This window comes from Amphiura filiformis, chromosome 17, assembly GCF_039555335.1.
Source record: "Amphiura filiformis chromosome 17, Afil_fr2py, whole genome shotgun sequence".
Lineage (NCBI taxonomy): Eukaryota > Metazoa > Echinodermata > Ophiuroidea > Amphilepidida > Amphiuridae > Amphiura > Amphiura filiformis.
Window position 1 is genome coordinate 24,827,208 of NC_092644.1, and position 72,089 is coordinate 24,899,296.

General features: G+C 36.7%; 6 protein-coding genes across 6 annotated transcripts; 2 read left to right on the forward strand and 4 right to left on the reverse strand.

Moving 5' to 3' along the window:
• Positions 1 to 9,706: 9,706 nt before the first annotated feature.
• On the reverse strand, positions 9,707 to 10,447 carry LOC140137089 (E3 ubiquitin-protein ligase TRIM56-like). Its single transcript, XM_072158748.1, has one exon. The coding sequence runs from the start codon at positions 10,445 to 10,447 to the stop codon at positions 9,707 to 9,709; it is 741 nt and encodes a 246-aa protein (XP_072014849.1).
• A 10,742-nt stretch (positions 10,448 to 21,189) lies between these two features.
• LOC140137504 (transmembrane protein 26-like) lies at positions 21,190 to 27,538 on the reverse strand. Its single transcript, XM_072159219.1, has 3 exons — positions 27,258 to 27,538; positions 25,711 to 25,918; positions 21,190 to 23,931 (listed from the first exon to the last, which is right to left on the reverse strand). Exons 1-3 carry the CDS (start codon positions 27,455 to 27,457, stop codon positions 23,086 to 23,088), a joined length of 1,254 nt encoding a protein of 417 aa, XP_072015320.1. The 5' UTR covers positions 27,458 to 27,538; the 3' UTR covers positions 21,190 to 23,085.
• A 19,562-nt stretch (positions 27,539 to 47,100) lies between these two features.
• Positions 47,101 to 47,598, forward strand: LOC140137090 (uncharacterized). Its single transcript, XM_072158749.1, has one exon. The coding sequence runs from the start codon at positions 47,101 to 47,103 to the stop codon at positions 47,596 to 47,598; it is 498 nt and encodes a 165-aa protein (XP_072014850.1).
• Positions 47,599 to 47,740: 142 nt separating this feature from the next.
• LOC140137091 (uncharacterized) lies at positions 47,741 to 51,018 on the forward strand. Its single transcript, XM_072158750.1, has 2 exons — positions 47,741 to 48,730; positions 50,941 to 51,018. Exons 1-2 carry the CDS (start codon positions 47,741 to 47,743, stop codon positions 51,016 to 51,018), a joined length of 1,068 nt encoding a protein of 355 aa, XP_072014851.1.
• On the reverse strand, positions 50,864 to 55,794 carry LOC140138356 (transmembrane protein 26-like). The gene is made up of 3 exons (XM_072160260.1): positions 55,508 to 55,794; positions 54,772 to 54,964; positions 50,864 to 52,420 (listed from the first exon to the last, which is right to left on the reverse strand). Exons 1-3 carry the CDS (start codon positions 55,723 to 55,725, stop codon positions 51,515 to 51,517), a joined length of 1,317 nt encoding a protein of 438 aa, XP_072016361.1. The 5' UTR covers positions 55,726 to 55,794; the 3' UTR covers positions 50,864 to 51,514.
• Positions 55,795 to 60,862: 5,068 nt separating this feature from the next.
• LOC140137505 (transmembrane protein 26-like) lies at positions 60,863 to 68,455 on the reverse strand. The gene is made up of 3 exons (XM_072159220.1): positions 68,167 to 68,455; positions 64,765 to 64,954; positions 60,863 to 64,096 (listed from the first exon to the last, which is right to left on the reverse strand). Exons 1-3 carry the CDS (start codon positions 68,361 to 68,363, stop codon positions 63,005 to 63,007), a joined length of 1,479 nt encoding a protein of 492 aa, XP_072015321.1. The 5' UTR covers positions 68,364 to 68,455; the 3' UTR covers positions 60,863 to 63,004.
• Positions 68,456 to 72,089: the final 3,634 nt, after the last annotated feature.

Genomic DNA, 72,089 nt, shown 5'->3' on the forward strand with positions numbered 1-72,089 from the left:
TAATTTACCTGATATCATGATGACTATGATGATGGCTTGCGTGTATTGTGAGATAGAAGTGCATCAATCTTCTAACAATTCAATGCTATTTTATCTCCGTGTTCTAACAATAAATTTCATCCGCAGAATAACATTTTCACATGTAATTTTTGCCTTTAGCCTTAAATGTTTGATAAATATAAATGACGTTCTTTGTAAGTTAACTTCCACGTTTACCCAGATATTATTACCAGTATCAGATCTCTCAATCTAGTATATACAGATTTACGAGTCATCTTACCCCCCTTCAGAAAGTCAAATTGGCACGGTACATGTACAATAATTTACTTCCGAATGGTACCTTGCGCCTTTTAGCTCCACTTATTCATTTACACCGATTAAAGGATTCTCCTTAAACCAGCAAGCCTGAGTGAGGGCGTTACGGTGTTACATCAGCAGAGCTAAGTGAAGGCGTATAGTATCATTAACACATTCTATACGCTACAGTAAAGCAACAAGCACATGCAAGCAAGTATTTCGACAGTATCAATAAAACTAAATGAGGCTAAATGTAGCCCAACTGTACGTACAATCTGGCAATACCGCTCAGTCTGACAGAAATGAAAAATATCTGTTGCAATTTTCTGATTTGCATAAAAGTAATGCTAGTTCATGGAAGTTGTAAAACAATTATTTCTTTTAATACAAACACATTTCTTGGTACGACAACTTTATAGCACTGTTTGAATATCAACATGAAGTAGTAATGACAAATTTTAATGGATACTAACGCCTCTGAAGTTTCGTGATTACATAGACAGCACGAATATTTCGTTTTTATTCTGAAACGCCGTGAAGAAGTAAGTAGAACAAAACCCAGCGCAATATGGGTCGAAAATCACTTCGTGATTTTCGCCCAAAAAGGCTAGTTTGCGTCTGACGGGCAAGCAGCGCGGTGTGATTGGTTGCTAACCTGCGCAGTACGGCATTTTTGGTCTGGTTGACAGGACGTCAGACGCAAACTAAGTCTTTTTAATTAGGTCTTCAATAATGTTGTATTTGGAAGAAGGAAGTTTTTCAATAAACCAATTATTAGATACAAATAAGTATTTGTTTATGCTCTTTGGACAATCTTTGATAGTCTTTGTAAAGACTGTATAAGATAATCGTGGATTTATCAAAATTAAATTGACAATGTTGTTTGACAGGTTCAGGGAGGGAGGGCTGTAAGGATTTTATGGGAAGTCTAAGTTACACCTGGAGTGAATAAATAATCATTGCGCATTTCCTAATCAATGTACAAATTATACCATTCTGATGGTGGTTGTGTGTGAAGCTCTAGAATATGAAAGTGATGTACCTACCAGATACGACACTAGCGGTCTAGTCTCTATCATCGGTGTAGGATTTTCCTTCAGCGATTTATCGTAAAATTTATCTTAATTGTCCATATTTACAGCAATCGATATTTTTTCCCATGTGAACGGCCTGGAGTCCCCTGATCACCCTGGTGTGATTATCGGGACCAAGGCTATATGTAGTACATGAAAGCTGTATGACAAGCAAATTATAATCATCATCGGAATTTTCGCATACTTACAAATACAAGCAATCCACTTTATCTCAATATCATAACAAGTGATCGAGAGCCCAATAAGGTCAGCTGTTTCAACAACACATTGAGTCAAACAAATGATACACATAAAATCAACAAATACGTGGACACCAAAATATCATCATTTAATACAATATGTGACCGACAGCACGAATGAGCCGTAAATGTCCTAAATTGTATTCTGAGTTACAGTGATAAGTCGTGTTCACACGGTCGGATTTAAGTCACTTATTACCGGTAATAAGTCACTATTACCGGTTATTTTCCGCTTATTACAGGTAATAACTCACTCATGTTTGGCCGTGTGAACACGACTTAAAATGTGCACGAAGGTCGTATTCATCGGTACCTCATGTTGCTTCGACAAGTATCTCCTTTAGATAGTCAAACACCTTTTAAACCAATCAATAATCCTATTGTTGAAGAGGATACTAAGCTTCTACCTTCTACGTCTATAGAATTCTTAACAGCTCTGGTCTTTGTTTGCTTTGGCTAAATCATGTTCAAGGGGTGGGTTCAATGACCGCCAATTATGACTGTTTGATATTATTACAAGCAATGTGGAAAAAGAGACACATGTAGAAACGAAACAAAGGTACTATTTTGTTGAAGCAGCAAAGTTCAACAAACCATAACCCCGCTTCTGGATATCTTTTGAAGTCAAATTATATACCATTTTAAAGCTTATAATATATATTTTCTATAAAAAATAATTAATAATAATAAAACAAAATTGACCGAGGAGGAATTTACGGCTCGCTCGTCGTGTACAGTCATCATTATCCATTCTCTCACTTACATAAACACATCCAAATTAAAAAGTCTCCACTAGTTCCATCCCCATTTAATCAGAGTCTGATGAGTTTATGGCAAAAAAATTAATATAATAATTTTCTATACACTTTCCTTCGAAGGTTGATACCAAATTTTATATGAAAAAATAGGAACCGTTGTTTGGAAATTCGTGCAATTTTAAAAATGACATAGGGAGTTGTATCACGCAGCGGAGCTAGCGTGAGTGCCAAGAATTACGTCGCCTGAATAGGCCGGCAGAATAATCAACATCTACCAATCTAAAGGCATCTGAGAGGTCTAATTTCATTTTCATTAAAGTTTTACCCATGCATGTCAAAATGCAAATCAAATACCCCGCTCTTTTAATTGTGCGCAGGCAAGTATACAATGATTCCTGTACGAGTTGCTTCGGCCACATAATAAGCTGATACCATGCATTGGCCTTTGCGTGGTCAATTCGTAATTTGTCATTTTTAAAATTGCACGAATGTCCAAACAACGGTTCCTATGCTCACGATGATTAAACCTTTGATATCAAATTATATAAATTATTTTGCCATAAACTCATCAGACTCTGATTAAATGGGGATGAAACTAGTGGAGACTTTTTAACTTGGCTATGTTTATTTAGTAGCTGTGTTCTTACCTGAATGGGTGACTACACTACCTATGTGGGAGATTAAGTCTTCCATAGGTCTTTGAATTTCAGCTGGAATGGCCCAATTAAAAATACCTTAGTAACAATAGTCTTTATTGTTTGCAAAAATTAGCCCTACAAACTTACAGTGTGGTTTATAGGTCAATCATCAACCTTGAGTGTGGGGAGGTATAAAACACCCAAAAAATGTATACAACTTTAATATTACATTATAAACGACAAACAATAATTGCCTTGGCATAAAAGGTTTTTTTTTTTTTTTTCACTTTTTAATCACCTGTACTTGGGGTTGGTGGGGAAGAGAAAGCATAATTAAACATTCTAGCAAAAATACAACTCGAACCAAAGATGAAGGCTCCAATTCAAGTCTTAGTTATAAAAACCTGACAGAGAGCAGGTTCAAAGATCAACTGAAGGAAGACTTTGATTCAGAGTCCTGACCCGATCCAAATCATATCTTGGCCTTTACTTCTAGATTAGCCACCAGTCCTTCTTCATCGGATGCAACGATTCAAATACAAATTCAAAGTGATATAAAAGAACAAACCCATCCACACCCCTCCCCCACCCCACCCAACCTGGCTTAGAAATGCGAAATGCAGTTCAAAACCACATACTTTAACGTCTAGAGGATTATAGAGGATTATGTATTCAAAACCACTCTGCCATTAAAGTCAACGCGGAAATTTATAGTTTGCCGTGAACTATGATGAAAATACGTCAATTTAAAAAAAATTAGTTGTGCATATTTCCTCATAGACTACATAATTACCTCTTATGTATTATCTAGTAAATATGCCAATTATTGGAAATCTAATTTGGTTTGGGGAAAAACATGCCACATGTTGCTGATTTTTTTTTTCAAACGTCACGATTGGTATATACTTTTGTGTGTGCTCGTCACGTACACCAAATCAGTTTGCGAAACGAAGTTTTGTCATGAATTCCACTTTTAATTCCCGTAAAAATGGCATGGTTTTATTTGAGCAAGCAGTGTACCATACTTCTAAACATTTTTAAATATAACACGTCATAGATTGTGCCCGGTAAGAGAGGGGGTATGGAGGAGGAGAGGGAGGGTATTTACTGCGCAAAGGCTTCATGAATCTTTTATCAACATCGTACAGCCACACTGTACAATATATTGGCGAAATCCTACATTCTTTTATAGGAAATACACAAAATTTGGCATAGATGTAGCGCTTACAACGCTGAATACGGTAATTCAAGATATGGAATTAAGTGAAACATTTCAATATGACTTACGTACGTACTTTTTATATGCTTTTTACCACAATTTTTACCCAAAAATGTCATTATTACAGAGGATATAACTACCTCAAGGATCCTCCGCAGTAAAATTTAATCTTCTCCGTTATGCAGCTGTGGGTTTGCCAATATACTGTGAACATAAAAACAAGCTGACACGAACCTTCTCTATACTTTTTATGAAAAATCCATCTCTGCCGGCATTTCAAATGATAAACCTCAAACACTCCAATACTTGTCTTCAAAACTGCCGCCAAAGAAAGAATAGATTAAGGCAACTCAAGCGTAACAAATCTTTTATTCCATACAAGGATTGATTCGTAACATCATACATAATCGATATATATCGACTATTTAGTAGAAGTAAGAACAAGACACAGCAAAGATACTGCATAACATTTTCCAAATAATTTTGTGCTGAACGGTTAGTAATTTTACAGGTTTTCAAAATAGGTAGTTTTGTCAAAACTTGGAATTCACCATTTTTACGCAATACCCTGTAACTTCTATTAGAAACGTCCAATTTCGTCCCAAGTATATGTAAATTTTATAATTTAAAACAATAAAACAACAAAAATACCAATTTCCCGGTATAAATCATTCTGGGACACCCTGTAGAGGGGAGGGGAAAATATGGAGAAGATAGGAGAAGATAGGAGAGGGAAAACAGGAGGGGAAGAGGAGAGAGATTGAGGAGGGGAAAGAAATAAAGAATAGGTATTTCATTAGACTTTGCGTAGTAAATTGGAATATGAAATTGACAAAGCTGACGAGCCTTTATTTAATAATATACAGCCTGTCTCAAAAATAATTGTGCAAGTAAAAAGCGCCCTCATTGGCAATTAGTAAATATCGTTGTAGCATGATGCTTACATCAACGTCAAGGGCGTAGTCTTAGCTCTCAAATGCCATTTGTTCTGTTCAATTTACTTGCTTTAATCTCGAGATGCCACTTTTACTTGTGAAGAGGGTTTTACATGTAAATCAGTGATACATGTAGCATCAAGTTTATCAAGAGTTCCTTCGTGAAATCAAAAGAATGCATTAATTACACAACCATACAATTTTTTTGACTGTTTTTACCTAGCTGGGGGGTTTTCAACCCCCCGAGCTAGGTACTGTTTTGCTATCCGATCTTTCTTCTTTCTTCTTCTTCTTTCTGGCAATAAATTTCAAAATGCTTCTCCTCCTACATGTTACACCCTACAATTACGTAACTTGCACATATGTATCGGCTATATCCAGTGCCCATAGGGTGCAAACAGAATTGGGATCAAAGGTCATTAAAGGGGCATTTTTGGTATATAACCAAATATCTTCAAAATGCTTCTTCTGCCACATATTACATAGCACAATGACGTCACTTACACATGTGCATCGGCTTTACCCAGTGCCCATACCTTGCACACAGAATTGGGGTCAAAGGTCATTAAGGGGGTAAAATCTTACAATTGCATTATCTGGACATCTGTAAGGAGTATGGGGCTCAAACTCGATACAATAAATCTCATGACCAGGGGAACATTTTGCGGGGGTCAGGTCAAAGGTCATGCAGAGGTCAAATTTCAGAAACGCATTTCCTGGACATCTGTAAGGGGTACGGGGCTCAAACTTGGTGACAACAAACTTAATGATCAGGGGAACATGTTGGAACACTTTGCAGGGGTCAGGTCAAAGGTTATCTGGGGTCAAATCTTTATAACTTCATTTTCTGGATATCTGCAAGGGGTATGGGGCTCAAACTCAGTGACAACAAATCTCATGACCAGGGGAACATTTTGCAGGGGTCAGGTCAAAGGTCATGTAGAGGTCAAATTTTCTAAATGCATTTTCTGGACATCTGTTAGGGGTACGGGGCTCAAACTCCACAACAACAAACTTACTGACCTGGGAAACATTTTGGAACACTGCAAGGGTCATGTCAAAGGTCATCTGGGGTCAAATCGTAGAATTTCATTTTCTGCATATCTGTAAGAGGTACGGGGCTCAAACATGGTGACAACAAACCTCAAGACCAGGGGAACATTATGGAACATCATGCATAGGTCAGGTCAAAGGTCATCTGGGGTCAAATCTTAGAATTGAATTTTTGGACATCTGTTAGGAGTACGGGACTCGAACTCAGTGAAAACAAACCCCATGACCAGGGGAGCATTTTTGGAACATTTTGTAGGGTCAGATACCTCCACAACACCAACATGCCCCAGCTAGGTTTGTGGTCTATGACCACCATTTGCCACTAGTTACTCTTTTATTATGATACAGGAATAATGTTTTGCTTTTTCCACTTAAACAGATTAAAAGATAAATACATATTTCACATTCTGCTGTAAAATTAAATACATGTGCATGTCAATGATTTTATCATGGTAAATTCTGTTCTCTTTGTCACTCAAGATATGTTGAAAGATAAACATATATTGCACACGTATAGGTTAATGAAGGCGTATTACTTAAAATTAGACAAAATAATGCACGCATGCTGATATTGATGTGTTTAATGCACGAGCCCCGAAGAGGGAGTGCATTAGACGCATCAACATCAGCTATCATTGATTTACACGTACAGCTCTCTTACGTAAAAGTGGCACAATTGTGATTTTACCCTTTCGTTGTTAAATTAACATATCTCGAGATTAAAACAAGCAAATTGAACAAAACAAACGGCATTTGACAGCTCAGACTATGCCCTTGACGTTGATATAAGCACCCTGTTAATACGGTGTTTTCTAACTGCCAAAGAGGGCGCTTTTCACTTGCACAATTTTTTTGAGACATGCTGTATAGGCCTATGACTATCGTAAGAATATTAATTGAAACGTATAGCTAGTTTCAAAATATTATGATAAGGAGATTAGCGCTGGGTCCCGACATAATCCTCGTTGAGTGGTATCGCGAGTCTTTTGTCTTGAAGTGGGATTAATAACTACTAAACTTAACAAAAGAGATATATTTTGATGCAGTCGGTTACAAGCTCTTACACATGCCCTTCTTTTGAACGCACATTGATACACATGTCCCGAGTTTAAGCGACAAGACGCTGTTGGTGCAGTAACCAATCACACGTTCGCGTTGGAGTAAATTTGAGCAAGATATCCAATCGAGATTTCTGAAGTTGCCGTTCCAGTTGAAGTAAATTTTCAAACTTCATTTCGCAAGCTCTCTATTTACATGTTCATTTCAGTACTTCAGTCAAAATATTTTTCATGTGCTTCACTCTCAGCAGTCCTGATAACAATTCGGCTATTCCAGTCGAAATCCATCCCCATATGGAAGACTTGACCTTAATCTCTTACACAGGGGGTGTAGATTACAAATGGAGTCACCCATTCAGTATAATGCCATTTTGATATGAATGATAGCAACGTTTGCACAGTATTTTTGTGCGATCTGAGAGCACATCAGATACGCCAAATAATTTGCATTCTGAATACGACGAATGTCCTTCTGATAATAAACTGCCATAAAATTTGTATTATATCGGGAATTTAAAAAAAATCAAAATTATTTGATATCAGAAGGACATTTGTTGTATTCAGAATGCAATTTGATATGTATGATGTGCTCTCAGGTACCACAAAAATACTGTGCAAATGTTGCTATCCGATCCCTTAAGGGATTGCTTTCTTAAGAAAATGACCATAATACAAAAGCGCAAAATTCTGCAACCTTATGTCAATGTATAATATGTAATATGATATGATATTTCCTGAGATCATGAATAAAATGAAACGGAAATGAAGATTTTGTGAGAATGCTTACAAAGTGTTCATAAACTATACAGTCATTATCTAACTACACTTATCATTTCCTATTATTTAAATTTGATTGATGTGTACAGTATAATTGCAGAAATTTAAGAAATGTCAGTGCTGAAACCATTTTGTTCTTTAGTTTTTCAAACCAGTGAAACCAGAGCAACTTTTTGACCAAATTTTGAACAAATACAATCTCATGCTTTACTTTCCTCAAAGGTTGAATGACCAGACAGTGTTGGTGATAAGAAGTCCGAGATAAAATGAAGTCAATTATCAATTTGTATTATGATAACACAGATACAGAAATCACATTAGGAGTATCGTTACTCCACGTCGAACGGACTGCCTTTCATTCCAGTCCCATTTATCTTTACATGTAGTGAGCCCCCAAATGGGTCATAGGCAATTGTATATGTACCATCGTTTTTGTCCTCTACATTCGGTGAATATCCATGTGATTGTGCAGCCTCTACCTTGTCATTCCCAGAACTCATCTGAAAGCCATAACCATTTACAGTTTGAACTATGGCTTTCTTTAAGCCAAATTCACCCAGCACTCCTAATTCAATGGTACATTGATTTGGGTCAACTTCTGTAAATGTATTGTTACTAAATGGACTTCCTGCCATTTCAATCCCGTTTATCTTAACATGCAAAAGTGATGATGCGTTATAGTCAATTGTATAGGTGCCATTATCGTTGTCCTCTTCAAACAGTGAGAATCCATCTTGTGTAGCTTCTACCTTAGCATTGCTTACTGTCATCTTATGGCCATTGATATCTACAGTTTGAACAATGGCTTTCGTACAGCCACGTCTATCAGTAGGTAGTCCTGGTAGAATGGTACATCGCTGTGGGTCAACCTGTGGCAGGGTGTTGAATGGACTTTCTTTTATTTCAGTCCCATTTATCATTACATGTAGTGACGATGAGCCCCCATGCATGCCATATGATTTATAGTCAATTGTATATGTGCCATCGTTGTTGTCTTGTACGGTCAGTGAGAGTCCATCATGTGTAGCTTCTACCTCGGCATTGCTAATGGTCATCTTATGGCCATTGATATCTACAGTTTGAACAATGGCTTTCGTCCAGCCATGTCTATCGGCAGGTAGCCCCAGTTGAATGGTACATTGCTGTGGATCAACCTGTGTTTTCCTTACAGCCTCAGTTGCAGGTAATGCTGATGTAGTTCGGTCTCTGGCTGGAGATGATTGTCTTTGATTCTGATTCTTGTGTTGACTATTTCCTATCTGATAAGAAGGAAGCATCCACACAATATCACACAAATGCTGCAATGATTCTTGGATCTGTGCCATGGCTGAATGATGGTCCTCGGTGAAATCAAAGTCGGTCTTATATGATGCAGTCTCAGGTATCCAGACTGTTACTTGTAGTTCATTTAGTCTTTCCATGATTAGTTTTTTGAGGCCAGGAGCTGCATGGGATGGTTCATCACACTTGATTGAATAGCAAACTCACATGCGGTTGTCATTAGCGCGGCATGAAAGTCTATGGATTCAATGCGTGCAGTTAAATTCTTCATCTCTGTTTCATACATTTTTTTCAAGTGTGTTTGAGTTCTGTTGTAATTAGCATCAATTTGGTCGTGTAATTTCCGAGTTGATTCTTTCATTTCTTTTCTTTCCTTTTGAAATTTGTGGTCATAGTTTGCTGCAGTTCTTCGGCTGCCAATCGTTTGCATGCTAATTCCTCGTTTCTCTCATTTACTCTATCTGCGGAGAGCTGCATATCATTAACAGTCTGTTCAATGGCTGCTGATAGCGCAATAAGGTCATGACCCCGATGGTCAAGATGGCCACATGTGCCACAAATAGGAACGTTGCAGTCTGCATCTCTACAATACATAGTCATATCTTGCTTTGAGTGTTTTGTACAATGCTGCTGTTGCATCATGGGATTGGATTTTTTGGCTTGTAGTTCTTTAAAAGTCATGAGCTGATGATGTCGCATTGAGCGCATTTTTTGATGACTATCTATACAGTCCTGGCACTGAAAAGAGCCACAGTCATGGCAAAATCTTACAGCTGTATTACTGCTATTGCAATTTCCACAGGTTACTGCCAGATCAAAGATACTTTGGTATGCATGAAAGTTTTCCACAATGAAGTTATCAGACAGGCTGTCAACAGTTTCTCCTGGCAAAGTGATCAGTTTGCTGCATTTTGGACAGTCAAACTGTGAACTTTCACCAGCAATGTTTTGTAAACATGATTTGCAGTTGGTATGAAGACAGGGCAAGCATTTGGCTTGATGTTCATCATTGTCGTATGGCTGCGAACAAATTGAACAAGTTAAGAACTCGTCCTGGAGTTCTCCCTTCATTTGGGTTGGTGACAGAGGAACAGCCATATTGCTACTTCATATATTAACAAAGAAACCGAAGTATAAACAAGTACGCGGCAAGTGCTCGTAACGAAATGACCCGGGGAAATGACCTGATATGAAGAATGACTGTACTCACTGAATGGTACAAACTGATAAGAATTGCAACACTTTGGACTTAGTCTGAGCGCTGCAGTCACGTACACCTGTACCATCTAGGATCTCTCTAGCCGATTGCCAAAGGGCTAGGACACAATTCTTGAACCCATATCTACGTACTTGTACCGATATATTTATGGAATGACCTTTGACTGCATTTGGTACAATAACTCATACTCAAATAAACAAGGACAATTTTCAAGTTTAGAGCCATCGAATAGAGATTATTGAACTTTGCCATTTGTTGAGACCATTTTGGATCATTATTATCCCTAACCATGTCAAATCTAACAAAATCAAACAATGCATCCCTGTGATGGGATGACGCGAACACCCTAAGTCATATACAGTAAGCCAAATAATTATGGTACCAGTTCTGTTCACACCTGTATATCCTAAATAAAGGAAACATATGAATATATGAATACAAAAGCCACCTAAGTCCATACTTTGGTCAAATTGAGTTAAGCATGGGAAATTGTTGCTATACATAGGCCTGTTATATGCATGAAAGAACAACTCAAATTCATCCTCTGTGTCTATTGGGCATGTGAAAAATAGCATGTATGAAAGAATCACCCAATTCCATGATTTGAGTCTTGTAACACATTGATTGAAATCCAGTATGTATAAAAGTCCACTTGTAACACATTCATTGCTGGAGAATGACTTTTGAACAAAAATGGGTTTAATAAAGGAAAGTGTGTGGTTTATATTACATGGCAGAATGCTTATCAACATTATACATACCTGTGTGCTTTATTTTGTATTATCTTACTAGTGGTAATCTCATTCTAACATTGTTGTCTTTGTATATGATTCAAAAAGTCCAAAATTTAAAATGAACCCCACGAAGTCCCTGAAATGCTAATCGTCATACCTAATACAGGTTAATCCACTCATTTGCACGTAAAACTTACCATATTGACCAGGTAAATCTAACTGAAGGAATTAAAATGATACACAGGTTTTTCTTTCAAAATAACTTCGCATGGACTTAGGTGGCTTTTGTATTCATGTATTCATATGTCAAAATTAAAACAAACAGCTAATACCTGTACTCATTAGCTCTGATTTAAGACCTTATTTTGTTGATATTGGTTGAGAATTAAAAAAAACGGTGATCTGAAGAAACGAAATCAAAAGTTGCACTTCTGTGTTCTAATCAATGAAAGCACGACGCTAGTTTAAACGTGCTTATCAATGGAAGCGCGGCGCTTCGAACGCTTTGTGCACAAATCAATAGGGCATTTAATGCAGCAAACTGCAACTTTTACATTGGTATCTTCCTTGGGTTTTGGGATCACCGTATCTTTATTTCTTGAACAATTTCAACGAATGAGGTCTTAAATTCGAGCTAAAAGATGCAGCTCTGCATGTTACAATTATGACACATCTGCCTTTGTTTAGGATATACAGGAGGTGAACATAACTGGTACCTTAATTTGTTGGCTTACTGTATATGCACGGTTTTGTTGGCTGGGCCAGCAAAACAGCCATCGCTACCGGCTATTGGCACGCGAGGGGTCAAAAGACTGGGGTACCAAGCAACATCTTTGTTCATCTCTTCTCCTTTTTCGTTCACTCTTGCCTCCTTTCCGATAGCCAAAAACTACTTAACAAAATATCAACCAAAAATATTGTCACATTGCTTTAGAGAATAAAGGTGGTTTTAGCTGACTTTAGTGGTAATATAATTATTACAAGGAATATACCAATACCATTATTTTTAGTATAACAAGAATAAGCCAAATTCCAAGTTCAATACCAAAAATAATGGTATCGTGTAGTAAAAGAAGGAAAGAAGCACAGTGATTTATAGTGCGCTACACACAACACAACCCTCAAAAAAAGACTATAATCTTTCTCAACAGCTGCTAAAATAAAATTCAAGATTTTGCCCACGGAGCTACCTGGACTTTGAATTATTACTCGTAATCAGTGTCTCGTGGTGTAGGTACATTTGTATGAGTTTTGTAATACATTTTGGACACTAGTTTAACAGTTTAGACTTTCATTCAGATTTTTAACCTTTAAATAGCTGTCATAGTTGTCAAAGTGACAATTATTTGGTGTCAATTAGTTAACTACTAAAATGCTGACAATTATATTCATGCACAAAATGTAAAGTGACAAAAAACAACCTGCTGGCCCGACCGACCTAGAATATTTGTTTCGGAGGATTTTTTTTAAATTTGGCTGGAATCAGGTAAAATCAGCCGTATTTTGTCCAAAATTGCCTGAACATTTTTGTTTTTAGACAATATGTTTGTCAAAATAAGATTTTTTTGATTTGACAGGTTTTGGTGAAATATTAGGGTAATTTTTTTATCTTCATGTATTTTTATTGTCAAAACAAAGACATCACAAAAAAAATCACAATAAATCACATGGAAAAAACAAAAAAAGCAGCATAAAAAAATAGATTACATTGGTACAACTAAAACATTATACAAGTGAAAACAAGATCCACAATGTGCGTGGGAAAAGAGAGAGTTACAATTCAAATCTCCATTTTTTAAAATGCACAGATAATCTACCTTTTCTCTTAGCAATATAATATTCGGTATCTTTAAGAACATTCAGAAAAGTTTTAAATAAAACGAAAGTAGGTTTTTTGTCCTGAAATTTACACAGATATATATGATATTTCAAAGATAAGCAAATGTAAGTGATATATTTATCTAAGGGCACTCCAAATAATTTATCAAATGTTGACAAATCAAAATCAATGTCATGTTTAACTTTGATAACTTGAACAAGCGCCTCCCAAATAGGCTTAACAATATCACAATTGCAAAAAACGTGAGAAGAAGTTTCCGGAACTTTATCACAAAAAGCACAGTTGGGAGAATTTTTTCTTTTGATTTTAAATAAAAAATCATTAAAAGCAATGGCATCATGAAAAAATTTGAAATGAACGTTTGGAACTAATGGAACATTTGAAATTCCTAAGATGAATTTCTTCCCAATCCTCAGAATCCACAGTGAAGCCCGCAAAGGTTTCCCAGGAGGAAATTTGTTTATCTGGAAGGCACTTGTCCAACATCAACGAATAAGCATATTTAGGAACTTCAATAAATTATTCTAACTTCTTCACAAATAATTCAAAAACATCATCATTTTGAATATTAGGATACTCCAACCACTCACATGGAATATTCTTAATAAGAAAATTATAAAATCTCTTATCTTTATGACATATACCAAATTTCTCAATCAACTGATCAAATGAAAGAAAATATTAGGGTAATTTTAGCCTCCAGGGGAAAAAAACCCGACCGACCGATCCTACTGGAAAGGTCCGTCCGTCTATGGCAAGCTAAGCGGCTCAGAACGTGGGACTAGCTACGCGCAGCTTCTTTCTCGTTACGTGCAGCTTATTAACCAATCAGATTCGCGGTTTTAAACACGTGGAGCTGATGTAAACATCCTCTCTCACAAATATTACGTTGTTAATTTTTGTAAATGAAAATATCTGTAGTATATCAGCAAAAAATGGTATAGGTGCTATTAAAGTAATATCTGAACAGAATGATGATTGTTCTATATTTAGGGGCTATCATTTTCTTCGGAAGGGGATCCTAGTAGGGGGTCATACTTTTTTGGAAAGAAAAATAAGGGGGGAGGGGGGGTCATAAATTGATAGGGAGTCACAAGATGACTACAGATAGTGTGTTTATTGTATTCAAAAAGACTGATTTCAATACAATTTTAGCCTGTCTAGGGGGTAAGGTGTATCGGTGGTGGGAGTCGGGGTCATAACATTTTGATGCCGAAATAGTTAGGGCCGCAATTTATTGACGCCGACTTTTTGTAAATTTAGGACCCCCCCCCTTCCGAAAAAAATGATGACCCATTTTACTCTCTCCATATTTACACAGTGGCATGTGATATCGCTTTCCCTGCAATATCTTATACACAGCGCTTTACATCAGTAGTTGTTGTTGTTTGACCTTCATATCCCCTGCACCGCTAATACAGCCCGAGTATAAAGTTACTTGCTATTAAACACGGTGTAAACTTGGAAACACTAAATTAATATGCTTTGCGTCATTTTAGCCAGGCATTAGCAACATGTTCTCTTGACACGTGCTGTGATTTGGCCTCCTTTACCCGTTCGTTATCTATGCTAATTCCGTAAATTAATTACAAGATAATAATTGTGAAAGAGGATACCTATAACTATACTACGCGCAGCTAACGACCCAACCACGTGATTAAATTTGACTATTTTGATTGGTCAAACAGCTGCTCGTAACGAGAAAGAAGCTACGCGTAGCTGTTCCTCGCTTTTGGCCCCCTTGGCTTGCCATATCCGTCTGCCTGTAGAATAGGATTTTTTTCATCGCCTCAGTGACAAATTTTGCTTCAATTGGGAGTGTGGGAATAATAATTGTGTGCCCCCTCTCCCTTGCATATTAAATATTGCACAGCCCTGTATCATTTAGGTAAAATCGAATCATACTACAAAAAAACCCTGTTGGGCTGTATGTATACATTGTATGTTATCAGTCGCTAGATACTAAGAGCGTTGATAAAATGCTCAAAATATTACAATAATTTTTTGAAGTGTTTGTACAGATATCATTTATCTGATGGCTTATCATGTGGTTCCCCTTTGGCCATAGTAACCTTTACATTGAAAGAGTTTGTTGTCACTGCAGCAATGTTAGGCAAGCTGAATTTTAGGTTTGGGACCTAGCGTTGATGGCACAATAAGTGATTTCTTGAAACAGAAAATTAAAAAAACACGTTCGTCCATCAGTTTCTACACAAGTTGCTCCTAATGCCAAAATGCCAAGTCCAACAGTCCAATTTTGACGAGACTCAGACCCAACTGGATTAGTCGGTCTCAGAGGTTCTGAACAGGAGAAAAAGCAATAAATATAATAAGAAAGGGGACAGATTAACTGCTCTTAGTCTCCAATAATGTCAAATAGCTCTTTTTTACGCATTTTAAAATTGCTTGCGCGCCAAACCTTCCACTCTGTTTTGTTTTTAAAAAGTAATACAAGCCAACATTTAACAAAGTCATCAGGGGTGATCTGAGGCCAAAAATTAGTCAAATGTATTTCAATTTTATGCAGATCAACAGTGGACAAATAAGTTTGACAATGACTGTATAAACAAGATTTGCTGGTTTAGTAATTAGTAAGGACTACATTCTATATCAGGTGTACACACTCAAAAAATGAGGTTCCATAAATAGTGACGCCTATTCAGGTAATCCCATTTGAAATTCACACATTGTGTTGTGTCTTCCATAGGAGGTGTATGGATTTCAACTGGAATCGCCCATCCCGCATAATGTATACAATAAACATGTGCGTACAAAGGCGGTTTGTTGGCACGCTTGCGACAAAAAACCACCGCTGTCACTACCAAACTTAAGATTAAACAATGATTGCCGTATAATTTGAACGATTGGATCTGAATCCAAATTATTTATCATTCTTTTAGTATGCTGTTTTTATCAATATACAGGTGTAAAATTAAATTTATACAATTGCATTTTGACTAACATGACTAAAAACTAAAAGTGGTATGGCACAAAAGTTATATGCAGTACAGTCAGTAATATCTTGGCTTAAAGATGACGTTTAGTTTATTTCTTTACTAGCTTGGGTTATGTCCGATTAACTAAATCGTTCAGAAAACGTGTTGGGCAACTGTTGCCATGTTTGCGCATATCAAGTTTGAACCGCGTAGTATGCTAAATCGTGCATTAAACATCAAAGAACTCACACAAAAGAACAAGTGGCGTTTCTTCATATAATTGACATGCACTTAATAATATTATGATATTTCTTTAAAATCTTTAAATGAAGTCATGAAATTTCTTTCAAATTATCTTAAAAAATAAAGAAATTCCACATACCCCTGAGTTATCATTGGTAAAACTGAGAACAGTTTTTGCATCCATAAGTACAAAACAATAAAATTTTAAAATTAAGTTCAGCTGGGCTTCTAGCTATTCTGGGCGGCCACAAATTCTACATACTGCACTTAATTGAATGAGCTATATCCAATCTTATGGTTTCTGCTTGACTCCAGGTGCTACCGAATGTCACAACCATAAAACTACGCTTTTACAAAGTGAATTGGGAGGGGGGGTTAAAAATTGTTCAGCTGCAACCCCGATTCCTAGCAAATGAGGTTGTTATGTCAGCGCTTAGTTGTGACTTTCAAAAACTCCAGGAGATATTCTATTATGTAATAATTTCTACCATTTCGAATACCCCACTGTTTAAACACACACCCTAGAAGAGCACCGACCATTTAGTCCAGGGTTCAACTTTATTCAGTCACTTGTCATACTCGGACAAAAGTGGCCCATGCGGTTTTAAGACTAGGTTACATAATTGGCCATATCTTTACTTGTATACCATCGATTTTATTGGAACAAAGCTTATCTGGTGGTTTAAGAAATTATCGTGATAGACATACGTGACGTGTCATGTCAAAAGGAGACACTTTTGGGCAGGTTATCAATTTTGAGGTTTTTACATATTTTAGATATAGAGATATTTTGCTCCACAAGGCTGTTTTCCCCAATGATATCGGACATTCCTAAGCAAAGATATTGAGTTCGTACGTTAGGGTATTATAAAATAGGAAATTGAGATATCGGCCTTTAAAAATATTTTGACAATGTTGAGAGTAGGAATTACCTTGAAAAATGTCTCAAAAAATACAAGATGCCAGTTATATTCCGGTCTGAAACTATCAGACAATATTTTAAACATTAATAACATCACAAATTCGCAACAAATAAAAATTGTGAAAAAATCACCCCTGGGCAGATTTTTGGCTATTTCTCCATTTACGATCCTGCCTAAAACTGTCTTAACTACAGGTTGCTCTTTAAAAAGTGAACTTTGACGTCCGTGGTGCGAAATTCTTGTCATCAGTAGCGATAGGGTTTTGGGGAGGTTCTCGGTTTTTTCTTTTACGGATTGTGTGGTCAGCGGTGTCTGAAAAGCGGAGGTGTAATGGCACGGGGTACTAGCTTAACTGTCTTGCCATGAAGAGCAAAAACGGTTGCACCGTAAAAGAAATCCATAACGTCACCCTATTTAATGAGTATGATACAAGGACGATTTAGAGTTAACCAGGATTCGTTAATATCAGAAAAACGCTATTTGGCGGGTTTTTTTTTAGTTTAACCAGAGAAATTGAAGTAAGTACATTATACATGTTATACATGCATTATCGAAACACAAAATAGCACTCAAGTTGAAAACAGCTTCAACACTGAATGTCACGCGTAACGCCTCGTGGGAAAACAAGCAATCTATACATGTATAGCCATGGTGGCTCCCCTTTGCCTTCTGCTTTTGTATGACCCAAGAGTTGACACACCATTTTGTAAAACTCATCGAAGAGCCTTACCATGGAGCAGCCATGTATGCCCCAAGTAAAGATAAATACAAAATCATTCATGATGACAACCAAACCATTCTGAGAACGAACAGGTCTTGAAGATACCTACAATGAATTGTCGTGAGGCTTCAGTCGAACGAAAATGCAAGTGAAATGTATTATATCATGATATCGACATTGAATCATATCCTATCATAACAATGGTGACGTTTTTGAGAAATTTCATATGTTGTTTTGTCATGTCACCGACCGTTATTAAGGAATATTAATTTGCTATTATAGTGATGTACTTACTTGCCATTCTAAAATCATTGTGCATTTTCACATGACGTTTGTATCACATATTCTCCTATTTGTTGTTACACAATGTTCTATTTTGGTGTATGTTTTTGACAACATGTGAATTATTTTGACCGATTTTGTGCAACAAACTGCCCTATTTGAAAACGACATCCTATTCTTTTAGGTTATAGGCGATAGGCTATTAAGGTCAGTTCAGTTTATTTCTTTATGTACAAATATTATATTTATAACAATGAATGCACAAATTATATAATTTATTAGTGCACCTACAGCTGCAAGGGACCTGTATCTATGAAAACACCGGCAGCATGATAGTGATATTGTTTGACCCCTGATGACCCTTTTGACTTTTTGACATGTTCCCATGTTTGAGCCCAATTGGGCATACTTTAACGTTTGACCCCATATGACCTTTGAGCTCGGGTGGCCTCGGTTTGAGGTTAAATTTAGCCCCTATTATGACCTTTGACCTCTGTCGACCTTGATTTTATTTCGCACATGTATATATTCCCATCGTATCAAGGATTCCATCCACCAATTTTGAGCCCGGTCGGAGAAAGTTTGAAATCTGAACCCTACGTAATAATCTTTGACCTCGCTTAACCCCGATTTTATTTCCCGCATATATTCCCCTCGTAGGATTCCGTTTACCATGTTTGGGCCAGATCGGACAAAGTTTGAAATCCACGACCTTCGTCCTTGACCTCCGATATCGTTGAAAACCACGCCGCCAACATGCTATGTCAGGTACCTATCTATATCGCATCGATGATGCGCGGCGAAACGCATACCGGACACACAGACACACTTCGCTAAGTCTTAGCCCCATCGAGCAAATTTTAACATATGACCTCATTTGACCTTTGATCTTGGGTAACCTCAGGTTGATTTTGTCATGCTCTCCTCATATCAAGAAAGATTTGCACCAAGTTTAAGTAGTCCATTTTAATATTTTACCTCATTTGACCTTGAGCAAGGGTGACATCAGGTTGACTTTTGCATGATCATATCATATAAAGGATTCTCTGCACCAAGTTTAGGCATAGTTTCACATTTTACCTCATTTGACGTTTGACCTCGGGTGACCTGAAATTGACCTTTTCATGTTTCTCTCATATCAAGGATGCTTTGCACCAAGTTAAAAGTTTAAGCCCAAACAGGCCCATTGCAACATGTAACCTTATTTAACCTTTGACCTCGGGTTGACCCATTATTATTATGTTTTGATGAATCCAAGTGTGTGAAAATATTGGATCCAACACATAATAATGATAAAATTGGATGCTTAACGCCCAATATTTATTGGTCTCACTATGAGTTTTAAAATATTGGACTAGACTACGTCTCGTCCAATATTTTAAAACTGATAGCTCGACCAATAAATATGGGCTCAATCGATCAAATTTTATATCAGACTTAGGCCAGCGGTTCTTCTGACCAAGATATCTGGTCATAGCATCCAATTTAAAGGAGTAGCATTTTTAAGATTTTCACAAAATCATCCATAATATAACCCCTATGACTTTTGACCCTTATCTATGAATAACTTATATATATTAAGCTTGAGTCTGCGGTTTTTATGGCCACATTTGGTCGAAATTGGGTCAAACGCCTGGCACTAGTAGCATTTTAAAGATTTTAATTTTCATTAATGACCTCTAATAACCCCAATGTGACCCTTCACCCCTAAGTATGTACAACTTAGAAGGAGCTTGGGTCAGTACTTTTTGAAACAACGTTTGGCCGAGATTGATGCAAGCGTCTGGCACTAGTAGCATTTTAAAAGATGGTTTGACAAATGAATCAGATGAAGCAGAAGCAGTCGACTGCTCAACAATATATTGCATGCCACCTGATATAATCATACAACATTTATACAACCAAACTACGTGCATAACTGGAGAACATGTGCACTGAACTTTGACATGTTAGACAATAGTTAACTCAGGATTTTAACGCTTGACTTATCATCCACCCCGACTATGAACTTGGAGGTGTGTAGCCATGACAATAATTTACATTTAGCATTTTACATTTACGTGAAACTTTACACGCAACAATAATTACGAACTCTATGTACCAAACACTTTTCTTAAAAAGATTCATACAGACAACGCAATGCTTATGGAGTTTACTTTATTAGATTTATAAGCATTTTAAAATAATCATTATATGCTTATTTTAAAAATAAAGGAAGGATATTGACTGTGATAGGTATTTAATCATTACAAGTTTAATCAAGCAGTTTTAGGGTATGAGATTTGATTGACAGCCTTATCCCCCACTTTGATTCATAAAAATATATTAAATATATATTTGATATAAATATATATAAATTAAAAAAATATGGATAAATATTTGCCCTTTTCCAAAAACGTCTTGATAAAATTATCAGTTAATAGAAAAATTACCAACCATGTCTTGGTAATCGGGCATTTTAATATATGTTGATGCCAATTGGCAGCTAATTGGTTATAAAGTTTAAAAATAAAAAAAGCCGCCAATTGGCTACCTTTCATGAAAAAGGCAGGCAATTGGCTACCTTTTTAGAAGCAAGGTAAAAGGTAACCAATTGGCTACCTTTAAGACATCAACATACATTAAAATCACACATTTCTCAAGACATGTTTGGGAAATTTTTGTGAAATGGCAGATTTGTTAAGACATGATTGGTAAATTTTCTCAAAAGTGACATTTTATCTAGACATTTTTGTAAAATAACAAATAATCATTTTCAAAAATAATTTATATAATCAAGTGTTTAAATGAATTAAAAGTTTGCTTATTCCTCTTTACGGTTAAATAAATAAAGAAAGAAAGAAAGAAAGAAAGAAAGAAAGAAAGAAAGAAAGAAAGAAAGAAAGAAAGAAAGAAAGAAAGAAAGAAAGAAAGAAAGAAAGAAAAGAAAGAAAGAAAAGAAAGAAAGAAAGAAAGAAAGAAAGAAAGAAAGAAAGAAAGAAAGAAAGAAAGAAAGAAAGAATGAATGAATGAATGAATGAATGAATGAATGAATGAAAGAAAGAAAGAAAGAAAGAAAGAAAGAAAGAAAGAAAGTAGAATAGGATAGAAAACAGTACCTAGCTCGGGGACTGCTTTCGCAGATGGTGTGCGTTAACAAATACTGCTTGCGCAGTTGATGTGCGCATGCGTACATTTCGCTGATCGTCATCACCCTCGCACTGTCAGAGCTAGGTCAAATCAGTCGAATTAAGTTTATTTATACCAAGTCATTATAATACAAAATTAAGTGTCTTATTTGTTTGTATCATACTAGAAACAATTCAATATTATTATAGTTATTATATCAGAGTTCCAAGTGTTACAATAAATCGTGCGATTCACGTAAGTCATAGTGTCTTCGAAGTACCCGGATGACTAAAATATTTAACAACTGTATGCGCAGATGGTGTGCGCACGCACAAATTTCGCCAATTGTCATTACACACTCACTGCGTTAGGTCAAATCAGTCGAATTTAATTTAGTTTTACTATTTTTGTATCACACTCATAGCCATTCAATGTTGTATAATTATTCATAATGTGTTCAGATTAGTAGTAAGGTACTACTTTCTCTTACTCATACTAATAGCTTCTGACCGCTTAATAATAAGCCGCCGTGCTCCCCATAAAATATGTCGCATGAATATAATTGAAGATCGAATTAAAAAGACTAGTTTATATGACATCCTGTCAACCAGACCAAAATTCTCTACTGCGCAGGTCAGCAACCAATCACGGCGCGTCTTTGCCCTGACGTCAGACGCAAACTAGTCTTTTTAATTATGTCGTCAATTATAGCCTTAAGTAAATAAAAAAATAAATTTCGGTTTTTATATATAGCACCTATTTACCAGATCTCGGAGGATTCAAAGCGCTGCCATGATGAATCATCACAATCCGATCGCATCAACTAAGCATCCCAGCAAACACAAAAACGGTTTAAATAAGTTATATTTGGGCTTTTGGTTTAGGTAAAAACGTTTTAATAACATTAAAATGTCGGGTTATATAAAGGTCATGAAAACGTATTAAAACGTTTTGTATGAAAACACACTACAACAATTTTTCTTAAATGTTTTCTAAATGTTATTATAAACCATTTTTGCCAACATTTTTTGGCCAAATATTGTGTCAATACTTAAATAACATTATAACACAGAAATGTTCTTAAAATGTATTTTTCAAAACGTTTTAATAACATTTAAATGTCGGGTTATATAAAGGTCACGTAAACGTTTTTAAAACGTTATTGCAAATATTTTGGGCAAACATTTTTCGCAAAATATTTTTCAACTCAAAATAACATCTTGTTTAGAATATTTTGTATCAAGTTTTCAAAAATGTTTTTGGAATGTCATTAAAACTTTTTTATACCCTTTATATCACCCGACATTTAAAGGTTTTATGTATAACATTTTGTGTTTGCTGAGCAGTAGATTATCAAAAAATGTTTTTTAATGTTATGAAAACGTTTTATACCCTTAATATACCCTTTATATAACCAGACATTTAAACGTTTTCTGGCAACCTTTTATAACCTTTTGCGAATGATGTCGAAAACGTTTTGTGTTTGCTGGGATTGTGCAGCCAAACATAGCGCAAACCTATCCGTACTTATATTGTAACAGCCACCAATTATCTATGCAGGTCCCTAAATTCCATTGGGTAAAGACAGTTATTGATAACCAAACAACTAATCACCGGTTTTGAATCAGGAGGAAACAGGAGATCCCGGAGAAAACATGCGAGAGCGAGCATGGATTGGGATAAACCAAGTTCACATACAGTCCTTGGGCACGGCCGATATCCTAATTATTTTAAAAGTCAGTATTTTCGACACTGTTACGAGAGATATTTCCAGGCTTTTCTAAACCATAAATATCACGACCCTTATGAGGCTTGTCTTTAATTTCAATGTCACCGCCATTGTCTTCGTTTTGCTCCAAGTCATCCATTTCATGACCCTTATTCTTACGACCACGTGTATCTTCACTGGGTGCACCATTATCTTCTGACACAACAACCCGCAGATTATCATCTGTTGTCTGACTTACTGTAGACATTTCTCTTATTCTAGCGCGAATGCTAGTCGTAAATCTAAAACTTGAGTTACCTTCTTCGTCAATTACGATACACAAAAGCGCCCACAAGCGGTACAGTTGGAGAACAAGAACGAGACAATTCTTGGCTATGAAAAATATCAAAGCCTGATTGAAAATTGTAAGGTAGAACAAGAAGTACAATCGCATAATAAGAAAAGGACCATCTTGCAGCATTACCACCGACATAATTTCCCAAACTTCATTATTTCCAAGGCGTTTAATCGTTGATCTACTCGATGCCGTCTGCGCGACAGTACTTAACCGCCGAACAACTTTCGTATCGAAGTGGAGTGGCAATTGTAACAAGCTAACAGTCCACAGTACCAGCGAACCAATGATGACGGACTGCAAACAAAGTACTTCGTCGGTTCTCAATCCCTCTGACAGGAATTCCAAGATGTCTGCTGCCATTGCAATTTGTAAGAGTAGAATATTAGAGAGTTTATCATGGTTCATACTTCCTCTTGGCAACATCCAGCGGCCGACGATAAGAATGAACAGAAGGATTTGCTGAAGGGCTAGAGACCACGTATCGGAATTGAAATTCGAAAGCAAAAAAAGCTGAAACGGAAGAATATATTTTGTAAATAGTCATACATGTAAAACAAATACTTGTATTCTGATTTTAGCTGGGGATGATCACATATCGCGTTATTGGTATCTCGATCATCTGCCCATCATTGTTTATGTGTATATATATTTGTATTATTATTTTGCATTTATGATATGATACTGAAATATTGAAAAAGTTGATTGACTTGATTGATTGATCGAATAATTGATTGATTGTATAATTGATTGATTGATTGATTGATTGATTGATTGATTTCCTCAATTTAAAAGTCTTTGTGTCTTTCGATGTGTCCACTCTAGTCACTTCCATGAATGAGGTACTTACATCGGTTCGCGTTGCAAAGTAACAGCATTCGAAAAGAAGCAGAAATCTAGATGTACTCGAGGAGCTAGGACCACTTTCTGTGCACCCCACAGGACCAAACCAAACCAACTTTTTTAGGTTCTGAGATGACCCCCCAAACATAATCTGGATGTTCCCAAAAATATAAACTGGCCCCAAGGGGTAAAAGGTCATCGAACTTTGCATAGGGTCAAAATGTATAGTTTGACCTATCTAGGACGTATCGTTCTTGAGTTATAACCAAAAAGGTCAAAGGTCACATTTTGCCTCTATATGGGTCGAAAACAAGTGCTCCGATTTTGCCAGAAGAGGTGTCAAATTGTTCGTTTGGTTAAACAAATCAAATAAGGATAGGATTGTAATATCTTGGATGCTTCGTTACCTAGGTAACACAGCAAAATAGGTCAAGTACGCCCTACCATTGAGGCCTATTGACCTTGACCTATTTTGCTGTGTTACCTAGGTAACGAAACATCCAATATGGTGCGATCCTATCCTTATTTGATTTGTTTCCTCAAAACGAACATTTTGACACCTCTTTTGGAAAAATCGGAGCTTTTTGATGTTTTCGACCCCCATAGAGACAAAAACGTGTCCTTTGACCTTTTGGTAATAACTCAGAACGGTACATCCTAGATAGGTCAAACTATACATTTTCTGAATCCTTGTGACTAGGGGAATACATTGGAATGGTTTTCAACATTTTGAAATTGAAATTTTGACCCTATGCAAATTTCGATGACCTTTTACCCCCCTTGGGGCCAGTTTATATTTTTGGGAACATCCTGAATATGTTTTAGGGTCATCTTAGGAACCTAAAAAATTTGGTATGGTTTGGTCCTGTGGGGGTGCACAGAAAGTGGTCCCAGCTCCCCGAGTAATGAGAATGGTTTCATTACATTATTGTATTTAGAGAAAAGTTATACCAAAAGAGCATGCGCGATGCGCGATGAGTTTTTTTTTCTAATTTCCCACGGTGTTTCATAATGTATATTCATGATGTTTATCATTGCAGGATTTGTAACATACATACCCTAAACTGCTTTCTATGCGCATATTAAGTATCTATGTACAGTGCTATACAGTGACGTAGTCAGCTCATTTCAGAAGGTGGGCAAATGGGGGCAAGGCAACCTTTAAGGGAGGGGGCAAACTTTGACAAAAATGGTCAAATATGGGCTAATAAATACAAAAAAGGCCTAAAAATCTTAAATATCAGGGCGGCCAGATCCTACAGGGGGCCAGAGACCCCCCCCCCCCCACACACACACACACCTTGACTACACTACTGGTGCTTCATATTAATACTCTTGCACTTTTAACACGTCATCATAGACCGTAAAGGATGTCATTTGAGAAACAATCATTGATATCCGAAAATATTTAAAATGCAATGGAAATGAGTATAATCTCATCATCATTACCTGGATGCCTTCATACACAGGTACATTCAGCAGGTCGTCCAAATCACCGTCATCAGAGTTTTCCGTTGAGCATACTGAAACATTTACTGAAACATTCATGCCGTCAATTTCCTGTACAAAGGTCATACGGTCCTCTAGTATATGGTACTCCAACACCCATATATTGGGAACCACACTGGCAAGGTAGATGAAAATGCACGGCCTGAAACTGAAATGCGAAAACCTAAAAATAACTATGTGGCCTTTCTACTACTGTAGTGCATCATGTCGAAAATAAAGCCATGTTGAATTTAACAGAGACAGGTTCGAATCATTGCGTTTTTACGCGGTTGTGTACGGACAAATCTCCCTTCTACAAGTTAGCATACGCCCCGCTGGATTAGGTTTGTGCGCGCAATTTGAATCTGCCACTGCCAAAATGGCGTAATACTCTCAATTTGAGACGATACAGAGTATAGTAGAATATTGAACCAGAGTCGTAGTTCAAATACAGAAAGGTAATAATGCTAATTAGAGTAATTAATTATGCGCATATCCAAGTCGGTCTGACTAAGGCGATTAAAATTATGATAATGCTTTAAGCCAAAATACCTTAGCTAAGTTTATCGACACTATCGATGTCGTTAATTTCGTGGAAATATCACCAGTTCCGCCCGGTTCCGTCCGGTTTCTATTGTTTTAAACAATAGAAACCAGACGGAACCGGCAGTCAACCGGCAGTCAATTTCATTCCTTAATGTTCTTTATAAATCAAAGGAAAGAACACAAAATCCAATATTTGAGTGAGTAATTTATATTGTCATAAAAAGGTTGTATTTCGTGCGTAAATAATTAAAAAGTCATGGCACTTTTGCATTTCTGAGAGTGCACAGCTGTCTTAAGGTTATTCTATGTGATAATTATCCCGCTCACCTGTGTCCATTTATAAGGTTGATTGGTATCTCAGCAAACACAAAACGTTTTTGACATCATTCGGAAAAGGTCGGAAAAGATTACCAGTAAACGTCTAAATGTCGGGTTATATATCAGACATATAAAGGGTATAAAACGTTTTCATAACATTGAAACATATTGTTGCAGTGCGTTTTCATACAAATCGTTTCCATGACCTTTATATAACCCCACATTGAATGTTATTAAAACGTTTTCATCTAAACCAAAATCCAAAATATAACATGTTTAAAACGTTTTAAAAACATTTTTGTGTTTACTGGGATTATCTAGGAGTGTGTTTGCCCGGGGTGTTTGCAAACCGTTTACCATGTAATGGAGTAAGATGGAGATAGGTGGATAAGTTGTTTACTTTACTAAAAATCAATTCTCTACCAGCAGATTCTAGGCCCGTATGGAATGGAGCACTGTACCTTTCATGCAGGCTATAATAACGGTAATGCTCAGCAACCAATAAACCTTGTGAATAATAAATCCTCACCTCTCAAAAAAGTAAAAGGCCAGTTAAAGCCTGGGTACTTACTTTGGCATTTTAAGTACAAAGCTTAAGAAATAAAAACAAAGAAACTCAAAAGTTACAGCAATGAAATACTTACGTTTCCCATTCACCCATTTTTGAATACTTCAGTGTCCATACACATTCCGGTAACAACAACAATGGAATTATCAACAGCGACCAGTAAATAGGATCGTCTCTTTCATAAACCACTCGCCATGTGCATAATACTGCATGAGCGAGGAAGAAAAAACGTACTACCACGGCTCTGGTCAATACTTCTGCCGTTATTATCGCCATGATAACTGCTTCTGAATAATCAGTATGTTAAGAAAGAGTCATAAAGTATTGTAATCGCCAGCAAGCTGTACATATATCAATGACTGTATATATCAATGACTGTTGTATCATCACGGTAGCTACGCTACATGTCTGTGAATTATCGTTATATCAAATACACCCATGTAATTCTTCTTGACCAAAGAAGCGTGAAACCTACGCAAATCACAACGTCAACTGACCTTTTTTGCCTATAGTCATGAGTGAATATGTTTTTTAGTTCTTCTTTTGTATTATTTCACCTTATCCTACTAAGTAATGATCATTCTAAACGCTTTTGGCAGTTTTGGGAAATTCCCTAATACGACTAATACTAATAATATTATGATTGGCCAAGTGGTCCAAAAAACGTGTAAGACAAACGTGTAAGGTTACACGTGTAAGATGGCATCTTATACGTGTAAGAATGAAGCGGGATTCTTGAACTGACGAATCACAGAGTAAGAAATCATAAACAACCAATCATCTCACGCGTAGCAAACTTCGACCAATAACATGTAAAAGACGTTTTACCAACAACTTCTTACACGTGTAAGATTTAGATTTAGTGATGGGCGATACGCGATATGTTGGCGGTGTACCGAGGATAAGGAGAGCTCGTCACCAACATCATAAACGAGGCAATTTCTAAATTTGTTAGTGCAGTGTAGTTTTTAGTTTTTAAAGCTTACATTTTAGTATTATGTCCGCATGAAATTGCATTCAGCATGCCAGGCAACCGAATCATGTTTGGTTACTTTTCTCCGTTTTAATATCGGGAGTCAATTAATACTCAATAATAACAATTAATTTCAAGAGCATGAGAGGTGAAAGTACATTGTAAATTCAAATCAAGTTTGCAAAAACTATCGCAAAAACAATAATGCATCGATATCGAGGCTGAGATTATTCATCGCTCGTCGTATGTACCAGTCAAATTGGATTACCGTCCATCCCTAATAGACAATTCTTACGCGTATAAGAAAAGCTATGGCCCGATTTCATTGGAGGAAGATGAATACGCGTAAGACGATTGGTTGGTTATGATTTCTGACTCTGTGATTCGACAATTTAAGAATCCCGCTTCATTCTTACACGTATAAAATGTCATCTTACACGTATAAGATGTCATCTTACACGCGTAAGATACCATCTTACACGTGTAAGGTTACACGTATAATCTTACACGTTTTTTGGTCCACTTGGCCACTCATATAATATGGTTGATCATCATGGCCGTCGGTTCATCGAAGGCCATCGATATTCGGTGTTGGCTAAATTGGGTCAACAGTAGACAATTTTGTGTGTTCTGCTTATGCAGAGTGAAGAAAATGAATACATGTGGCCCAAATGCTTCCACTTCGGGAAGCGACCATTCCCTTTTTGCCTCTTGACGTTGTGAAACTGAGATTAGAAAAGCTGAAAACGTCCTGAGCAGCATTGTAAAAAAATATCTTTTTGGTAATGTAATCAATTTGAAGATGGTTTACTTCAGCCACGTGAAGTGTGCTCACACTCTACGCTCGTAAATCCTCGAAGGAAAGGTGACAGGGAAAAGAAAGAGGGGTCATCAGAAGAAGTAATGGTTCGACAACATTAGAGAGTGGTCAGGATTGACGTACGTGGAAGACAAGAAAGTAGTACAGGACAGGATAAAATGGAGAGAGCAGACCAACGATAATGTGGAACCCAATCGTCAGAGGTGACGGCCGCAGCAAGGCAAGGCAATACATGACTTTTTAATCTTCCACATAGGGAGTGCTAATTTCAAATGGAGTTAAGGGATCTAAAATGAGCGTTTATTGCGTTTCGATAGTATTTTTTGTGGCACATGAGAGCACCTCAGACCTATCGAATTGTATTCTGAATACGAAGCATGTCTTTCTGATATCAAATAATTTTCATTTTTGAAAATCACAATATAATACAAATTTTATGACAAATTATAAAAATTTGATATTTTTCGAATTTTGATATATAACAGTCCTCGAAGTAAATTATATAAATCTAATGATATATTCTTAAAGTGTATGTAGCAGGGAGGAAAAGCCGACGGTCAATTGAAAATTTTGACCTTTCATATTGAAGATATGGATTTTTTCCCAAAAAGACCTAATTTTTTTGGTGTTTTGGGAAAAAAATCCATATCTTCAATACGAAAGGTCAAAATTTTCAATTGATCGTCGGCTTTTCAACCCACCTACATACACTTTAAGTATAAATCATCAAATTTATAAAGTTTACTTCAAGTACTGTTAAATATCAAAAATATCAATTTTTAATGATTTGCCATAAAATGTGTATTAAATTGCGAATTTCAAAAATTCAAAATTATTTGATATTAGAATGACATTCTTCGTATTCAGAATGCAATTCGATATGTCTGATGTGCTCTAATGTCCTAAAATAAATACTGTCCAAACGTTCATACCCCAGCCCTTAACTGAATGAGTGACACCATTTGACATCTATACTCCTTGCTTGGCAGGTTATGTTCATGTCTTCCATAGGGGGTGTGAATTTCAAATGGAATAGCCAATAATAGTAATAAAGTCCCATTGTTTATGTTTATAAAGTTTCTCCAAAGATGCAATTGAAATATTATATCAATTTGTGTTCATAGTATATTTATTAAATAATTCAACTCGTATTTTAACTAAAATGATATCTATAGTGCCTACAATTGCCGTAAAGGTCATGCTACAATGACTCAACGCAAAGAAATACAGAAGAATGACGTTTTTCCCCATTTGAATTCAACCCGGGTATTCTAGGAATGGCGGATCGTATCTCAAATAATTATAATATTCATTGTATGTTCCTACAATTGCCGTAAAGGTCAGGTTACAATGACTCAACGTAAAGATATGCGGTAGGAGAACGTTTTTCCTGATTTTGAATTCAACCCGGGTATTCATGGAATTGCGGATCTATATGCTTGCTTATTTATATTTATATCCCATTTACCACAAGATTTGTATTGATGGCCAAGAGGATCATTATTATTATTATTATTTATTATTATTCATTAGGCATTTCAACAAAAATATACAGCAAAATTAGACCAGCGAGCAAGGGCTGCCAGGGCCCAACAAAAGTGGCAAATTAAGCACTGACATCTAAAAGATGAGTGGACCCCACCCTTGCAAGCTGGTTATGAAAATAAACAAAGTATTGCACTATAAATACACATAAAAATTACAAAGATTAATAACACATTAAAAGTACAAACATTTTAAAAAAACAGCACTATGTTAAAAGCATGAAGCCCCAAGATTCAAGAGACACAAAATATTGCACTTAGCCAAGCAGGATAAAACACACCACAACATAATGAGATAATGCCCCCTCCCACCCTACCACCACAACAAAACATGGATGGCACCAAGGATTAAATTTCTTGAATGGACTGAAAGTAGTCTCTCAAGTGGGATTTGAAGAAGTTAAAACTATTGCACAAATAAATATCAGTGATGTGGCGGGGGAGGTCAGACCATATTTTTTGGGAAGCGTTGGATGGAATGATAAAGAAAAGCATCAGTTTTGGCTTTGAGATGGTGAAAAATAAGGTGATCGGGATGCCTACTATTTGGACGGATTTTATTTAAAGCAGGCATAGCATTGCAGCAGTCAACATTGAGGAGGCATTTGGAAACAAGTGAAATGGACATGTATTCACGTCTTTGGGACAAGTAACTGAGGTCAAGACGCTCCAAACGAACATTGTACTCCTCCTCGCGACGCTTCTGATGGAGAATAGCCCTGGTGGCTGTCCTTTGAACGCGTTCAAGAGCATTTTTGAGACGCTTTGTGTGGGGCATCCAGACAGGGGAGCAATAATCGAGGATGGGCAAGACCATGGTCCGATATAATTGGAGGAGAACCTCTGGGGGAGATTCCCCGGCCACGTGGCGAATAAAACCAAGAAGTTTGTTGCTTCTTGCTATAACATCCTTAACATGAGCATCCCAATTAAGCTTATCTGAGATGATGACACCCAAGAGGGAAAGATTATTTACCTGATCAAGATTGATGTTGTTAATACTGTACACTGATGGATATGAAGTACGTTTACGAGTGATAGAAATAAATTTACATTTGGTAGGATTCAATTGAAGTAAATTACGAGACGACCATACCGAAAGCTGGTCAAGATCCATTTGTAAGTCCCTTACATCATTAGCATTGTAAATTGCACGATAAAGAAATGTATCATCAGCAAATTGTCCGATACCAGAGGTCAAGTGCTGGCCTAGATCATTGGCATAAATGGTGAAGAGGAGGGGGCCAAGAACAGAGCCCTGAGGAATTCCAGAAAGGACCGAGACCCAATCAGCACTCTGTCCTCTAAAAGTGACCCTCTGAACACGACCTAAGACAAAGGAACTGATCCAGGCAAGCAGCTGACCTCTGATACCATAAGTTTTTTCAAGTTTAGAAATCAAAATGTTATGTGATATACAGTCAAATGCTTTGCTGTAGTCTAGAGAAATGAGGTCTACTTGAGTAGATTTACTGTCCATTAATTCCAAGAGTTCATTAGTTTTATCAAGTAATAGTGTACAACATGATAAACCAGGCTTAAAGCCATGTTGACTTAATGATAAGAGATTGTTGTTACCTAGATGGACACGAAGGTTGTCAGCCACGATGCTTTCAAGCATTTTACAGACAATACTAGTCAGAGCGATGGGCCTGTAATTAGCAACATTAGAGCGGTCCCCCTTTTTATAAACAGGGATAATGTTGGCTTGTTTCCAGCCGCTAGGAAGGTGACCAGAACTAAGAGAAAGATTAAATAATTTGGTTAGAATTGGAGCAACCTGGTACATGCAGAGCTTAAGCATCCTCGCTGACAAACCATCGGGACCAACAGCACCATCAGTTTTAAGTTTTTTGATGCGGTGTATAACTTGGTCTGTGGTTATTTGGAGGGAGCATAAGGGGGTCACAGGTAATAAGGGAGAAGTAATATCAAAGGCTGGAGAGGTGGGGGCAGTAAAATAGCTAGCAAAAGTTTGGTTAAATTTGTCAGCAATAACGGCCGGGTCAGAGCACAGTTTGCCGTTGACAACAAATGATTTAACATCGGGTTCTTTTTTGCGACCACGAACAAAAGACCAAAAGCGTTTTTACTGTCGTCAGCAGTGAGGAGAGAATGAAGGTAGTTACTGTAAGCAGATTTTATACCATTGGATACCCTGTTACGAGTTTTTTAAATGCAGCCCAATCAGTTTGTGATTGAGAAGACTTCGCCTTGCGAAAAAGGGCATGTTTACGAGTAATGAGTCTGTGCATTTCTGGTGTAATCCAGGGCTTGGGACGTTTTCTTTGAGTGCGAGAAGGTATGGAGTCCCTAACACATGCCATGAATAAATCGAGAAATTGATCCCAGGCACCATCGATGTCGAGGGGAGCAAGACGTCCCATGCAGTCCGGGAAACAAGATTTTGCAATTTAACCTTGTCAGCCTTTGCATAAACAAAGCATGTCCGGAGAGGGTTTTGAAGGCGACTCGGAGTACCACGAATGCGAAATTTCACACCCAAGTGATAAGACTTGCCAAGGCCATCAGTGACGTCAACATTGCAAATACGGTCCGGTCTTGATGTAAACAGCAGATCTAAGATGGTACCATCTTCGGGGTTAATGGCAGAATGGCGGGGACAAGTAACCTGATTAACAAGTTGATGGAGGTTATTTGCATTTGCCAAATTGGCAAGTTCAGGAAACAAGGGGTGATTGGAATTCAGTTTATATTAAAGTCACCTACAACTAGGATACCACTGTAGGGCGTAGCAGTCAGCTCCCAGAGCATGGTTTCAAGGTCTTGGATACCATTTGTAACTTCCTTAGGGCGGTAGACTACACCACATAACCATTTTTCATTTTTGATTGTAAATGACACCCATTTGGTTTCAAGCAGGGTATCAATGAGAGGGGTGTTGACAACAATGGGATCTAATTCAGGTGACAGGGCTAGGAGAACACCGCCACCTCTGCGGTTTGGACGATCACTGCGAAAGATTGAGTAGTTCTGAAGCACAACCGAGTTTGGAATTGAGTCATTCAACCATGTCTCTGTTAAAGCACAAATTGATGGTGAGCTTGTCTGAATAAGTGTTTGAAATTCGCGGATTTTGTTCTTGATACTCTGGGCATTGAAGTGGAATCCCAACATGTAATTGTCTGAGTGAGATAATGTAGAGTTAATAGACTGAGATAACTTTGAGTCCGAAAACTCCGAAAAACTTGAATCAGAAGAATTATTGAAGAAAGAGTCTGTAAATGGTGGGAATGGACTCGAACAAGTTACGCAAGTCCAGACGAGTGAGTTCAGAGAGTGGAACTGTTGCATAGACAAACCGCTGCACCTGCGGTGGAAGTGTTCACAACATGCTGTGCACTGAACACGGTATTTATTGAATATTGGCTTATTACATGTAGAACACTCTTGCCGTGGTCCAGGATGAGGGTGGATATCGCCAGACAAGAGTAATATTTGAAATGAGGCAGTGCTGTTAGCGTAGTAGGCTACTCGCCTGTTGAGGTATCTGGTGCCATGAATTTTGTATGAAGTGTGGTGTATGCCTAAGTCTAGACCATGATGAACTGCAACAAGGTGCAGAATTCTGCAGTCAGTAGTTAAGCTTACACCAGTGTCTGAGGAGCTGGTGAAATGCAAGTCTGAAACAGTTATTGTGAGAGTCCAAACTACCAGCAGGTGTGTAAAACTGATGATAGTCATCATTAATCCAGGTGGAATCCCACAAACATGCTAAGTCAGTACAATTCCAAGATGATATTTTCAGACCCAGACAAGACAGCAGCTCAACCTCTGGTGGCCATTTTTTTTTTTTGATTGTAGATCAAAAGGGTGCATGGCAGTTGGCATCGGAATTCACACAGTGGGCATCTAAAGCCAAACGAACAAATATGAACGGCCCAGCCCATAGTCAAAGGTTATGCTTGTTTTGTATGTTTTGAGCCACATAGCTTTTTATAGATATGTGATGACATGCACCAAGTACTAATTTACTAACAGCTACCTATTTATAAATACGTATTTATTATGTACGTGACCCATGGGCACAACCAAGATCAGCAAGCGTGACCAAATCCTCATGCCATTGAAAAGGATAGGAACTCTGAATTATTACACATGGGGGATTCTGAATTTGTAATATGTTATCAAAAACAACATTTTTAAAGTATTAAAATATTCATCGAGGGAAACGTTTACAATTGTTACCGTACACCACGAATTGTATTCTGAGTACAGTGTAAAATGTGCATGAAGGTCGTATTAATAAGTACCTCAAGTTGGTGGACATGTATCTCATTTTGATAGTTAAACACCTTTTAAACCAAATCAATAGTCCTATTGTTGAAGAGGATAATAAGTTTCTACCTTAGATGTCTATAGAACTCTTACTTTGACCTCCTCCCCTATCTTATTTTTGAGCCATATCACTTTTAGTTATTTTTTATTGAAACCGGACTGTTTTCAGTTTAAAACAGCGCTATAATAATAATTTTTTTATTATTTATAACATTCGGCCGAAGCCAGGCTAATCCCAATAGTGCTCAGAGGCTACTAAATTCAAGGGATGCCATCCGGAAATCGATATGAGGGGACATGGATATGGAAAAGAAGTCCGATTTTAGATGCAGGAGGAAAACCGGAGCACCCGGAGAAAAACCTGCGAGGACGAGCATGGATCGGCAACCAAACTCACATGTGGCGCCGCGGGGAATTAAACCCCGGCCACAGCGGTGAGAAGCGAGTGAGAAGACCACTACACTAACCCGCCCTCCCATTCAATTCAATTTAGGAATCCAATAATTATAGCGCATATATATTCTTACATTATTCTTATTTATGAGCCGCAACCCTTTAAGCTCCTTTATTCGTAATTATTGTAAAGGTCACTATCTTGGCCACTATTGGGCTTGTCATTCATTTTATTATCATCGTCCCTTTTTTGTTCGTCACCTTTACTACTCTTGTTCTCACAACCGTTATTGGGTATTGAATCATCTTCAAATTTGTCCTCAATTCTAATGCGATAGTATTAGGGCTTCACCTTGACATTCTTGGGAGAGATATTTTCAGGCGTGTCATTCATTTCAATGTCGCCGCCATTGTCTTCGTTTTGCTCCAAGTCGACAGCTTTACGACCCTTGTTCTTACTGGGTGTTGAATCAACTTCAGACTTGTCCTCAATAGTAATGCAAGAGAAGTATTCAGGTTTGTCCTCGATATTCTTGGGAGATGTATCTTCAGGCGTGTCATTTATTTCAGTGTCGCCGCCATTGTCTTCGTTTTGCTCAAAGTCGACAGCTTCACGACCGTTATTTTTACGACCATGTGTATCTTCATTAGGTGCAACATTAGAATCTGTTTTATGATATCTTGAGTGACTTCTTGCAGATCTATGACCTCTCTGAGTGGCGCGAATTCTGGTTACAAGTTTGAAATTTCTGTTACCATCCTCGTCAATTTCGACACACAAAAGCGCCCACAAGCGGTACATTTGGATAATAACAACCAGACAGTTCTTGGCTATGAAAAGCATCAAGGCCTGACTGAAAATGTTGAAGTAGAATAAGAAGAACAATCGCATAAAAAGAAAAGGGCCATCTTGCATAATTAACACCGTCACGATTTCCCAAACATCCAACTTTGCAAGATGATTTAGAGTGGATTTATTTGTAAATGCCGTATGCGCGACAGCACTCAATCGCAAAATTTGTTTTGTCTGGAAGTTGAAAGGTAATTGCAGCAAGCTAACTGTCCATGGTAACAACACGCAAATGAGGACTGACTCTAAACAAACTCCTTCGTCGGTTCGTAATCCCGTTGATAGGAAATCCAAGATGTCTGCCGCCATTACAACCTGTAAAAGTACAATATGCCCGAGTTTATTATGGCCAGTACTTCCTCTCGGCAATAACAAGCGGCCAGCGATAAGAATGAACAAAAGGAATTGCTGAAGTGCTACAGTCCAATTATCAGAGCCAAAGTCCTTCACAAAATCCTGAAATCAAAAACAAAATGAAATGCGTTAAATAGCTAAAAGATCAACTGAATATAGATTGTTGGATTGTCATGAAACTTGGTATGTTGGTGGATGTGATCTCTATTGGGATTTCTGATTCAATTCTGAATTTAATTAATTTAGTACAATTTTGAAAAACAGTGCGCTAGTCCAAATTTGAAATACACTTCGCTAGTCTGAATATGAAAAACATGCTGCAATCACGCGGTTGCCAAACAATTCTTCACGGCATTCTGTCACTTACTGTAAAGAAAGTGATAAAGCATGTGGACTTGAGCAACTGCGTTTTTACACGGCTCACCAAAATAGCCACTGTGTCTTATTCATTAAGGATCACGCGCCACATATGGATTTGCAGTTGTGGGAGAACAAGATGTTGATTCTAAAGTAACGCATTTTGACCAATTACCTCGTATTTTTTAATCTAGTGGCATTTTTCAAACTGTTTACTTTGTTTTGATACACCCAATCGAATACACAGTCTAATATAATAGTATGGGTTGGGCTATAGGAAGATCAAATGCACCACGGACTTTGTGCACTTTTTCAGAAGTATATGGGTGCCACGGGTCCCGCTTCCTCCGACTGCTAAAAATTGGTACCCAAAACTCCCTTTCTCCCGAATGGATGCATCCCCCCTGACAGAATGGTCAATAATTGAAAGACAAATAAATCATTCACGTCATTACCTGGATGGCTCCTACTGTCGATGTATTGCGCCTAAAGAGGTTGCCAAATTCTTCATTGTCTTCGGTGTATTTCGATGAGCAAATGACATGGTCCTTTAGTATGTTTAGTATATGGTACTCCAACAGCCATATATTGGGAACAACACTAGCAAGGTAGATGATAATGCATGGCCTGAAACTGACAGTTAAACAGATTGAGAAGGCAAGGTTATATTATTTTTAATTAAATATTGGGCCCATTTCTCGATGCCCATGTTTGACGGGGAAGGGGAAACTGGAGACTGAGGCAAATGCCCCGATGTTATGCTTATTTATGATCATTTTGTGAAACTCTTCTATCTACAAACTTCAATAGTTGCAGTTTTTGGAACATATATTAAAGTAGTTTAGTAATACAAATGTCTTTAAAATGGAATAGGGCGAGACAATGAGAAACGTGCAGGTATCATCACTTCTACGGTGAATTGATGATGTAACAGGATTAACTACCATAGCAATATGTCAAAACAATTTTAGAATATATCGCCCTGCACTACATGCAGGTTGCACTCATCACCTGTATATCGGCATGAATTAAGATCCAGATCTTTATCTCTGTTCTTTCACATCTATGGTTCAATGCAGAGGTACCGCGTGAACATACTAGTGTTGTGCGGTATATTCAAATATTGTATTCACCTATTGCTATGGTAGCTAATCCTGTTACATCATCACTTCTACGGCAAATATGTTTGCAGTTTTGGTAAAGAAGCCTAATAATTTATTTTAAACACACATTGCTACATGGCGTAATCGAATTGTTTAATATCGGAATGAAATAATGTCACCGTAAACTGTAGTTTTTGAGTACATAACGAGCACGAATATTCTCTGAATACTACGTGTGAAGTTAAGAAACAAATGAAGAGAGCGAGTTTGCAGCATCTCGCCCAAAAGGTGCGGACAGACAACATGAAAGCGGTCTAATATAAATTTGACATTTACACGATCACTTGCAGAAATCTATAACTCAATAACGATAGGTCGTAGATAGCACAAACTATACATTATTTAATGCTTGTCATCAGACGAGTAAATTGCTCTATCTTTCAACAAGCGAAAAAAGTACCTTACAATTTGAGTCCTCTACTCCCTAGCAGTGGTCTATACTAACACCATAGATGAACTCCTGGATGGGGTAGCATTAATTAGCATGAGGCCACATTGATATGTAAATAGCGTATTGTTATTTAAATTTGCGCCCAGACGTATTGAGGGCGACAGTCATGTTATCCAGACGGAGAATGGCTGCATATATGCCGGGCATGTCAATTTGCTGAGTGAAAGCTGATAATCACCTTTCTGTATAGGTGATAAGCTAGTATATTTCGTGTACCAGTTGGTTATAACAAAAATTAGTATCTTATTAAATATATTAAATGTATCAACTTTGAAAGTTACATGAATTTGAAGAGCAGAGCTTCGAAATCTAGCTAAGTCAGGTGATGTGAAATTCTGCTGCGTGACCCCCTCTGCGTGGTAGAATTATATTCATAAAACATTGAATTTAACAGATATCATGGGCAGCCAACCACGATTTATCAGCATTTAAAATATATGTTAATTTACAAAGATAAATAATAAAGAGTACAAATGGCAATTAACTAGTAAACAAGCCTGAAATCTTAAAATGTTGCCACGTGTTTTCCCGAACACATGATATGTCACCATGTGACCACTATTCAGATTTACCGTAAATATTTGGAGTATGCTTGCACATCATGCACATACACTGTGCATTTCTTTACCTCCGTATAAAATCAATAATTCATGCTGGGAGCCAAGTAACATTGTCTGCTCAGCGCAGATTGGTATTTTATTTTACTTGAGAGCATAATAGAAATACATAAAACGAATCATGGCGCCATGATGGAAGGTCAGGTCGGGTATCAAAGGTTATTATAACTTAAATACTACTTGTATTTCCCACCTTGCCTCTGTCACATATTTCCTTCATATTATTGACAGCAAGTCCTAATTTTGACTTTGCTACTGCAAAATGTCATTTCATATCAAATTAGTAGACTTTCTTTGAAAAAACATATCACTGGTGCCTGATGGGAATACCCGTCCACCATTTCATTAAACTGGATCGTTTTCGCCTGGTTTGTGCCCAGATGTATTGGGGGCGTGCTATACTCTCGTTGAACAGGCAAAGTTCGCAAAACTAACAACGTTGTTATTTGCCAAACTCAATTAACATGATCCAAGGGGTCGAACATGAATTATTCATAACGAGCTATAACGGATCGATAACTGGCCTCACTTTCTATTTAGTAAACCAGCTGAATTTTTCATAGATTTTGCGTTGCTAATAGAACAACCGTGAATTTAGTGTCACCCCTTGCTAACACTCCATGGATCAAACTTTTTGGTAGACATTGGTGTTGAACTCAATCCTTAATTAAGGCCAGCATGAAATTTAACTAGTATTATGGAATACTTACGTTTGCCATTCACCATATTTGGACAACTTCAGTGTCAGCACACATTCCGGTAACAGCAACAATGGAATTAGCAACAGACACCAGTAAATCGACTGATCGTCAACCGACACGATTTCTTTTTGATGAACCACTCGCCACGTGCATATCAAGGCATGAACGAAGAAGATCAGGCGCACCCCAATGGCTCTGACAAATATTTCTGTTGTAATTATCGCCATAGCTGATAAAATGTAGTATGGACGTAATAAGAAGTTTTTCAAGTAATGATATAAGTATAACAGCTAGAATCACCGGAGTAACCTGCTGTCCAACATATCACAATCATGACAATCAATAACGCTCATACTAAAGTTGCGTGTTCAGGGGTTGGCTTTGTGCGTTTCTGAAAAGTGCATCCTATGGAAATATCAAATACAGTTGAGGTTCATTGTTGATCGAAAACTATACACAAATCAAAATTGTTAATATTGTCATGATATTAACCGTGAGCAGGTTGGTTTAAGGGAACTGGAATGAGCGTTTTGACAGTATTTTTGTGGGACATGAGAGCACATCACGTATATCGAATTGCATTTTGAATACGAAGAATGTCTTTCTGATATCACATAATTTTCATTTTTGAAATTCACGATATAATACAAATTTTATGACAAATTATTAAAATTTGATATTTTTCACATTTTGATATTTAACAGTCCTTCAAGTTAATTTTATAAATCTAATGATATATTCTTAAAGTGTATTTAGCTGGGAGGAAAAGCCGACGATCAAATGAAAATTTTGACCTTTCATATTGAAGATATGGATTTTTCCCCAAAAAATCCATATCTTCAATACAAAAGGTCAAAATTTTCAATTGATCGTCGGCTTTTCATCCCACCTACATACACTTTAAATATCAAAAATATCAATTTGTAATCATTTGCCATAAAATGTGTATTACATTGCGAATTTCAAAAAAATCTTAAATTATTTGATATCAGAAGGACATTCTTCGTATTCAGAATGCAATTCGATATGTCTGATGTGCTCTAATGGCCCACAATAAATACTGTCCAAACGTTCATACCCCATCCCTTAAAACGAATATCCCATTTATTATAAAACCACATCTGTTGTCATTTTGGAGCTCTAGTATTATATGTAATATAAGATCATGAACACGGATACTATGAGCGTGATGAGATAAAATAAACGGCTCATTAAAATAGGCATAAAGAGATTGGATTTTCATTATCAAGAAATCAGAGCCGTAATATGACAACAGTTGACTATATTGTTATGATGAATTTGAAATACAAAACCGGTAATTAAAATGTCAATCAAAAACAGCCAACCATGTCTAGAAAGGTGAGAAGGTCATTCATTTAGAGCCATATTGTAACATTTCCATGTAAAAAAGATAAGTATTTCCATAAAATGCTAGATTTTACTGTCAGATATGTCCCCTTTTAATTTTGAGCCGAACAACTGAGGTAAAGCAAAGAAAATTGGAATTTACTACTACAACCATGGCCAAAATGTGTTGGGACACTTATGGAAAACGTACACTATATTATGACCTTATTTCCGTTATTATTAACGTAATAAAGTGGAGGTTTCTTTGGTGTCAAGCCTAAACCCTTTCCTAACACCCCAACCCTCCCCCTTCCCCACCAATCAATGTTGGGTGCCACAAGGCTTGTGTGACCAAAAAAGTCGGATTCAACATTGATCGGGGGGAGTGGGGGCTTATTTACATTACCCTATCAAACCGTCCCAACACTTATGGCCAGCATTGTCTCTAAGGTACAAAAAATCAAATTTTAAAATGTGTGTTTTGGCCCATATCTCCTCAACCATAGCTTGGATTTTCATCAAATTTTACATGAAAACGGAGAAACTATTTATCTTTTCACTTATATAAAAATATTGCATTTTCCTCACGTGATTTAGGGATACGGTCACATTTTATACGCAATATCATGTATTTTACAGTGCTTTCTGAACATTATTAGCCTATGCGAACTACATATTTTGCTTAAAATGATGTTTTATTTTGAAAAAGTAGTGATTTAATCGCCAGAAATACATGATATTTGTTGACAGGAATTGATTGAAGTCTTTTAAAAGAGTGATTTTGGAAAAAAAAATACTTAAAATTAAAAAAAAGCTAATTTTTTGACAAAAAACAAACAAACTTTAATCATTTTCATCGTTTGCATCAATAACGTATGTGGTATTTGCAACGAGTAAATCGTGTAAATATAATCATAGTCGGCAGGAGTGGGCCTAAATTACATTTTATGACTGAAATTTATTAAAGCGCTTTCAAAGAAACTTGCGTATAAAAATAACATAGCACATAAAAAAGTAATTATCATAATATTACCCATAATTTCTAAATCAGAATTTCATCATCTTCAGAAGATAGCAAACATCATTGACTATTCACCTTCATATCCTATTAGACTAGTCGACTTTCTGCTGAGTAATAGATGTCTTAGGTGCGTTTTTAAAGTTAAAAACGGTCTCTATGTTTTTAAAGTCAATTGGGGTAGGCTGAATCCAACAAACGTGGATACCATAAACAATTATAATGTTTTGACATTATAATTTGAATAAAAACAAAATAACCGCCAAAATTATCAAATTAGTATTTAAAACTCTGATAACTTTGGTAGTCAATTTGTTTGATGCAAATTAGCAGGTCAAAGCATATAAATTATTTTTGGTATCCGTGATTCATGAACTTAGCATACCCAAACTGACTTAAAAGTCATAGATACCACTTTAAACAAAAAAATGCACCTTGATGGCTTATGCCCCTTTCCAAGAAATTTGACTAGTCTATTACAGGCATATATAGGTACACCTTTTGGATCCAATGATGATGATTATGATTATGATGATGATGATGATGATGATGATGATGATTATGATGATGATGATGATGATGGTTATGATGATGATGATGATGATCATCATCATCATCATCATCATCATCATCATCATCATCATCATCATCATCATCATCATCATCAGCTTCAGCATCATCAAGACCTAATAATTATATTTCCTTATTAAACATATTTATAACTCGCGTATACCATTATGCGCAAAGCTGAAACCCTAATGCACGGCATAGGTCATTTAGATAATACAATGCCTCAGTGAACCGTTCAATAATTCGATTCATCATTGACATTTGTACACGGAAGGTGATTTCGGGTCACGGTATGCAGGCTATAATAAAAGAGAATCACTGCCATCTCTTTATTTAGATTACGAGTGCATACCGTGGGTTTCAGACTTTCTTACACTTTTAGAATATATTTTCTTCAGAAAGGCCTTGAATACCGTTCTTCTATAGCCAATAAGACAATTTTCATGTCCTAAAAGTAGCGGGTTAGTTTAAACATTTTTATTAATTTCGCAATAGCTTTTATGCCCCCAAATACTTAATAATGTCACTTGAAACTATTAGCTCAGTTGATAAGGCGTCTGTCTTATGCTCAAAAAGTCTGAGTTCGATTCCTAACGATTAAATTTTTTTTTTTTTTTTGCTTTCTTATTAAAATGACCAATTTCTCACTTTTCTGTTGAAATGAAAATACGTAGGATTCTTATTTTCATAAATAATATCACAAATAAAAGCAGAGTATCAACTGAGCTAACACACAGTACTTTTTGAACCATTATTGTATGTAATCGAAATTAATGCTAACAAGTTGATTTACTCCGTTGCTTCATTTGTAGTAGACTGCGGTAAATTGGGAAAACAGGTGTGCATGGGTTCGATTCCTTTATTTGTTTTTTGATCACGATATGTTGTGATAACTTTTATTTTCTTCTATAGCTGTAATGTAACATTTTAATTGGTGGAAACAATAATTTTCCATTTTAAAACCCAAGTTTTTGACAGTTAAAGTGACGAATAGTGAACTTAGACAGGGCCAAAATATCGCTTTAAGACATTTTAAGTGACCAGTCCCTAAATGTAAAATGTAGCCATCCAAAAAAATTTTGGTAAAGCCAAATGATAAGATCTCTACCTGCTCCAAATTTGGTGTCAATATCATATTTACTTTTTGAGTTATAAGCAAAAAACTGAAATTAGATGATTTTTTTTCAACTTTTCAAATACATGTCTCTAAGGTACAAAAATCAAATTTTAAAATGTGTGTTTTGGCCCATATCTCCTCAACCATAGCTTGGATTTTCATCAAATTTTACATGAAAACGGAGAAACTATTTATCTTTTCACTTATATAAAAAATATTGCATTTTCCTCACGTGATTTAGGGATACGGTCACATTTTATACGCAATATCATGTATTTTACAGTGCTTTCTGAACATTATTAGCCTATGCGAACTACATATTTTGCTTAAAATGATGTTTTTTTTGTGAAAAAGTAGTGATTTAATCGCCAGAAATACATGATATTTGTTGACAGGAATTGATTGAAGTCTTTTAAAAGAGTGATTTTGGAGAAAAAAATACTTAAAATTAAAAAAAGCTAATTTTTGACAAAAACAAACAAACTTTAATCATTTTCATCGTTTGCATCAATAACGTATGTGGTATTTGCAACGAGTAAATCGTGTAAATATAATCATAGTCGGCAGGAGTGGGCCTAAATTACATTTTATGACTGAAATTTATTAAAGCGCTTTCAAAGAAACTTGCGTATAAAAATAACATAGCACATAAAAAAGTAATTATCATAATATTACCCATAATTTCTAAATCAGAATTTCATCATCTTCAGAAGATAGCAAACATCATTGACTATTCACCTTCATATCCTATTAGACTAGTCGACTTTCTGCTGAGTAATAGATGTCTTAGGTGCGTTTTTTAAAGTTAAAAACGGTCTCTATGTTTTTTAAAGTCAATTGGGGTAGGCTGAATCCAACAAACGTGGATACCATAAACAATTATAATGTTTTGACATTATAATTTGAATAAAAACAAAATAACCGCCAAAATTATCAAATTAGTATTTAAAACTCTGATAACTTTGGTAGTCAATTTGTTTGATGCAAATTAGCAGGTCAAAGCATATAAATTATTTTTGGTATCCGTGATTCATGAACTTAGCATACCCAAACTGACTTAAAAGTCATAGATACCACTTTAAACAAAAAAATGCACCTTGATGGCTTATGCCCCTTTCCAAGAAATTTGACTAGTCTATTACAGGCATATATAGGTACACCTTTTGGATCAATGATGATGATTATGATGATGATGATGATGATGATGATGATGATGATGATGATGATGATGATGATGATGATGATGATGATGATGATGATGATGATCATCATCATCATCATCATCATCATCATCATCATCATCATCATCATCATCATCATCATCATCATCATCAGCATCATCAAGACCTAATAATTATATTTCCTTATTAAACATATTTATAACTCGCGTATACCATTATGCGCAAAGCTGAAACCCTAATGCACGGCATAGGTCATTTAGATAATACAATGCCTCAGTGAACCGTTCAATAATTCGATTCATCATTGACATTTGTACACGGAAGGTGATTTCGGGTCACGGTATGCAGGCTATAATAAAGAGAATCACTGCCATCTCTTTATTTAGATTACGAGTGCATACCGTGGGTTTCAGACTTTCTTACACTTTTAGAATATATTTTCTTCAGAAAGGCCTTGAATACCGTTCTTCTATAGCCAATAAGACAATTTTCATGTCCTAAAAGTAGCGGGTTAGTTTAAACATTTTTATTAAACATTTTGGATTTTTTGTTTGACAAAACCAAGTGAATACTCACTACAATATTTCGTCCTACTCGTCGGAGGACTTCATCAGGTATGACTGATATGGTCATCTGATCCACTTTCCCGGCAAACAAGTTTGAGTGATTTCCGGTTTTCCTTAGTCTCTTTTGCAGACTTCAGTAGTGGATCATAGACGTGACTTAAGAGGTATGTGCCCTCCTCTCTGTTTAGGGTCTTGGTGCCCCGTCTCCTTATTTCCATTGCTTCCCGCACTTCTCTAGACCTTTTATCGTGTTCCCGTCCAAGGATCTTAGATTCTTCCCAGTCTATAACATGGTTTGCCCGTGCAACGTGATCTGAAATTGCTGATTTTGTTTGTTCCATTTCGGATGTCTTTCGTTCAGAGCGGGTGTACTTTTTCTCACTCGCCTTTTTGACTTCTGCCTGGTGTTCAGCTAACCTGGTACCTAACATGCGTGAAGTTTCTCCTACATAACTGAGGTCACAATTCTTGCAACCAATTTCATATATGCAGTTACCGGTTTTTGCTTTCTCCCGTTTGTCTTTTGGATGGACTAAAATTTGCTTGAGGGTGCGGTGGGGTTTCATAGCCGTGTCAACTTTATGTTTCTTGAGGACTCTTTGGATACGCTCCGAAAGGCCGCTGACGTACGGGATGACCACCATACCCTTGCTCTTGAGACTAAGGAAAACCGGAAATCACTCAAACTTGTTTGCCGGGAAAGTGGATCAGATGACCATATCAGTCATACCTGATGAAGTCCTCCGACGAGTAGGACGAAATATTGTAGTGAGTATTCACTTGGTTTTGTCAAACAAAAAATCCAAAATGTTTATTTACTGAACAAACCTGATGAATCTATTCAATGAAGTTAGAAATGTATACGGACAACCGACGGTCAAGAAAATACGTGACTTGGAGAATGTAAACAGAAAAATCTCTAGACATAAAAACCATCTGACATTCACGCACCGTGGCAAGGATCTGAATCTAACGCCGGTAAGCCTGAAATTGAAATGCCCTATCCGGACTAATAACGCCAAAAAGATCATCGAAAAGGCGGAAAAAGATCTTATTCGGGAGCGTATTCGCGTGATCAGCAATAAATTAGATACTCTAGACAAAAACACAATGTAATCAACAAAGAACTAGAAACGCTCGTAAACCCGGAAGTAAAATCGCAGGTTGATTTTCATATCAACAACACGCGAGTGACGGAAAATGAAAAGTGCAAAACCCGTCAAACCGCGAAGTTGGAAAGATTGAAAGACAAAAATGTGAGCAAAATATCGCCACTAAAGCGCTACGATAATGTAGACCTTTCTGGAAACCAACTCAAGAAATGGGTGACGAACCTTTCCAAGCAGAAGCTTACCGATCCGGAGGAGAAAATATTACAAAAAGGCTTGAACTTCGCGGTAAGTTGTGATCATGTCCCGAATGAAGATTTCATTGTAGCTACCGAAAAAGCGTGTAGTTTCATCCCCGCGAATGATAGGCCAGCTTTGAGAGCTGAAGTTGTTGGTGTGCTACGAAATGCTAAGCCTCCCCAGTCCAATATATCTAAAGAGGAGAGAGCGGCGATTAATTCATTAAAGAAAAATGATTCCATCCTGATTATGGGTGCCGATAAAGGCAGATCAACTGTTGTACTTGACAAAGTAAATTACGAGGAGAAAGTGCATGAAATGTTGAAAGATGAAAAGACATATGAAACCCTGAAAGCCGACCCTACTCCAAAGTACAAACGCAATCTTATTGCTATCCTCTCGAGACTTCAAAAGGAAAAGAAAATTGATTATGCGCAGTATAGGCTCCTATACCCCACCACGGCCAATACTCCTCGGTTGTATTGTACTACGAAGATTCATAAGCAGGGTAATCCAGTAAGACCCATAGTAGATTACACCGACTCTCTTGGTTACCAAACATCCAAAGCGCTAGCCGACTTACTCAATCCGCTCATCGGAAACACTGAGCACCATGTTAAAAATTCCAAAGACCTGGCAGAAGAGCTCAGTGGAGTTTTCATTGAAGAACATGAAATTTTTAACTCACACGATGTAGTGTCGCTTTTTACAAAATACACCTATCAAAGAAGCCCTCGGCATTGTTAAACAAAGACTGATTGAAGATAAAGATCTAAAGAAGCGCACAAAACTTGAAGTCGACGACATAATTGAGCTGCTTGAATTCATATTAACAACAACCTACTTTGAATTTCGGGGCACCATTTATAGGCAACGCTTTGGTGCCGCGATGGGCAGCCCAGTTAGCCCCATCATAGCCAACTTGTTCATGGAATTCCTAGAGCAGCAGGCCATCGCGACTGCCCCATTAGAGTTTAAGCCACGGTATTGGCGGCGCTATGTCGACGACGTGCTAGAGATAGTAAAAGAAGGACAAGTGCAAAACTTAACCGACCATCTGAACACCATAGATGAAACTGAGAGCATAAAATTTACTTTTGAAGAAGAGAAAAATGGCCAAATCCCATTTTTAGATACACTCATTGTTAGGAAACCAGACGGATCAGTTAAGCTATTAGTGTACCGCAAACCAACGCACACTGATCAGTACCTTAATTTCAAATCAGAACATCCTCTCCACCAAAAAATGGGTGTGATCAGAACGTTATTCGACCGCATGAACTCTGTAGTAACAGAAACGGAAGACAGAACCCAAGAAGAAGAGCGTGTACGTGCAGCCTTAAAAACTTGTGGCTACCCAGATTGGGCGATGGACAGAGTCAAAAACCAAATGCATAATAAAAACAAAGATGCTGACAAATCAAGATCAAAGAAAAGTAAGACCACTGAGGAAAAGAGCAAGGGTATGGTGGTCATCCCGTACGTCAGCGGCCTTTCGGAGCGTATCCAAAGAGTCCTCAAGAAACATAAAGTTGACACGGCTATGAAACCCCACCGCACCCTCAAGCAAATTTTAGTCCATCCAAAAGACAAACGGGAGAAAGCAAAAACCGGTATCTGCATATATGAAATTGGTTGCAAGAATTGTGACCTCAGTTATGTAGGAGAAACTTCACGCATGTTAGGTACCAGGTTAGCTGAACACCAGGCAGAAGTCAAAAAGGCGAGTGAGAAAAAGTACACCCGCTCTGAACGAAAGACATCCGAAATGGAACAAACAAAATCAGCAATTTCAGATCACGTTGCACGGGCAAACCATGTTATAGACTGGGAAGAATCTAAGATCCTTGGACGGGAACACGATAAAGGGTCTAGAGAAGTGCGGGAAGCAATGGAAATAAGGAGACGGGGCACCAAGACCCTAAACAGAGAGGAGGGCACATACCTCTTAAGTCACGTCTATGATCCACTACTGAAGTCTGCAAAAGAGACTAAGGAAAACCGGAAATCACTCAAACTTGTTTGCCGGGAAAGTGGATCAGATGACCATATCAGTCATACCTGATGAAGTCCTCCGACGAGTAGGACGAAATATTGTAGTGAGTATTCACTTGGTTTTGTCAAACAAAAAATCCAAAATGTTTATTTACTGAACAAACCTGATGAATCTATTCAATGAAAAAAAAAAAACATTTTTATTAATTTCGCAATAGCTTTTATGCCCCAAAATACTTAATAATGTTACTTGAAACTATTAGCTCAGTTGATAAGGCGTCTGTCTTATGCTCAAAAAGTCTGAGTTCGATTCCTAACGATTAAATTTTATTTTTTTTTGCTTTCTTATTAAAATTACCAATTTCTCACTTTTCTGTTGAAATGAAAATACGTAGGATTCTTATTTTCATAAATAATATCACAAATAAAAGCAGAGTATCAACTGAGCTAACACACAGTACTTTTTGAACCATTATTGTATGTAATCGAAATTAATGCTAACAAGTTGATTTACTCCGTTGCTTCATTTGTAGTAGACTGCAGTAAATTGGGAAAACAGGTGTGCATGGGTTCGATTCCTTTATTTGTTTTTTGATCACGATATGTTGTGATAACTTTTATTTTCTTCTATAGCTGTAATGTAACATTTTAATTGGTGGAAACAATCATTTTCCATTTTAAAACCCAAGTTTTTGACAGTTAAAGTGACGAATAGTGAACTTAGACAGGGCCAAAATATCGCTTTAAGACATTTTTAGTGACCAGTCCCTAAATGTAAAATGTAGCCATCCAAAAAATTTTTGGTAAAGCTAAATGATAAGATCTCTAACTGCTCCAAATTTGGTGTCAATATCATATTTACTTTTTGAGTTATAAGCAAAAAACTGAAATTAGATGATTTTTTTTCAACTTTTCAAATACAACCATGGCCAAAATGTGTTGGGACACTTATGGAAAACGTACACTATATTATGACCTTATTTCCGTTATTATTAACGTAATAAAGTGGAGGTTTCTTTGGTGTCAAGCCTAAACCCTTTCCTAACACCCCAACCCTCCCCCTTCCCCACCAATCAATGTTGGGTGCCACAAGGCTTGTGTGACCAAAAAAGTCGGATTCAACATTGATCGGGGGGAGTGGGGGGCTTATTTACATTACCCTATCAAACCGTCCCAACACTTATGGCCAGCATTGTAGCTCTAATGCCGCCAATACGTGTCACTACATCGGTTATAGTACGGCATGGGCGTTTGATGTATGTATAACAGTCCCACACGCAATGTACGTACTGTGTTATGAACATAGCGTACGCGTTCGACTATTATTTCTATCGTTATAATTAAACGACCGACGTTCCTGCGTTTTACAAAACATTTTGACAAAACTACAGTACCTAAAGTCTTGATTTTGGCATGTTAGTATGTTAGTTTAATAATGTAAAGTACATTATAATCATGTAAAAAAAACAGAATTTTGAAAAATATTGAGGGCGTCCTCCTCAGTAAATGTTACAATATGCCTTTAAATTGCTTCCCTATAAACTTGTACCTCTTCATTTATCTTTCATATTCTTCTCCTCATTCCTATCTGGAGTTTCCTTCCCTTTCATATGATTTTATTCGTGTTCTTTTCTTTCATTGGCTTTTTCTTCTTTGCTTCCTTTCTCTTCCATTTCTCCTTTTTGCTTAGCCCTGTCGATTTCCCTTTTCTCTCTTTCTTTTCCATTTCTAACTCCATCTTCCACTCCCATGGCTGGTCTTCTTTCCTCCTTGTTCATATGTGTTCCATTGCTTCCCCTTTCTGTCACTCCTTCCCCTTTCATTACTTGAATTTTGCTTCCTCAATCCAGCGAGAATAACGCGGTCCATTGTACTGATGCGGCGGGGGCTTTACGAATCTGTATGAAACGAATAGTCTGTGTGACACGAAATATAATAAAGCATATCATATCATATCAAATTTTATGTATCTTACAACAAAATCCTAACTTGCATGAAAATTACATATTACGTAGTAAAAACAGTATCCCCTTATATAAAACAATACAAAGCTAAATACAATATTTAACGACAAAAAATTCATTTCTTATTTAGGCATCTGGTAAGATATGGAATAAGACTGCTGTAGAATCAGTTGGTTCTGTATCTGGTTTCCTTGAGAACATTAGTTAAATTACAAGCCATCATAGGTGACGGAAGCGGGAAGGGGTACAATCGGTGTTTGGGGCCAAAATAGTTTAAAATTGTATAAATTTATCGCGTTTCGGGCGCTCTGGCCCATAGCAAAATTCACCTTCATTTGGGGGTTAAATAGTCAATTGAACATATTTCATGCGCTTTCGCTTCTTCTATTTGAGCCGTGACCCTATTTATCGTAATTATTTTAAAGGTCACTATTTTTAGGTTTGTCGTTTATTTCATTTATTCACAAAACACACAAAAATATCCTTGGGCCTTCGAATACACATTTTTGGCTCTCATATCGAGAAGTGGCCGTATCGAATTTCATACAACCAAGGATGAAAGTGCATGTAATAAAACCGGACTTTTTCCAATTTCGGATGTGAATTCGATTCAATTTAGGACTCCAGTGGTTATGGAGTACATTTATATTCTTATACATGTACTCTTATTTTTCAGCCGCATCCGTTTATTTATCGTAATTATTTTAAAGGTCACTATCTTTGGTACTATTAGGCTTGTCACTCATTTGATTATCACCACCACGACGCTCATTATCACTAATGTTATTGGGTGTTGAATCATCTTCAGACTTGTCCTCGATAGTAATGCGAGAGAAGTATTCAGGCGTGTTCGTGACATTCTTGGAAGAAATATTTTCAGGCATGTCATTTATTTCAATGTCGTCGCCATTGTCTTCGTTTTGCTCCAAGTCGACAGCCTCACGACCTGTATCTTCATTTGGTGCAACATTGGAATCTGCTTTGTGATCTCTTGATTGACCTGTAGATCTTCGACCTCTTTGAGTGGCGCGAATTCTGGTTACGAGTTTGACATTTCTGTTACCATCCTCGTCAATATTAACACACAAAATCGCCCACAAGCGGTACATTTTGATTATAACAACCAGACAGTTCTTGGCTATGTAAAACAATAAAGCCTGACTGAAAATGTTGAAGTAGAATAAAAATAGCAATCGCATACAAAAGAAAGGGCCATCTTGCATAATTAACACCGTCACGATTTCCCAAACTTCAAACTTTGCAGTACGATCAGTTGATTTATTTGTAAATGCCGTATGCGTGACAGCACTCAGCCGCCAAATTTGTGTTGTCTGGAAATGGAAAGGTAATTGTAGCAAGCTAACAGTCCACAGAACCAACACACCAATGAGGACTGACTCTAAACAAAGTCCTTCGTCATTTCTTAATCCCGTTGCTAGGAAATCCAACATGTCTGCTGCCCTTACAATTTGAAAAAGTACAATATGCGCGAGTTTCTTATGGTCAGTACTTCCTCTAGGCAATACCAAGCGGCCGGCGATAAGAATGAACAAAAGGAATTGCTGAAGTCCTATAGCCCAATTATCGGAGCCCAAGTGCGTCACAAAATCCTGAAAAGAAAAACAAAACGGGAATTTAGTAGTGGTAGTGGTGTGGATGTTTTAATACAAATCTATTCCTCACATCATAAGGAATTCAGAAAAAGTATAGTTTGATAGTCTGGCGTTAAAAAAACCATGTTAAACAAAGACTAATTGACCATATCTCATGTGTATTGTTACCTGTATAACAGAACAACAGACTAGACAACGCTGTGGTCTAATACAACGAACACAGCCGTAGTGTGTCCTCTAAATTACCTTTGATCCCAAATAAGATACCATATATACACTGGGCAACAACAATGCATGTGTGAGCATACCGTCACTGTGCTTTGTTTTTCTTAGCTGATGAAATTTGTTTTAGGTTTTAATTTACATCGGAAGTGGCCCCTCAATGACCTTTGACCCAGAATCTATGTCTGGATAATAGCAATGCATGTGTGAAAGTGGCGTCACTGTCCTACGTTATTTGTGGGAGAAGATGCATTTTGAGTTGAAAAATAGTTTTTGACCCCTATAGCCTTTGACCTCACGAGTTTCATGTGACATTATGTTCATGACCAGTGATGGTTGTGACCAAGTTAGGGCAAAATCGATTGAAAACATGTGAGTCATAGAGCAAATGTAAATGTTGACAGTAGAAAGAAGATTCTAACGTCACGTCTGTGTAAGGAAGAACATGTAAGAAACAAGACACAGCCGTGACTAATGTCATGACTTTATAAAGAAAGAAGAAAGATGATCCTGTACGATTAAAAACACGGCTGTGTACTAAGAAAGAAGACTGAATCTGTACGTTTAAGGACACAACCATGACTAAAGAAAGAAAGAAAAGAAAGAAAGAAAGAAAGAAAGAAAGAAAGAAAGAAAGAAAGAAAGAAAGAAAGAAAGAAAGAAAGAAAGAAAGAAAGAAAGAAAGAAAGAAAGAAAGAAAGAAAGAAAGAAAGAAAGAAAGAAAGAAAGAAAGAATGAAGATCCTGTACGATTAAGGACACCGCCGTGACGTCACGGCTGTGTAAAAAAGAAGATTAAAGAAGAAAGAAGATCCTGTACGATTAAAAAACAAGCCGTGACTTACGATTAAGGACACAGCCGTGACGTCACGGCTGTGTAAAAAAGAAGATTAAAGAAGAAAGAAGATCCTGTACGATTAAAAAACAAGCCGTGACTTATTTCATGACTTTATTTCATGTAAGAAGAAAGAAGAACCTGCACGATTAATGTCACGGCTGTGTATTAGAAAGAAAAAAAGGAAAAAATGAAAACAAAATTTAATTCTGGAAGCAGAAACAAACTGTCCAACTTGACCTAAAAAGCTTTGTCGTCGACCGCACAATAACACCAAACAGTACCACCCTTCCTAGTACCATGGTTACAGGAATTATCTCAACGATAGTCTTATATAATAAAAATTCCCTTTAAAAGGGAAAGCCAGCCTCAATGTAGAAGAGGTCTTGTAATTAGTTTTGGTCAATGTGAAAGGCATTTTTAGGATCACGGCTTACTACATCCATGTTACATGACAGTCCACCAAACCATCAACGGTGAGAAGATGTACACTGAAACTGCAGAAAACATTAACTCCTAATCTCCTGTCAACTCTTTAATTCATTATTGTTCATTATTATTAATTCATTATTGTTCTCTAAATTGTTCTGTTCTGGTTTTATTTGTCTTTTCAGCTTTTTATCCACGATATTTCAATTTCCAATTTTTTAATACCATAACTTACGAACTCAATATCTTCTTAGGAATGTCCGATTTTATTGGGGAAAACGGCGTTGTGGAGCAAAATAGCTCTTTATGTGAAAGCTTCCAAATTTATAAGCTGTATATAAAAAGGTCAGCAGTGTTACAATATCAGACATTAGCATTGCCTATCACACAAAGTTCAATATAGTTTCAACAAATATCTAGGTACAGGATATGTGCTCTGGGCATGTGTTAGATTTCAAGGATACATATCGTATGATTTCTAACAATGGAAAATTATTCAAAACTTAGCTGAAGCCCCTGCACTTCTGAATAATGAATGAATGAATGAATGAATGAATGAATGAATGAGTGAGTGAATGAATGAATGAATGAATGAATGAATGAATGAATAAATGAATGAACGAATAAACGAAAGAATGAATGAATGAAAAATGAAAGAATGAATAAATAATAAGCGAATGAATGAGTGAATGCATTAAAACATTAATCCAATCTTTGAATAAGAACAAATTTATACTGAGAAAATATGGTGATTACGTAACTGATGCATGCTTGAACCATATTTGGTACTTAAAATTACAAAAATGGGTTAGGCAATTATCGTAACTGGGTTACTAAATGATAATCATCATAGACGTCATTACCTGGATGGCTTCTATTACTGTCGTTGTATTACGCCTAAAGAGGTTGTCAAATTCATCGTCTTCGGTGTATTTCGTTGAGCACATGATACCATCAACCCCGGGCCCAATAAAACGGTCCTGTAATATATGGTACTCCAACAGCCAGATATTGGGAACAACACTGGCAAGGTAGATGAGAATGCATGGCCTGAAACTGAAGGTTACACAGATTGACAAGACAAGGTTATATTTTTTGAAATTGAAAAGTTGAATAAAGCCACGAAATCAATGCTGAAAATATTTCCCGATGTTCCCTTTATGCTACCCATATTTTACAGTTGAATGGGCAACTGGCGAATGCCCCGATTCCCCCTTCGCGCTATCCCTATTTGTCAGGGGGGAACTGAGAAAAAGCCCAAAACTGAAATTGAAAAACGCAATAACTGATGAAAGCTCAGGTCTGAGGGGTAAGTGTTCCGATGCTCCCTCCTTGTCGCCCCTATTTGACAGAGGGCACCTGGCGTCAAAGCCCAAGAATGTGGAGCAAATACCCCGATGCACATTTCATGTCGTCCCTATTTGACAAGGAGATGTGCAACATTGGGGATAAGCTCAATAATGAAATAAAATGCGCCGTTGTCCGTCCGTGCAAAATGTTCGTTCTTTATTCTTCATCCGCCATGAACAACATTATGTGAATTAAAGATTAAAGATGCCAAGAAATACTGATAAAACGCTAGTATTATTGAATACTTACGTTTGCCATTCACCATATTTGGTAAACTTCAGTGTCAGCACACATTCCGGTAACAGCAACAATGGAATTAGTAACAGACACCAGTAAATCGACTGATCGTCAACCGACACGAGTTCTTTCTCATAAACTACTCGCCACGTGCATACTAAGGCATGAACGAAGAAGATCAGGCGCACCCCAACGGCTCTGATAAATATTTCTGTCGTAATTATCGCCATAGCTGATAAAATCCAGAATTAATTTAATAACAGGTTTTCAAACACTATTTTAAATCAACGTTAAGCATGTTAAAGTAATGGTATTACGGATAGGATCACCTCAGTAACCTGCTGTCAAACAAATCACAATTATCAATGACGCTCATAATAAAGTGGCGTGTTCAAAAGTTGGCTTTGGGCGTTTTCTGACAAACACATCATAAGGAAATACCAAATATAGTTGAGATTCATTCTTGATCGAAAACTATACGCAAATTCCAATGCCAGTTGAAATGTCAAAAGAACACAAAAGTGCGCAAATTAGAATGTCACTTGAAATGTCAATAGTGCACATTTTGTATTAGAGTTCCGGCTTTTGTGTTATTCCATTCTATAATTTGAAAAAAAAAAAAATCCAAAAAGATTCTTGGAGTTTTGGGAAAAGCACAGTAGAACGACTGGTTAATGAGCCTAGTATTCCTCAAATGATTAATAATATGGATTCATTATTATCACATCGTATTATATCATATCAAACTATATTCATCATACAGAAAAATAAATGCTGAATTGCATGAAAATGACATAGCAAAAACGATAATAGTCCAGGAAGCCATTGCAGCTGCGTATTCAATATAAAGTGGCTGCACACAATATACATCCTGAACTTCTTTAATTCATTGAGCATATGCAGGCGGTGTTTGCCTTTGGATGGCATTTTAAAGTTATTTTCTTAACTTACGGATTGATCGTTCCTACATTTGTAATCGTCAAAGTCTGGGTTACCTGACTGATCTAATTCATCTCTTGAATAGTAGTGTTGCGCTTGGTCTCAGATCTCGACTTCGTTCCTCATCTGATCTCACCCGCCTTTGGGTTCCTCGCTCTTTTAGAAAGGCTGGGGATGCTTCATTTGCCATAGGTGCGCCCAAAATATGGAATGAGCTCCCTACTGAGATCAGAGAGGCGGAGTCGGTGTCTGGGTTCAAGCGCATGCTCAAAACTCATCTTTATCCAGATTAGTATTGCTGCTTGTTTTTGTATATTTTATTCAATTGCTGTAATTGCTTTGTATAATTTGCTTGAATTGATATTGTATATGTTTTCTTGTAAGGCGCTCTGTGCTTTGTGGAGCGCCATATAAATGTTTTATAATAATAATAATAATAATAATAATAATAATAATAATAATAATACACATGGTGACAATATTCAATGTACAAAAAAACAGCAGAACAATATTTTTCACTGATCTGGTTTTTCAAAGAAACTACCTTCCATAATTCAACGATTATCTTTGAAAACAAGTTCCGTTTTGTAACCATAGATACGTCAACAGATAACGCAATTCAATGTTCATAGCAAGGCAAATGTGGTAAATCTGTTGAAAACGACCTATCCTAGCACAATTTTTGACCAAAATGTAAGTTTTAAAAGTCAAAACCTCAAGTGTTCCTTTTCAAATTTTATGTCATTAAATGAACGAGTACACTTACACTACATGTACTAGCTTCATTTCAATGAGCAATTGTTAATTCTCTTTAAATTGCAACGCTTGTGCAAAAAGTTACTATTTTCGCCTGCTTTGTCATACGGTTGTAAATTCAATGAACTATGCTAATGAGCGCTTACAAATTGATATGTAACTGTGATTTTCGAATTCGATAACCTCACCTGGCTCGTTCATGTCGGTACCTATTTTTACACTCGTTTGTGGAGAGGCGGGATGAAGTGCCTTGCCTAAGTACACAACACATTGATACCGCGGGGATTCGAACCCACGACCTCCAGCTACCTCGCGACGTCTATAGAACTCTGCGCCACCGTGCCCCCATCCACTGTGTCACATATTCGTACTTGTATCAGTCTCCAATTTATTCAATTCAAAGATCAAAGGTCACAAACATCAAAACGGTCCGATTTTGAAAAAGAAAAGAGGTGTCAAAATATCAGTTTTGATATAACAATTCCAATAAAGATAGGATTGCATAATCTAGGATGTTTCGTCACCAACAAAATAGTTTTCAAAGAAAAGTTTAAAACTAGTCAACAACACTCACGTTTTTGTCCGAATAATTTCTATCAAAATAGTTGATGTCCATTATTTGCCTCAATAGAAATTCACCTATTTTGCTCTGTTACCTATATACCTAGGTAACGAGATATTTTACCTTTCTTTGAATTTTTATATCAAAACAAACATTTTGATACTCTTTTGTCAAATCGGAGAATTTTTATATTTTTGACCCCCGTAGAACCAAAACAATTGACATTTGACTTTTTTGGAAACAATACCTTTTTTATAGAAATTTGGAATTTGACCCTGAGTAAAAGTTTTGTTTACCTTTTCCGCCAAGTTCTAATCCGGGTCAATTGCTAACGCTTATTGTGCACCCCATGATATCACCCTTCTCTGGTAGTAATGCAGCTCCCCCCCCCTCCCGGTATTAAAAACATTATACACCTCACACTATAAATGCCTAACATTTCTAACATCAGCTTCAAGGCACCACGTCTAATGTCTAATTTGGTCCTATGACACTATCGGTATCCGATTTAGGTACCGGTGACTTTTTCTATCATACACCTGGTGATGCAACGGACTGAAACTTTTATTCATCAATTGTGTCCGATTGAGCGCAAACATATTAGAAACTGTTGCCAATCAATTTTCATGAAATCATGCAGTTGTACAATTATAGACAACTTTTTTATTAGGCGTTTGTAGCATACATTGGGCATCGGCTGTATCGTCAGGTACGATAAAAGATGATAATTAAATTATATTCAAATTAACCGGACAAACCACTTTAGGCGCCGCCTTGAAATTACAAAGAAGGTTTAAGTGCGTGTTACCAATTGGTGCGCTTACACATGACTTTGTTGTCGTCACTTATTGATACTCGCCTGTTGTGTATAGCATTAATATGCTGTCGGGTCAGTTACCAATTTAATGGCGGTACCCTTTTATTCGAAACAATGATACCAATTTTATGAATAGCTGCTCTGGCCTGTCAGTAAATGAAATCGGCATCAAAGGAACAATTTGTTACGTATTCTATTTTTTTTCATCTTTATATACTAGTAACCTCCTTGGGGTGATGTAATAAATTGTATAAATCATAATAATTAACATTTGCATAGTGTTATCGCTTTTCATTTTAATAATGTCCAACATTTTTTCTGATCATTTCATGTTTGCAGAACCACACGGAAGCTGTTCAAATAAAAACAACATAGCAATACACGGTAGGCCTATATGATATCTCTATAGTCAAACTTGTTGTTCATCAACAACAAAAATATAAATACGAAGCTATATGCATGATTTGTGAACACGTGCACTGAACTGATACCATGAATAGATCAAAACAGGATTTTACATTGAACGCCCCCGCGACTGTTTTATATTGGACTTGCATGGACTGTGTCTGACTCTACCTTGTCTGACTCCCAATTCCCAATAGATGTCTCACATACTGCAGTTAGTTACTGTCCGTTTTCCTTTACACAATACACAGAGCTCTCACAATTGACGCGTGACCTTTACCAGTAGTGTATGTTGCCTAGTAAACGTCACTGTGTGAAAAATAACCGGCCAATATTTAAAGTATTCTCTGAAATTCTAGAAAATATAGTTTTGTAATATGTCCTAAATTTTTAGCTAATTTAGGTGTTTGGAAATATTCGCTCTTTTGTGTTTTAGGAAGGATATGTAAACCACAGATAACACCAAAAATATGAAGAAATTATTTCCAAACCGTGTTAAGTCTGCAAACCATTATGCTTCTCATTTTCAAGAACGCTGGTTAACAATAAGCACACTATTGTCTCATTTCGCAAACAAAGGCCTACACAGTATTGTTACCTTGCGTTCGCTTTGTAATCGTTCACCCAACTGAAACTATAATACCAGCTCATTGCTCATTGCACAGGTAGAACAGAAACATGTGTAGTGTGGATTTAACCAGAGAAGATCTGATTTAATCAGTTGAGCTGTTTTCAATGAGTGTTATCTTGGTTTAATAGCTTTGAATGGGGTTTAAGTCCTGCAAAGGTCGTGGTGAATTCTACTGTAGACATGACTGCATCATGATTGCTTTACTCTGGTAAAATATTCAGTATTGACTAATTTGACTTACTTATTTGCTTATGTATTTATTATTTCCATCCGTTGTTGTTTTTACATGCATGACATGTTTACAAAGGGGCTAAAATAATTGGATAATCAGACCATGCACAGTATACCTTTTTCTAGTCATGATTAGAAAAAAAGAATATAATAATTTTTTTCTAATCTATTTCCAAACGTGGCTAGAAAACAATGCTCATAGTGCTATATAACACACACATTCATTCCTTTCATGTTCAGCACTTTTCTTTTTTAAATATTTAGGGAACGATCATTATTTACGGCAGGGGGGAATGGGCGTTTTGGGAAAAACTCGACCAAAAAATTTGCGTTCCCCCCTCGCGTCCGTTCAAAATTTTCGGATTCCCCCTTGTTTTCCCGAATTTTTCCGTTTTAAACTTAACAATCCCCCCTCCTGGTTCAACGAAAAATTTCGCATTTCCCTCTCAAGACCCAACAAAAAATCCGGGTTCCCCCCTCAAAATGCCTATTCCCCTGTCGTAAATAACGATCACTCCCTTATTTTGGGCAACCCGAATGAGAATAATTTAGCATGAAACTGTGTAGAAATGAATTGAAATGGAATAGCCCAAAATCCCCCCCCCCCCCAATACCTCATGAACACCCACACATAACCACACCAAGCTTAAAATCTCCTTCGTGCAATGGTTTGGTGTGGATGTGGGGGTGGGTGTGGGGGGTTACAATAATTGAAATAATTTAGGCAATTTAAAACCACTTTCATGAAAATCCATAGTGTAATTAATTATAGAAAGGTAAACTCAATATGAAGATTTTTTAATTGCGATTTTCTCGAAATGCGTGTTTTTCGAGATAGACCAGTATGTGATGCGTCCGACGAATTGAAATAATTTAGGCATGAAAGAAAAGCGCGAACGAGATGCATTTTGAGATGCACTGAGATACTCTGGAAGTGACTCTGAAGTGAAACAATTCACTTTAAATACAATGAAGACGAAAATATAGCATTAGAACTGATATCATTAGAACATGAGAATGAGCAGATATCAAGGTAGACTAAGTGTTTACAAAAAAACACTTTACGCTGTGTGCTTTACATACCAAGCATTAGGCTATTTCATTACGTTGCAGGTCCCTCAGTTTTTCAGCAATTCTTCTTGACAGCTTTAATTAACACAAGTACATGAGATGACCTCGTTCAGTCCAGCTTTACAGGAAGTGACTATAGTGTCATACCGGAAGCACTTTTTGGTCATATCACTGTGATTTTGAGGCTGAAAATCACACTGAAAACCATTTCAGCGTTACTGTAGCCTGGTATTATTCATTGTATTTTCAATGTGGCTATTGTCTGCTCGTAATTAGCAATGGTCCAGGGGATTTTAATTTCCATAACAATAGCATGGTCCAACACATTTCAGTGTGATTAGCAACATTTCAGTACAATTTTGTACCATTTCAGTATTTTTTCTTAGTATTACTCTACAGTTTCAGTATGATTTGCAGTCCCAAATATCTCAAAGTATGACAGAATGAATTATTACACACCCCCAAGAGGTATGTAACGTAACCATGGTAATGTTGGGCTCTACGGCTACATTACATTACCCGCCATCAGTTTCATCTGATATTGTAATAATATGAATATATGAATACAAAAGCCACCCAAGTCCATACTTTGGCCAAATTGATTTAAGCATGGGAAAGTGTTGCTATACATAGGCCTGTCATATGTATGAAAGAACACCTCAAATTCATCCTCTGTGTCTATTGAGCATGTGAAAAATAGCATGTATGAAAGAATCAACCCAAATCCATGATTTGAGTCTTGTAACACATTGATTGAAATACAGTATGTATAAAAGTCCGCTTGTAACACATTCATTGCTGGAGAGTGACTTTTGAAGAAAAAAATGGGTTAAATCAAGGAAAGTGTGTGGTTTATATTACATGGCAGACTGCTTATCAACATTATACATAACTGTGTGCTTTATTTTGTATTATCTTACTAGTGGTAATCTCATTCCAACATTATTGTCTTAGTATATGATTCAAAAAACCACCTAAGCCCAGAATTTAAAATGAACCCCACGAAGTCCCTGAAATGCTAATCGTCATACCTAATACAGTTTGACCCACCCATTTGCACGAACAACTTACCATATTGACCAGGTAAATCTAACTGAAGGAATTAAAATGATACACAGGTTTTTTTCTCAAAATCACTTCCCATGGACTTGGGTGGGTTTTGGATTCATGTATTCATATGTTTAAGCCATATATACAAAGGTTCAGTATTAAAAAATACCCAAAGCGATTATATTATCAAACGACAACAAGGATGATTTTATATAAATACACCAAATTAAAAAGTCTCCACTAGTTCCATCCCCATTTAATCAGAGTCTGATGAGTTTATGGCAAAATAATTCATATAATAATTTTCTGTACACTTTCCTTCGAAGGTTGATACCAAATTTGATATCAAAAGTTTAATCATCGTGAGCATAGGAACCGTTGTTTGGAAATTCGTGCAATTTTAAAAATGACATAGGGAATTGTATCACGTAGCGGAGCTAGCGTGAGTGTCAAGAATTACGTCGCCTGAATAGGCCAGCGGGTTAAAGGTTTACCCATGCATGTCAAATTGAAAGTCAAATACCCCGCTCTTTCAATTGTGCGCAGGCAAATGTACAATGATTCCTGTATGGGTTGCTTCAAGCCACATAATATTAATAAGCAGAAACCATGCATTGGCTTTTGCGTGGTCAATTCGTAATTTGTCATTTTAACAATTGCACGAATTTCCAAACAACGGATCCTATGCGCACGATGATCAAATTTGGTATCAACCTTCGAAGGAAAGTGTATAGAAAATTATTATATAAATTATTTTGCCATAAACTCGTCAGAGTCCTCTGATTAAATGGGGATGGAACTACTGGAGACTTTTTATTTTGGCTGTGTTTATGTCCCATGCATATGCCAATATTATTTGTTAGTTTTCTGCTTTGAGAAAGGAGATATAATACAGAATAATCATATTATTCAGGTTTCTACTAATTTCAGTTTCAAATGGGAATACAATGAACTTTATTGACTGGTGCAATAACCATTTATAAGCGTATTCCGAAACTGGATACACTTAAAGATTTTCAATTTAAACATCCGATGACCTATAAAGTATTATTTCGACTTAAAGTCAGTCTCTTCTAATTTGGCACCGTCGGCACTGTCGTCGACACCACTGCCAGACATATTGCCGTCGACAATGCTGGGAGTGATATTTTCAGGCTTGTCCTGGATACTGTCGCAAGAGATATTTTCAGGCTTGTCCTGCACAATGTTGCTAGAGATGTTTTCAGGCTTGTCCTCGACAATGCTGGGAGAGATATTTTCAGGGTTGTCCTCGATACTAATGCGAGAGAAGTCTGGGATATTTTCAGGTTTTTCCTCGACAATGCTGGGAGAGATATTTTCAGGCTTGCCCTCGACACTGTTGGGGGAGATATTTTCAAGCGTGCCATTCATTTCAATGTCGCTGTCAATTTCACGACCCTTATTCTCACGACCATGTGTAGGCATACCTTCATTGGGTGGAACATTATCTACTGGTATAACAACCCGCAGATTATATTCTGTTTTATGATCTCTTGGATAACTTCCTATAGATATTGGGCGTGTTAGAGTGTCGCGAATGCTGGTTATAAGTGTCGAATTTCTGTAACCGTCCTCGTCAACTTTGACACACAAAAGCGCCCACAAGCGGTACACTTCGATAATAAGGTACAAGAAATTCTTGACTATGAAAAACATCGAGGCCTGACTGAATATTTTGAAGTAGAATAGGAAGAACAATCGCATACAAATAAAAGGACCATCTTGTAGAATTATCACCGACACGATTTCCCAAACTTTGGACCTGGCAAGACCACTTAGTGTTGATGTTTTTTCTAATGCTGACCGTGCGGCAGAACTCAATCGGTGAATTTCTGTTGTATCGAAGTGGATTGGAAATTGTAGCAAGCTAAGAGTCCACAATACCATCACACCAATGAGGACTGACTCTAAGCAAAGTCCTTCGTCGGTTCTTAATCCAGCTGAAAGGAATTCCAAGATGTCTGCTGCCATTACAACTTGTAGAAGTATCATATTGGCCATTTTATTACGGTTAATACCATCCGTAGGCAAAGTCCAGCGGGCGGCAATGAGAATGAACATAAGGAATTGCTGAAGAGCTATAGCCCAATTATCGGAGCTAAATTCCTTAAAAAATTCCTGAAACGAAAAAACAAATTGTAAATACTAGTATTGTATGTTTATTTTGTCTTGTGTTGATATTTTGTTTTTAACTACATCCATAATGTGTGATTTTTCTCCACAACAACGTCCTCATTTTTTTTCGAATTTCTACTTTTCGCATGATTGTATTGCCCAATGGTATACGTGCGTGTGTATCATTGAATCATTAAATCAGTGACGGATAAACGGTGTACATATTGCTATTTGTCTTACGTCTTGACGTACAAATTATGTGCATTTCGCTATTACGTGTTCATTGAACGACCAAGCTGCGTGAAGCTACATCAATAATCATGATAATAATACGATCGGCGAGCTAAATGAATGAATCAATGAATGAATGAATGAATGAATGATGAATGAATGAATGAATGAAATGAATGAATGAATGAATGAATGAATGAATGAATGAATGAATGAATTAATGAATGAATTGATAATAGATGAATAAATTTCTAAAAATTAATAAATGAATGAATAAATGAATAATGAATGAATAAGAAATGAATGAATGAACGCATGAATGAATGCGGTTCTTAAATATTGTGCAACAGAACGGAATCAGAAAAAATCAGAAAAAAAATCTTCAGATATTTAAAAACAATATTAAAAGAAAAATTAATAATCATCATCATCATCATTACCTCGAAGCCGTCTATCAGTGATGCATTACGCTTAAACAGGTTGTCCAATTCATTGTCTTCAGTGTATTTCGTTGAACACATGATACCGTCAACCCCGGGCCCAGTGAAACGGTCCTGTAGTATCTCATACTCCATCAGCCAAATATTGGGAACCACACTGGCAATGTAGATGAAAATGCACGGCCTGAAACTGAAGGTTGCACATACATTATTTAGAATTGCTATTAGTTGAATAATGCCTGATTCTAACAGGAGCTTTCTTTGGCTCCTTTTAACGCAAGGCTACGTTCCCACTCAGGTTGCTCCATAGAAAATAGTGTTCGAAGCTGGGTCTTTTTTACATCCTGACCTTAATCTTAATCTAAATTTTCCTACACCATTTGTGTTATATGTAATCCCCCGATATTATGCTAATACAGTAAGCCAAACAATTAAGGTACCAGTTATGTTCTCTCCTTGCATATCCTAAACAAAGACAGACATGTCATAATTGGAACCAGCAGCCAATGGCTGCATCGTTTAGCTCGAATTTAAGACCTCATTTGTTGAAATTGTACAAGAAATAAAGATATGACGATCCAAAAACCCAAGGAAGATGCCAATTTAAAAGTTGCAGTTTGTTCCATTGCGCGCCCCGTTAAAATTAGCGCCGTGCTTTCATTGATTAGAACACAAAAGTGCAACTTTTGATTTCAGAACTGGTAGGTATGTCACAGTGGCTGCACAATAATTCTGTCATACTGTGCACGCATACATAACAGTGAATCAAAAAGCGCGCGGATCAAAGTTGGCCAATTTTTGAAAACATACATGTCAAAAACGATTTCCTCGTTATGTTTCATTGATCACAATAATTTGTCTTTTTAATATATGGTAGGTGAAACATTTCCTAAATCACTATCAACTCCGCCGAAATTAAACACTGCCTAGTTTAAGAGTTAAGACCTGTTTTATGAATTTTTTAGATCGTCCATAAATCAATAAATATAGGTCTCTCGAAATAGAGGACCTAGTACCACCGGTCTGAAATACCAGTGTTTGTTATCATGTATTTTTTTTCCTTGAACAATGAGTGAAACACTTCCCTATACCAATTGAAAACTCGGTGCACTTAGGCAATTAACTGCAGTTTCTTTATTCAACATCACAGCAGGTTCATATTTGACAAAATCATGCTGTATGAATAAAACATAAATAAAACATTGAAAAAAGTAAAAATTACATATGCCTAATTAACATAAGAATGGCATAAATATATAATTAGATGTAATTAGCTAATTTGCATAATTAATGACTTTTTGTGTATTTTTTGTTACCAAATGAAAGAACTTTGGGTACTTATGTGTGCAAAAAAACCGCATCCTCATATCATGTACGGTTCTCTGTTGGCATTATTTTTGCATATTAATGAGCTGGACTTAGTCATTTTTTAAGCTTTTATTTGTCTGCAGATTGGTCAAAATGGCTAAAATTGTATATTTGGTGGATTTATTACATTTATTCGAGGAGAGATTTTTTAATCTTGTTTTCTTTAACGAAGTCCGGAAAGATATGCAATTAATCTGTGATACTTAAATCAATGCTACCTTTTCAAGTAAGTGTCCGAATAAGCATTACAAATCCCAAAAATTACCATTTTGCCATTTATAGCAATTTGTGGCAGGTTTTCACCCGATTTCCGGGTATCTTCAAGTTGACGTTACATCACTTTGCATTATCCGATTTCAATTCTGTTTTTTTTTTTTTTGAAGCATTCATAACGATGATTCAATTAAATGCGTCAAATAACATGTTTCTGCTGCGCTTATTTTTGGGGTGATATACCTACTAAGAGTACAGGTATTAGCTGCTTGTTTTAATTTTAACACCTTTTTCTTTATTTAGGATATACAGGGGTGGAACACAACTGGTACCTTAATGTTTTGGCTTACTGTATAGTTGACTTGTAACGTTAGCTCCCCACATACACATTCTTACGTAAATTATTCGGTTATCCGCTATGATTTTGGGTTCTCCGCTGTCACTACAAAACAAAACGTTTACGGTTCAAATAAGTGGCTTTGTCTGGCACTATGTCAACTCCGCGCCGGTTTCAAGTAAACACAACCAAATTAAAAAGTCTCCAGTAGTTCCATCCCCATTTAATCAGAGTCTGATGAGTTTATGGCAAAATAATTCATATAATAATTTTCTATACACTTTATTTCGAAGGCTGATACCAAATTTGATATCAAAAGTTTAATCATCGTGAGCAAAGAAACCTTTGTTTGGAAATTCGTGCAATTTTAAAAATGACATAGGGAATTGTATCACGTAGCGAAGCTAAGCTAGCGTGAGTGCCAAGAATTACGTCGCCTGAATAGGCCGGCAGGTTAAAGGCTTGCCCATGCATGTTAAAATGCAAATCAAATACCCCGCTTTTTCAATTGTGCGCAGGCAAGTGTACAATGATTCTTGTACGGGCATGCTTCAGGCCACATAATAAACCGATACCATGCATTGATTTTTGCGTGGTCAATTCGTAATTTGTCATTTTTAAAATTGCACGAATTTCCCAACAACGGCTCCTATGCTCAGGATGATTGAACTTTTGATATCAAATTTGGTATCAACCTTCGAAGGAAAGTGTATAGAAAATTATTATATAAATTATATTGCCATAAACTCATTAGACTCTGATTAAATGGGGATGGAACTACTGGAGACTTTTTTAATTTAGTTGTGTTTATTATGCCTTAACGTTAAGTATATTAATAAATCTTATCCATTTTTTTGAATTTTGCAATATTTGGATAAAACCTGAGAGCCATTCGCTTTATACGTCACACATACAACATCCGGTGAATAACAGTAAGATGTACTAATGTTAAGGCATCCCGACAAAAAAATCCCGGTTCCGGCACTCCGTGTATCCACGAGTACTCATGCTCGTCGGCGAACTTTGAAAACACCCCCTTTTCCAACTCATTTCAGGATGAAAATACCTCTATTATTACCAATTTTTTTGCCCTTCTACAATGCCTCTTTTTTCGCTAAAACGCGAGCAATATTTCTAATATACCTCTTTTTGATGGAAACGCATAAATTAATGCACGGTACCCGCGGTTGTATGTATCGTATCATTTGTGTAATCTAATGTAATGTGTGCCAAACGGAATAATGAAACTGAGATTCCTAAACGAACTGAATAATGAAACTACGATGACTTATTCATGTGATTGGTGAATAAAAAGCATTTTTTCAAACATTTGTATAAAAATGACCCCTTTTTATTGTATTTCGCGAATCGCATTTCTTTATCTGCAAATATCCCCTAATTTCGCGCAATTTGCAACGAGCGTGAGTACCCGCGGAAACATGAAGTGCCGGAACCGGGCTAAAAAGCTAGTAATGAAAACTTACGTTTGCCATTCACCATATTTGGTAAACTTCAGTGTCAACACACATTCTGGTAACAGCAACAATGGAATCAACAACATACACCAGTAAACAGAGTCGTAAACCGACACGACTCGCCATGTACATACTACAGCATGAACGAAGAAGATCAGACGCATCCCAACGGCTCTAATAAATAATTCTACTGTAATTATCGCCATAGCTGATAAAATATCGCAAGTAGAAGAAATTTAAAAGGTTTCTCAAACAACTTTTTTACATGAACACAACGCATGCAAAAGTAATGCAATCACGGGTAGAATCACCTCACTGTCATAACAATCACAATGAATGCATGATCACCAAAGTGTAACAACTACAATAAGCAAATGACAATGCGAGTTGAAATGTCAAAAGTGCACAAAATATTTTTTTTGTTATTTATTTATTTCAAAATCACAATATTGGCAGCTAAGAAGCTGAATTTTAAAAGCACTTCAATTAAAAAAACAGAAAGACATACTAAAGATTACAAATGTTATAAGTCAACTTGCATCAACAGCAAATAGGTATTGGTCATATTAAAATATGATTCAACTTGCACCAAAATTACAACTTTCACCTGCCAAATAATGACCAGATTTGATCCAATTAGGCTAAAGTCGGCAATAATGAAACTGAGATATAGGCAAAAAGTGAGGAGAAAAAACAATAAACAACTTAAGATTGGTCTGAACCCTGGAAATAGGCAAACTTTCGTGCCTCATAACTGCTAAATTGTTGGTGTAAAGTATATAAAAGTATACACATTTAGAATGGCAAAGACTTGATAAGTTCATCTGTGAGGTCAACTTTGGCCAAAATGCTCATTTTTGGCCCCAAATCCCAAAAACCGGGTTTTTTTGCCCACTTCTTTTTCGTAAATCGTAACAACAAAATTCTTGGGCCAAAATTGTTTTTTATTAATTTTTTAAACACTAGATAAAAAATATCTAGGAGCCGTTTTTTCATTTTTTTTAATTTCGACCAACTTTGAAATTTGCAACAAAAATAGTCAATACTGAATTTTCAAAAAAATCATAAAAAAGCCCGATTTTCGCCCAAATTTCAAATAATTGGTGAAGTTGGTCAAAATTGAAAAAAAAATTAAAAAAACGGTTCCTAGAGATTTTTAAAAATTAATGAAATAAATTGGCCCAAGAATTTGTTTGTTACGTTTAACGAAAAAGAAGTGGGCCGAAAACCGTTATTTTGTTTTGTTTTTGGGCCAAAAATGGCAATTTGGTCCAACTTTGACCTCACAAATGAATTGATCATGTCTTTAACCTGTTTTAAAATAATTTTTAATTATTTTCTTATGACGTTTGCCATGAAATGTGCCCAGGGTGGTTGAGGATTAGGGGGAGGAAGATTAGGGGGAGGGATTCGTATCGTAAAATTGATCTAAAAGCCCCATTAAAAAATTTGAATCTAGTAAAAAAATGTCTAAATGAACTCCCAGACATCTAAACCAAGTAAATAAATACAGAAGGTCATTTAAAAGACTAATACTTGCTCAGAATGATTGTACATGTGGAAAAAAAAATAGGTGGGGTTAAATCCCACTTACTTTGTGATTGTTTTTGCCCGCACTCTCTCATTTTTTAACCGATTTCCATTTTTAAAAAAGTGCCAAAATGCTCAGGAAGATGAACCACTTCAAATGATACGTGTAGGTAAAATGTTTGAAACATTTCATATTTTTACTACATGTATGTAACACAAAGGTACCCCAGGTTGTGACACGGGACCACATGTTAATTTAGATATTTTCATCAATCATGAACTGCCACATTGCCAAAAAAATATAACAAAAAAATTAAAATAACACCGATTTCGCTGTGCTCATAGGCGTAGATCCCGATGGTTGGTGAGGTGGGGGTGGGGATGGGTAAATCCCCCAAATATTTTGCCAGGGGGATGGTCCATACAATCACCCCCCCCCCAATGTTGACGCCCAAGTGCCAATTTTATGTAATTTTTACGTAGGTCCCCACTAAAAATTACTGTTTCGTCTTTATGGGAATGTAATCTCCAATATCTGGAAGAAACCTTTGGGGACCTACGTGGACTTCTCCTATAAAATGCAAAAATCCAGACCGTGTATATACGAAAAATGGTAGGCTCCATTATACTGACACATGCATATGGCAGTAGACGTGCAGCCGCGCGGCGAGTCAAAATCGATATACCGTAAACGTTCGCCTAATGGCGCTATGAAGCTCATGGAAATGAGAGAGCGCCATCCCTGTAAAAGCAGACTATTATCACTGATCATTAAGGGTACGTGTAGTTAAAGGGTGAAACCTATCGACACATACAATTATGAACAAGATCGAACAAACTTGTTCATGATAATGCGGTAATCATTCACCTGGTACGTTGTGGCCCAGTGAGTAGAGCATTAGACTATAGTGCGAGGATAAATAGAACTTGTGGAGAAGATTGATGGTTCGAATCTCATGCAGTAATGATGTCTGTCAATGGGTTTTTTTTCTGATTTGAGGAAATTTTATTCTCTATTTTCTTGATTTTATCTTTAACATTGTTTATATAATTTTATTATTTTATCTTGTATGTGTCTTTTTTTCATGATTCTTTGTTTTTATCGTTTCATTTAAGAGTAACTCAATCCATTCAATCAAATGTTGTAATAGGCATTTGTTATGTGTGTGAGTCTTTCAATTCGCGCGAGTGTCCTTGCCTATGCATCAGTGGTCATAAGAGGTATATCATTTTATTCGAAAGGGGAGGGGTGTCCCAAATATACGGGGTCATAAAGTCTTGAAAAGAATAATAGGAGGGGGTCATAAAATGTTTTATGACCAAAATGTAGGGAGTCACACGATGACCACAGAAAGTGTGTTATTTTATTCAAAAAGACTGATTTCAATACAATTTTGGGGTTTGGGATCATAAAGTTTTTGTTGCCGAAATAGGGGGTGCGCAATTTTATTGACGCATACTTTTGGTAAATTTGGGACCCCCTTCCGAAAAAATGATAGCCCTCTAAGAGGATTCAAAAGATAACCTCTGCCCCAATAATCCCTAGCTATATTTGTTTGAAGCTGTTCCACGGATGATGTATCATAATAGGCTCAGTCTTCAAATGGTATAAATAAATTTGAATGAGTGAACGAACAAAATCATACAACGACCAACTGAATAGAGGCTGTGCATATGACGTATCATCCCGTAAATATGGCGGACTACTCAAATGCATTCAACAAAAACATGCATGATTGCATCTACCGCGACAGTTCGTCTCACACATAACAAAATGCACTACGATCAAATAGGTTGATGACAACATTTGATTGAATGGACTGCACTGCACCATGATTACGGGGAAGAAACACGGTTCAAATCCTTTGTTTGGAGCCAATCGATAAACGCAAGGCCTCTATAGCTATCATTGAATACTGGCTAGAATTCCACAACACAATGAGAACATGTTATAAGGCACTTTGGAAGGCACACAATATTATGTGCACTCAACAACTATTCAGTATCGAAGCCCGGTATCGAAGTTACGTAATGTAACTATGTCAACGGGATCATGCGCTTAAGTAATGATCGATCGAAACAATCAGTACACAAAAAGGCATTGTACCAAAATAGCGTGATCGTTGTTATGATTATGTGAACATTCCTTAAAACCATAATCATGAAGACAAACTTTTATGAAGCTGTGTTCACACATGCACTTATTACCGGTAATATTTTATCTAGGCTTATGTCCGATCGAATTAAATATTTCCGCTAATCCCATAGTGCGTCCACATTTGTCGGCAATAGCGCTATACGCTGGCGAAGTTACGTAATAATCGGATTAACTACCATAGCAATAGGTGAATCATGCTGATTAGTTGCACCTGTAAGATAAGTATCTTTGAAAAGACCGGTAT

Bases quoted from the DNA above. Each gene is read 5' to 3' on its own strand.
- LOC140137089 (XM_072158748.1), bottom strand. From the start codon at position 10,447: ATGGCTGTTCCTCTGTCACCAACCCAAATGAAGGGAGAACTCCAGGAC.
- LOC140137091 (XM_072158750.1), top strand. From the start codon at position 47,741: ATGGGCAGCCCAGTTAGCCCCATCATAGCCAACTTGTTCATGGAATTC. The intron at 48,731-50,940 runs GTGCGGGAAGCA...TTTCTTATTTAG, and splicing joins ACGATAAAGGGTCTAGAGAA to GCATCTGGTAAGATATGGAA.
- LOC140137090 (XM_072158749.1), top strand. From the start codon at position 47,101: ATGGGTGCCGATAAAGGCAGATCAACTGTTGTACTTGACAAAGTAAAT.
- LOC140137504 (XM_072159219.1), bottom strand. From the start codon at position 27,457: ATGGCGATAATAACGGCAGAAGTATTGACCAGAGCCGTGGTAGTACGT. The intron at 25,919-27,257 runs GTAAGTATTTCA...TTCGCATTTCAG, and splicing joins AAAATGGGTGAATGGGAAAC to TTTCAGGCCGTGCATTTTCA. The intron at 23,932-25,710 runs GTAATGATGATG...CTTCCGTTTCAG, and splicing joins CTGTGTATGAAGGCATCCAG to CTTTTTTTGCTTTCGAATTT.
- LOC140137505 (XM_072159220.1), bottom strand. From the start codon at position 68,363: ATGGCGATAATTACAGTAGAATTATTTATTAGAGCCGTTGGGATGCGT. The intron at 64,955-68,166 runs GTAAGTTTTCAT...TGCAACCTTCAG, and splicing joins AAATATGGTGAATGGCAAAC to TTTCAGGCCGTGCATTTTCA. The intron at 64,097-64,764 runs GTAATGATGATG...TTTTCGTTTCAG, and splicing joins CACTGATAGACGGCTTCGAG to GAATTTTTTAAGGAATTTAG.
- LOC140138356 (XM_072160260.1), bottom strand. From the start codon at position 55,725: ATGGCGATAATTACGACAGAAATATTTATCAGAGCCGTTGGGGTGCGC. The intron at 54,965-55,507 runs GTAAGTATTCAA...TGTAACCTTCAG, and splicing joins AAATATGGTGAATGGCAAAC to TTTCAGGCCATGCATTCTCA. The intron at 52,421-54,771 runs GTAATGACGTCT...TTTTCTTTTCAG, and splicing joins CAGTAATAGAAGCCATCCAG to GATTTTGTGACGCACTTGGG.